The sequence below is a fragment of the Pseudorasbora parva genome, chromosome 6 (assembly GCF_024679245.1).
Source record: "Pseudorasbora parva isolate DD20220531a chromosome 6, ASM2467924v1, whole genome shotgun sequence".
Classification (NCBI taxonomy): Eukaryota; Metazoa; Chordata; class Actinopteri; order Cypriniformes; family Gobionidae; genus Pseudorasbora; species Pseudorasbora parva.
Genome location: NC_090177.1, coordinates 5,930,231 through 6,002,319, shown reverse-complemented (window position 1 = coordinate 6,002,319; position 72,089 = coordinate 5,930,231). Strand labels below are relative to the sequence as shown.

Here is a 72,089-nt window from a genome sequence, read left to right as displayed (position 1 = left end):
GCTGGGTCCGAAATATAGTTTTCGAAAAAAAAAGAGAAAAAAGATTATATATATATACAGTTTTCGAGTACGGAAAGTACATTATTGAAGCAGTACTTTTTTTTCTAATTACAAGTTGTGTTTCTCGTTTCATTTGTCACAGTAATGATCACTCTACAGATTATTTATTGCTGTTACACATCCTGAAGGTTTGTCTTTTCAGAGTTTTTCAGTATAAAAGTAAATCGTGTTTAAATGTCAGGACTTCCTGTCGTTTCCACTTTTATATATATATAATGCATATGCTTTATATTTAATTTTTATATATTTTTCATATTGTTGAAGAAAAAAATCAAATAGATTGACATTGCAAAAAAAATATTTTAAACCTACAAATTTGTATTGTCAGGTTATATTTAAAACATTTGATTAAACTTTAAATTTAAAATGAAAATGTAATTTAATATTTTTTTGCAAAGATAAAGTAGCTACAAAATATGTTTGCAGTTACATATTAACAAGGTCATAGTCAGGTATATTTAATAAAAACAAGAGTAACACAAAACAATCTAGCTTATATTGTTGTGTTACTTTTGACCCACCTGTGTGTTACTTTCGTCCCAACTGATGGGGTCAAAAGTAACAATCTGCATCTTATGTTCAAAGTGAAATTATACTGTTGTCGTTCTGCATTTTTACAAAATACCACCTGCTATTGATAGACCACACCTGTGAGTTATTGACCAGAGCAAATATATATCTCTGTCTAAAACATTTTCTTTTAAAATTACCTTTTTCTGAAAAATGGTACTTTTGCTCCTGCTCTCCCCTATTCATTTGTTGGAGACATAACTAAGAAACGAATTTAATACATTTATTTATTACATTTACAATTTACATTTTAAACATTTCATTATTTTACCATTACAGTTGATCACTAACTAATAACTATAAAATCAAACAAGTGCAATTACAGTAAATAAATAAAATTGTAGTTGTATTCCCCTCCAGTGCCGTAACATGCATCTAGAAGACATTACGACGCAATGCGCGGTCAGAACTGCTGTGGCCCTGCAGTTACACCCTTTGTAAGAAAGGGTGTAACTGCGTGCTCTACAAGGTGGAGTAGGCTCTCTCCGGAGAACACGCCCATTCTGTTGTCTCCAGTTCCCCAAAATAAAACCTGCTGCAGCTTTAACTTTCCACGACTCTTCATTAACGCATCATTGGGCTCATTGATGAACTCTGATCTGAAAGTGAAGTGACAGACTTTACTGCTCTTCATTTGAACTAGCAATGCAGAACTCCAATACAGGTGAGCCATTCAACTATTTATTACATTTATTAAACAAAACTTCTCATTAAAATATGATTTTTAACATAGGCTAGTTTAGAATGATGATGAACCTCAGCATGTCAGTTAATTAAAGCGTTAGAAAAACAAAACCTTTTACTGTAAGCTACTTTTAATTATTACAAATAAACACTATTGTCCAGAAGATAATTGAAACCATGAACTTGAAAACCATGTCACTGGGCAGTAGATTATTTGTCTCTCTTATCTCCACATCTCTCTTTTTTCTCTGTTTTTATCTTGCCCTGTCTCTTCCCCTCATAACGCTGAGCTTGGACTGATATAGGTTTTCCCGTTTTTGTCAGTAAATAAAGTAAACATATGGTTTACATATTAACATACTGATATTTATATGTTTCATGAATAATATTCTTAGACACGTTAATTTCCTGTTTATTAAAATAAACAGACAGAGAGCAGACACTGATGGACACACACACCAGACCGCACACCCTGGACACACACACACACACACACACACACACACACACACACACACACACACACACACACACACACACACACACACACCATGACTTACAAGTTACATTTAGATTTTATATGGAATATGAAATCACTATAAAAATGATGATGACACAGACACACACACACACACACACACACACACACACACACACACGTGATTTAGCGCAATCTAACAATCGGCCTGCTTTACACAGATCGGGTCAGATTTTGATTTTTTTTTTTTAAACGGTAATCTGGCCCTTGGTTATCATCCCATATGCTTTCAGATTTCACCCTAATTTGAGTTTATAACATTAATTTAATGTAGCAAGTTTATGAAATGACAAAGAACAATAGGCTATATATTACAGCATTTACGAATCCTTGTTAATGTTTGGTAGTAAAAATATACATTTTAATTTCTGAATCAATAGGCTATATGGTTACACTTACATTAACTGAGATTGATAAACACTGTAGCCTAGAAATCATCGTTATTAGTCCATTATTTGCTTTAACTAATGATATCAAATGAAAACTTTATTGTAAAGTGTTACCAAAAACTTGAATTCGATGAAATTATGGACAATAATTTAAAAATGAAAGTGAATGCTTTTGGTTGAGTTAGTAACTTTGGTTCAATGAAAAAGTTACAAAATCAGAATTCAATCAAACAAGAGCAAATTTGTGCATCTACATTTACTCTAATTCATATCTTTGTGTAAAGTTTTAATAGAGTGATATAGGTTATGAAATGCCTGAAGTAGGCTATAGGGAGTTTGGCATTGTTCAATTTGATAGAAATGTGTTCAAGTCAACAGTCACGGCTGTGAATGTGATGGACTTTCTGTGACCAGAAAGTCAGTCAGTCGAGTTACACCGACACACAGAGGAAATCCTCAGTTCTCCGCTTAAGTTAAAAGTTGCCGCCTAGTGTGTGTGTGGATGTGGTACACACACACACATATAGGCGGAGTTTCACGCTCCTTAGGAAGTCCCCGCACTTCATTAGCTAGACTTCACTGAAAAAACGAGATGAGGGCTAAGTTATAAAGCTCCTCCTCAAAACCCTTCTCTAATCTGAGGTTCAGACTTCACTGCACTTCATCTGAATCAAATCGAGCAATGCAGAACGTCAATACAGGTGAGCCATAGGCTATAACTTTTTAATATATTTATTTACTAAAACTTCTAACTAGAATCTGAATGTGAATAAATATAGTTTGTTAGAATGACGATGATCCTTAACATGTTAATTAAACAACGCTTACTCATAAAACAAAAAAACATTTTACTGTACTTTTAATTATTAAAAATAAACAGAATTTCAACTTACACAAACCTTAGATTTTTGGTGACACTTTACAACATTACAAAACAACAGACCTAACGATGATGACTTTTGCAGTAGCCTATTTATTAATCTTAGTTCATGTTAATGTGAGAAATTAAAATGTGTATTCATAAAACGGTCAGTTCTAGTTCTTGATTGTGATTGGTCAATAGTTGTTTTATTCACTCGTATCTGTTATAAATCCACTGTAAACCACGACTTCTTGAGACTTATTGCTTTAGTTTATGAATTAATTATTGATTAACATGGTTTAATAAATGCAATAACAAATAAATATTACTCATTGTTAGTTCATGTGAGCGAATGATGTTAAAATAATGATGGCTTTATTGTAAAATGATTATAACAGCGTTATGTCTTTGACAAGAAGCATAAGAAAGATAAACTACTTTCTGCAGCCAGTTGTTTCTTATTCAAGCTCAAGGCTAGCTCATGTTCATCAGTTAGGCTGCGCGGCTGCGCGTCAAATTTCTTTGCGCGCGGCTCCGCGCCCGAAGATGCGGTAGTTCTCGGCGAATCTGGCCGAGCATGACGTCTCATCACACCGCCACCCAGTTTGCCTAAATCATTCGCTTATAGGCTATTTACAAAATGAGCCAACAACTGCAGAAATAAGCAATTTTAATGAAAATAAAGATCCAAGTTTAATAACAATGCTCACGAAACTAATTGAAAATGTTTAGAGATCGTTCCTGATCGTTAAATAGCCTACCACAAAACTCATATATTCCTCGATATATTTCTTATAACACGTGTTAGTGACCCAACCCGATCACACATAAATGCGTAAACAGTACGAGTGTGCAATGTCGTGGAATATATACGCCAAAACTCATTTTTTTGCCGCTCATTAATAAACACAGATCTCATGCTCCCGGTTATACATCATGTTATGTTTGAAAATCTATTTCCAGTAGACCTATAATAATACTTGTGGGTGAAAAGCAGAAAGTTTTACAGGGAGTTCAAAAAGCTCAAAGTCTCAGTGAAACAAAAACACTCAAAATTAAAATGTTACCATCCGATGAGACCATTCATAATATCAGACAATCGCTTTAAGATCACCTTCATCATCATTTTTATAGTGATTTCAAATTCCATATATCTAAATGTAACTTGTAAGTCATGGTGTGTGTGTGTGTGTGTATCTGTCCAGGGTGTGTGGTCTGGTGTGTGTGTCCATCAGTGTCCTGCTGTCTGTCTGCTCTCTGGAGGATGATGACTTCTGTTTGTTCCTCTGACGGTATGATTATTCTTTAATATTATTCATTTATTAACACACTCGACATTTAACCCTCAAAACATGAGTTTCTGACTGAAGATCTGTCCTGTAATAATACAGTGTGTTTAAGTTGATCTTCATCTTTTGTTAAATCTGCAGGCAGTGTGTGTATAGAAATGGATGGTCAGTGTGTGGATGTTGGTCTCTCTGTAGAGGAGACCCGAGCAGAACCGGCCCAGAGTTCAGTGCGGCCGTGTTCATTCACACAGGAGGAAGAGTGGGAGTGATGGAGATGAAGAAGAAGAAGAGCAGCGGCTTTAAGGCTTGAGACAGATCAATTAGAAATTGCCTTTGTATTAAATCGTTTCTGGGGGCATTTATTAAAAGGATGATTACAAAAATACTTAATTATTTTTTAAATATAAAAATATTTAAGCCATTGAAGTTTCACTGTTTAGATCTGGATTTCCCAAATTGGAAGTATTTGATTTAATTGTTCCAGGGTCAACAAACTGATACAAGTGACTGACAAAAAGTAACAACCAGAGAAAACTATAAACCGTATTTTCCATCAGCCTGCCCCTGAACCTACCCATCACAGGAAACATTCTGCATTTTAACTTTTTCCCCCCCAAAAAAAAAAAACTCATCCTGATTTATAAGCCACTTGAAAAGTGGGGACATGATTAATGTCCTAAGTCACCCTCTTATTCATACCTATATGTATTTTTCGTTTTATGTAATAAAATGTAAAACAAAATCCAGAGTTCTTAATTATCTGCTTTCAATATGATATATATCTATGCCTAACTATAATAATTCCCTAATATATTAAAAGACACACGGATTGGATTTGCACCGCCGAGTGAAACTTTATGGTTCCAAGGACCCTTAAATATAATGAATCTTTTATGACGGACCGCCTTCCTAAAATCCATATATTTTTATGAAGAAACATTTAAACTGTTAGATAAATTGTGTGACATTATAAAAAATGTTTTGCATAAGAATCTTTCACAATAATTGTATGTAAGCAGCTTACGTATTGCGTTAAGAATACTGCCTTACAACAGAAAGATACAAAGCAAACATATACAATTCTGTATATACCATTTTGAATTACAAATCACAAAAGGTATTATATTCGGTAGACTTTATCCATTTTTGCCTTGTCTTTTATTTCTCTAACATTGTCTGGGGCCCCCTTAGAACCTTCTGGAGGACCCCAGTTTGAAAACCCCTGACATAGGCTATTTGTAACCAGCGTTTAAACCAATAATACTTATAATCTTATAATCTTATAATCTTATAATAAGGCTTATAATCGCAAAATGTTAACTGAAAAAAGACGTATTGGGAAGTGATCTAGCGAGTAGTATGAAGCTGCAGAAGCGCCTCCTGCTGTTCTGAAGATCGTATAACATCCTTATCCAAATAAATTTACTGTCTATGGTATTATTACGGTGTCGTTTCATTTTAAGTTTTCCAAATATATCTACTCAAATTAACGATTTTGCAAACATCTTTGCATTCCCTAAAATGTCATTGTTTTCTCTGACTAAAAAAGTACCTAGCTTTTTTGAAAAATATACATTGCTAGCATTAAAAAACCTGTTGATATCTGGAATGCAAAGCAAAACTCAAACAAGAATAGACAAAACACCAATAATAAACAAATCTGTACAATTCAAAAATTGTATTACTAACTGCAAACTGTATTATTTAGTTATTATTTCACCTTATGCAGTTGAAGATGCAAAGCAAAGTCAATAACACAATTCTTTCTTCCTTTTTTCTTTGCTTTGTCCTGTTTACCGCAAGATGATGTTTAGGTGATAGTTAAAGTACAGACTCGTTTATTATTGGTGTCTATTGTCTATTCTTGTGTGAGTTTTGCTTTGCATTCCAGATATAAAAAACTGGTTTTGTAATGTTAGCATTGCTTATAATATGTTAATTAGACCATTAGCACGTGAACCTGAAAGAAACATTGAAAAAAAAAACCAGCAATATAATTGATTAAACTGTAGCAATATAATATCACATAATATTTTTCAGAGGATAGTTCAATCTGTAATTGATGGACAAAATACAGTAATTTTCTTTCAATTGACCACACTCAAAAAAACAAAAACAAAAAAAATCTACTGCGTACTTAGTCAGAGAAAACAATGCATTTTTTGGGGAATGCAAATATGTTTGCAAAAGCGTTATTTTGTGTAAATGTATTTTTAAATGAAAACTTTAAATGAAACGACACCGTAATATTGCCTCCTATTTGGATATGGGTGTTATACGATCTTCAGAACAGCAGGAGGCGCTGTTTCGGGGAAAAAACGAGGGGTCTGAGAATGCGGGACTGTAGATGCAGGCTCCGAGTCTGCCGCTTCATACTGTTGGATCTAGCCTATGTAGCCTAATGCTCTGTGAACATCTTCACTTTAAGTCTGTCTGTGACCAAATGAGCAAGAGTGCGGAAGTGGGCTATATGATGTAAGGCCCAAACTCCACCATTGAGCTCAAGATACTCAGGTGCTCATACCCTCATGCTTTTCTTCATTCATAAGAATATGCCTCCGCATATACTACGCGTCAATAGGCTACACTTTCTCAGGGTAAATGTTTGAGCCGGTCAGTCCGTGTTGAGTTTATTTGAACAGACTATAAAACTGCCGACATCCCGCAGCGCTGCGTATTTTGGATCAAATCTAGGACATTCTCCACAGCTTTGTTAAGCATTACATTAATTTTCACTGTCTATATTTGAATTCCTAGGTGGAGAATTGGGGGTTAATGGACGGGTGCTTGTTTTATGAAACTGTTTTGTGTCAGTTCATCTCTCATTATCCTAAAGTGGTTGTAGTCTGTAGTGTACCGGGTCTGACGTGATCAATATGAATGTCCAATACGGGAGATCAGTGGATCAGAAGATGCGACGACTGAGAAAGGAAAGCAGCACAGCAATCAAAAGGCTTGTTCGTGATTTAGTTGAGGATTTGTATTAGAAAATTGTATCTGTGTTTTTGTTCTTTGCCTGAAGCCAATAGCAGGTATTTCAACAAGTCACAATAAATGACAACATTTGTAAAATCACCCTTATTAGAATTGTCATGGATTCAGCAGTAAGAACAGTTTCACTCATTGAGTTGGTAGTTGGTCAACTTAATTACATTTCGCAGACTAAATATTTAAATAAAACATTTGGAAAAAATTCAACCCTGTGTCAGTTTGTTTGTGACCTAACAAAATTGCAGAAAACTAAATCTTCTCAAACTAAATATTGTACTCAGTAACATTAAATTGTATGACGAATTTGGCAACTCGTCAAAAACATACGATTTAGCAAAAAACGTAAGAATGAGGTCGTACAAATTCGCACAATTAGCCACAATTCGCACAATTAAATTGCGGTAGCAACAAAGCAACAAAGAGGAATTCTCTGACCAGTTCTGATGATCTCTAACGCACAATAGGCAGATCAGATCCGTGGATGGCTCGTCATGTAGAGTCATTTGTGGCTGGATTTTTTTTTTTAATTTTGTAATGCCATACAGCATGACTCTTTAACAAATATGCATCTTGCTCTGGCAACACATTCTCACACCCAACTCGTCACATATGGACGCTTGACCAGGACCTCTTGTCGTCACTTTTCAACGAACTGGGCGTACCTTTATCGTCAATTTTCGACGCGCTGGGTGCTCCATTCATTTCAATGAGAAACCTTTTGAGATTGACTGAGTGTTGCAGCCATCCCCCCCCCCCTCCTCCTCCTTTAAGCTCGATATACATCTATGACCTTTGATACATATCTAGTCTCCATGCTGTTTTATCGCGAGTTAAATGTGCACTATGTAGTATTTTTGCAGTAAAATATCCAAAAACCACTAGGCCGGTGTTATATATTTTGTTCAGTTGAGTAGGCCTATCTACAATATCCCAGATGTTTCCAACTATTTGTAAATTGTGAGAAAATTGCTATTTTAACTAAGGACCGGGACGTTTCAGCATTGCATTTGAGGGAGTCGCCTGTCAATTGCGTCATATCTGCGCTACCCTCGGTTTCGGCTTTTATTTGGCAGGAGCGCTTTACTCTTAGCAGTGTGAACAAGTAAACGCACGGAGTAACGTCATAACATCGTTTTAAACACACTTAAATGTATCTAATATGATAAACAGAGCTACATTACCTCAAAATCATAACCGGAAGAGCGGATCTGTGCAGGCGCCCGGCGGATGTGTCCCGTCCCGTCATAATAAAAGTCCCGGTATTCACGAGGCGGGTATTTGTTTAACAATCGCTCCAGTGGCCGTGCTCAGGTCCATAACACTCGGTCCTGCTCTGCTTCACTACAGTAATGTTAATAACCGCATGCATGAACGTGATTTCTGCCCGAGTCCTATTTTCCACCGGCTGTGATGAGAAGACCACATCTCCCAAAATGCTGCGCTCACACTTTGCGTCATCAAACTACGCATTTGTTTTGAATAGGCGCCCTCCAGTGGACGGAAAGCTGCATAGTGCACCTTTAACTCATGACAATCATGCGATTAAAAAAATGTAATCGTTTGACAGCCCTAATATAAAACCAGTAGCCAAGCCTACATTTTCCGTTACGGACATTTCCTTCAACTCTAAAACGGAAAATTACAGTAGGCTACATTTTTACTTTATTTTCACGGACAATCCGTAGGCTATGCAGAAATTTCTATAAAATTATTTGTAACACATAAATCAAGAACAACATATAGGCTACTTATTGGTTGATTTTTATGTGTAAACATTTTTAAATGTAGGCTATTCAATGGGTGAAGTATGCACACACACACACACACACACACGCTTTATATATAATTTATTTAATTTTCAAATGCAATAAAATACAAAAACAAAGCTGCAGATAAAAAGAATACAAAGACAGGATTGCTGCTTGTATCATTAACAATTGCTAAAGATATATAGTCAATAGAGTGAAATGTTCCAGTGAGCAAAGAAGTCAAGACAGGTTCTTTTAAATTTACTTCACTTTAACTTCATAGAAAGGGTAAAGCCTGTCTTTGGATGGTGAGTCATTTGTGGTTGGGGTTTTTTTAGTTGATTGTGATCCTCTCTTGTTCCCGTTCCTGTTCCCATCATTTCCCTCAACTCCACCACACTCAACCTGACCTCCTCCTGACAGTGCTTTGATTCATCTTGTGTATGTGTGTGTGTGTGTGTGTGTGTGTGTGTGTGTGTGTGTGTGTGAATGAATTCTGGAAATGCAGGAGGGCAAGTATAAATTACATGTATTATTTTATCGATGTAGAAGAGCAGTGTTGTTTCTAATAATCTGAAAATCTTTCGGCTATAGAATATGCTTTAACATGGACTGTTTTGGAGCAGCTCTTAAAAATGAGGGTCGTGTCACTACTTATGCATTTTTCATAATTCAAATATTTTAACACTAAAAGTAGAAGCTGAACCAAGAACAGTTTCATTTCTCCCTCAGGATAATAGTGGCTTCAACAAAGAATACAAACGAAACACACTAACAGGTTGTGGCCAATCCTGAAAAAAAAAAAAAAAATGCTTTTTACTGCTTGTTCAAATTGGACATCACTCAACATTAGCAAATACCGAACTGTCCTGAAACCGTAAACCTAAAATAGTGATACAAAGCGAACCGTGAGCAATCTGTTCTGTTACACCTCTAGTGCCATGACTGAAAAAAGGTTGGGAAACACTGGAATAGACAAAAGCTTCCCTATACAGGTATTTGCAGCAATTCTTTTGGTACTAAATACTATTTGTGCAATAATTATGGTCAGTTCTTTAAAAAAATTCTTCTAATATTTATATTATTTATATTACAATTAGTGTAGTAATTAAGGTTAAAATAGAGAAATCCAATGCAAAGAGGCCAATTAGAGTAATTTTGTGGCTGGAAAAATAATTTTAATTTGTAATGGCACTACCCACAAAGTGCCTGTATGGCTCTTTAATAAATAATAGTCAAGTTGATTAAAGTATTCCCGATCATAACTGCGTACTTATTTGTTGGTTTTACATTTGAATACATGTTAGACATGGTGAAATACTAGATTTCTTTAAATGTGAAATTTTAAAACGTTAATGACGAAGCAAGCGATTGTGTCGTTTACTGATGTTTACTCACGCGACGATAGCCAACAGCACAGACATCTGAAGCAGTTTAACTCACCGGCTGCTTCCAAAGCAGGACCAAACCTTTATCGCTGGGACCGCTCTGTCAAAAACACACTTCTTTGGTATGATTTGCTGAAGTCCTGTAATAGCAGTGACCGCGGAGATCCGCTTTGTTGTGACGCTTCCCGTCATTTCTGCGTTCAAATCAGTTCAAATGCAGCGCTGCCTTCCCAGAATGCTGTGCTGAAGCGTTGAAGTCGCCCATAGGAATAAAGTGGAGCGCAGCGTGACAGAAGTGTTCACGGACGAGTGGATCTGCAGCTGAGCGAGTGTTTATGGGCGTGCATTTCCTCTCTCACACCCTACCGGGAGAAGAGCCCGTACGGCCCATACAAGGACCTTCCGCTCTGTCGACGTCAAGCCGACCCATACTCGAAAAAAACTCCGAAACCGGGAGGAGAATTTTTGACACAGAAATACTCCATCAAACGTCCAACATTAGTTTTTGAAACTTTGTCTATGTTTAGGATGGGAATCCAACTCTTTAACAGTGTAAAAAGATCAGTATGCATGAAACAGCATTTCACCCCCCCCCCCCCTCCTTTAAAAGGGGAACTTGGGCTACTTTTTGAGAACAAGTTTTCTGTAAATCTAGCATATAGCACTAATTGAGGAAGCTCTTATCCAAAATGTGCAACGCATAGCTATATTTGGATTGGAAATAACAAATAAATGTTAACCATTGTTGCCCAAGTCATCAGAGCACCAAAGAGGATGAAAATGGTGGCATGGTTCGATGGCATGGAAACCATTAAAACTCTTCCTCTTCTCAACATGACCTTTATAATGGTTCCCGGGGACAGGGTCCATGTACATTTCAGAGTTACCCTTACGAAAATTAATTATGGTTTTATTACTAGTAAAATATAGTAACCATGTTTTTTGGGCAAATTGATTACATTTATATAACCAGTTTAACCACAAATACAACAGTGAAGCTATGTTAGAGTAAAACCATGGTTCATTTTGGTAAGATGTGTAGTTGTTGCAGTCCTTTAAAAGTGATTTCTTTAAAAGAAAATATATCCCTTTGCTTTGAACTTTGAGCGTTGTAACTTTGAAGATGCTGTTTATGCTCAAAAGCAACATTACACACAAAGTATAAGTTAAAAAAAGTGAAATCATAATCAAGCACCCCTTTAAAATAATGTCAAAGACTGGTTTAATGTATATAAATTAATATAAATATAAACATTATAGCCATGACTTGATCACCTTTTATGTGGTTAACATGACTAGTAATGGTGTTTATGTGTTTCAGCCGATGCTGAAGAAGCCAGAGAAAGCCCTGCTGTCTCCAAGCTCGTCTCTTCTCTGCCGATCTTTTATGACTTTCACTTTGCCATGTTGTGCCTCGCTAAGGGCATTTTCTGTTGTTTTCTTTACAGATCCAGTTACTCTAAAAGAAAGAATTGGAAAAACAACTGCAGTGAATGTGTAGCCGTCGCCATGAACGAGAAAATCCTGAAGCTCCTCGCGTCTTAAAACACTTTCGAATTTAGCCGTGTTAAAACTTACAGTCCAGATTAAATTGTGCATATCTGGAATAACAAACTGTTATCTTTTGTAATATTAGAGATATCACTTGTGATCAATTTAATGCATGTCTGAACAATAAAAGTATTCATTTCTCTTGTTTAATTTTACCACAAATGTTAAGATAGTTTCCACAAAAATTAAGCATCACCATGAGCAGCACAACTGATAATAATCATAAATGTGTGTTGATCATCAAATCCTCATCTGAGAATGATTAGTGAAGGATCATGTGACTCTGAAGACTGGAGTAATGATGATAAACTCAGCTTTGATCACAGGAATAAATCACACTTTACTATATATTCACACAGAGAAAATATTATAGATATTAGAGGTTATTGTTCAGCAGTGTTTTTGATATCTTACCAAATAAAAAGCAAGATATATATTATATCGGTCCAAAAAAAAAAAAAAAAATGATATTACGACATTTCTGTCCCCCTCACTTCTGAAAAGATGGCGCCCCAGCATATCTGCAATAACAAGTAACAAGTTGTATGAAAGATTGAATGAAAGAAATGAAATGACTCACTTGTAGTTGAGTCCTGCATGTTGTGGAAACTGCTTACTCAACTTTGAGTCTCATGATAACTGGCACACAAATACTTATAAATCTCTCATTATTCTATCACCAAATATGGATTCAATATTTTTGTGGACTGGTTTTGTGTTTCCTTTTACATCTTATTAATCGGCACCCCTTTGTTGTGTGAACAAAATGCGTTATTTATGAATCTTTCACAATATTTTGCACTGAAAAAAATCGCACTGTTTATCACACTAGTGTGCTTTAATGTTTAAACGGGCTCACATGAGCTAAAGTTCAGCTTGCTCAGTCAGCTCGGTTCTGGTTCTCAAAAACCCAATAGCTGATCCTCCATTGTTGCATCTTCATGGATGAGACATGCAGATGACTGTAGCCTAAATTATTCAATCTTCAATTTAATGTTTATAATCAATGAACTCTTCGATAGCTCTGATTTAGCAACCGCGAAGTAAACACTGAATGTTCAACGTTCTATATTTGTGGTCGAAATAAATAACTGCAACAGTTCTGTTATAAATTAAACTCAGTAGGAAAAAGTTTGAATCCCCATGTGCAAGAATATGAATAGGCCTAGAGACGGAAGTCAACATTTTATTTCATGCATTTAAATATAATGTTTGTATACTAAACAAATTAGAGGAAAATGAATGCCTGTCGTACAAATGCACAGTTCTCACATGTTAAAAAAGTAGCCTACATATTGAATAAACCAAGTTTATAACATTTTGTGCACGACGAACAATTACATGCTAAGCTCATCTTCGTTCGATGCTGAAAGCTAATTTCCTTGTTAAACTGTTTCTGTGATCCGGAGAACACCCACTAATAATAATGCGCTTTAACATAAAGCTCATGAATATTCATGTTAGCTCCTCACAGATTAGGCAACATCTTATCGGTCTCTGCTCCGCCCAGAAATCGTATTACAGTCATTCATGTCAGTGTTCATCCCTCAAAACTTAGTGAAACCATCTCTGATCAGGAGGTTCAGACTTCACTGCACTTCATCTGAATCACATCGAGCAATGCAGAACTCCAACACAGGTGAGCCATTCAACTTTTTAATATATTTATTTACTAAAACTAATACAAGAATGTGAATTTTAATACATTTATAGCCAATCAATGCTCAGAATAAGAGATGAATATAGTTTGGTAGAACCTCAACCAACCTTTTACTGTAATTATTACAAATAAACACTATTGTCAGAAGTTCAACTGACAGAAATACCTGTTTGGCACTTTACAATAAGCTTTCATTTGATACCATTACAAAACAATAGACTAACTAATGAATTTCTGCGGTATTTATTAATCTTAGTTCATAATGTCACCATATAGCCAATTCAGAAATTAAACGTGTATTTATAGAACGGTTCCAGTTCTTGACTGTGATTGGTCAGCTGTGTTTTATTCACTCGTGTAGCTGTGGCTTCTTGCGTCTTAATGCTTTAGTTTAGTGATTAACATGTTTTATAAATGCAATAACAAACACATTTTACTCAGTGTTAGTTGATGAGAGCTAATGATGTTAAAATTATGATGGCTTTCGTGTAAAATGATTATAACAGTGTTATGTCTATGACAAGAAAGTGTATTCCTCTTAAATCACACTTCTTTAAAAATCATCATCGAGAGAACGCATGACCTCTCTCACTTTACATTTCACAGCTCTGCCTCCTAGTGGTTAATAATAATAATAATTTACAGGAGTTCAGAAAGCTCAAAGATTGTTACCATCTGATGAGCCCATTCTTAATATCAAGGAATCGCGTTAAGATCACCTTCATCATCATCATCATCTTTAAACATATAATGACTTTATTTTACATATAAAATCTAAATGTAACTTTTTTTTCATGGTGTTTGTGTGTGAGGCTGTTTATGTGGTTTATGAGGACACAAATTTGAATAACTACCATGGGTATTAGAGTGGTATTATACTATAAATGTGTTTTTTTTTTCAAATAGCTTTAAAAACATACTAAATTATGTCTTTTTTTTTTGAAAAAGTAAAAATGCAAAATGTTTCCTGGGTTTAGGGGTAGGGGCAGTGTGTGTGTGTGATGGGTAGGTTTAGGGATAGGGGCAGTGTGTGTGTGGTGGGTAGGTTTAGGGATAGGGGCAGTGTGTGTGTGATGGGTAGGTTTAGGGAAAGGGGCAGTGTGTGTGTGATGGGTAGGTTTAGGGGTAGGGGCAGTGTGTGTGTGATGGGTAGGTTTAGGGATAGGGGCAGTGTGTGTGTGATGGGTAGGTTTAGGGATAGGGGCAGTGTGTGTGTGTGTGTGATGGGTAGGTTTAGGGGTAGGGGCAGTGTGTGTGTGTGTGATGGGTAGGTTTAGGGGTAGGGGCAGTGTGTGTGTGATGGGTAGGTTTAGGGATAGGGGCAGTGTGTGTGTGATGGGTAGGTTTAGGGAGAGGGGCAGTGTGTGTGTGATGGGTAGGTTTAGGGATAGGGGCAGTGTGTGTGTGATGGGTAGGTTTAGGGATAGGGGCAGTGTGTGTGTGTGTGTGTGTGTGATGGGTAGGTTTAGGGGTAGGGGCAGTGTGTGTGTGATGGGTAGGTTTAGGGGTAGGGGCAGTGTGTGTGTGATGGGTAGGTTTAGGGGTAGGGGCAGTGTGTGTGTGGTGGGTAGGTTTAGGGGCAGTGTGTGTGTGGTGGGTAGGTTTAGGGATAGGGGCAGTGTGTGTGTGTGTGATGGGTAGGTTTAGGGGTAGGGGCAGTGTGTATGATGGGTAGGTTTAGGGATAGGGGCAGTGTGTGTGTGATGGGTAGGTTTAGGGATAGAGGCAGTGTGTGTGTGATGGGTAGGTTTTGGGAGAGGGGCAGTGTGTGATGGGTAGGTTTAGGGATAGGGGCAGTGTGTGATGGGTAGGTTTAGGGATAGGGGCAGTGTGTGTGTGATGGGTAGGTTTAGGGGTAGGGGCAGTGTGTGTGTGATGGGTAGGTTTAGGGATAGGGGCAGTGTGTGTGTGATGGGTAGGTTTAGGGATAGGGGCAGTGTGTGTGTGATGGGTAGGTTTAGGGATAGGGGCAGTGTGTGTGTGTGTGTGTGTGATGGGTAGGTTTAGGGGTAGGGGCAGTGTGTGTGTGATGGGTAGGTTTAGGGATAGGGGCAGTGTGTGTGTGTGTGTGATGGGTAGGTTTAGGGATAGGGGCAGTGTGTGTGTGTGTGATGGGTAGGTTTAGGGATAGGGGCAGTGTGTGTGTGTGATGGGTAGGTTTAGGGATAGGGGCAGTGTGTGTGTGATGGGTAGGTTTAGGGAGAGGGGCAGTGTGTGTGTGATGGGTAGGTTTAGGGATAGGGGCAGTGTGTGTGTGTGATGGGTAGGTTTAGGGATAGGGGTAGTGTGTGTGTGATGGGTAGGTTTAGGGGCAGGGGCAGTGTGTGTGTGTGATGGGTAGGTTTATGGATAGGGGCAGTGTGTGTGTGATGGGTAGGTTTAGGGATAGGGGCAGTGTGTGTGTGTGATGGGTAGGTTTAGGGAGAGGGGCAGTGTGTGTGTGATGGGTAGGTTTAGGGATAGGGGCAGTGTGTGTGTGTGTGTGATGGGTAGGTTTAGGGATAGGGGCAGTGTAAGGGAATAGAAAATACGGTTTGTAGAGTATAAAAACCATTACGAGTCCCTGTAAACCACATAGACCAATGTGTGTGTGTGTGTGTGTGTGTGTGTGTGTGTGTGTGTGTTCAATGTTAAGTGGTCTCAATTTTTCCCAGAGCTTTATTTCAAATGTTTATTTATTTTATATTTTGATAACTGACAACTAAGGAAATTCCCAAATTCATTATCTCTTGAATACTTAAGAATTAATCCTTAATTAAGAATTAATTAATATTACTTAATCCTACAAAGAAAGGATTTTTAGAAATATTGGCCAACTGAAAAGGATGAGCATGTATTGCACTCAATAATAATTGCGGCTCCTTTTGCCTGAATTACAGCAGCAATGCGGCGTGGCATGGAGTCGGTCAGTCTGTGGATCTGCTCAGGTGTTATGAGAGCCCAGGTTGCTCTGATAGAGGCCTTCAGCTCTTTTGCATTGTTGGGTCTGGCATATCTCATCTTCCTCTTCACAATACCCCATAGATTTTCTATGAGCTTAAGGTCAGACGAGTTTTGCTGGCCAATTAAGAACAGGGATACCATGGTCCTTAAACCAGGTACTGGTTGCTTTGGCACTGTGTGCAGATGCCTAGTCCTGTTGGAAAATAAAATCTGCATCTCCATAAAGTTGGTTAGAAGCAGGAAGCATGAAGTGCTCTGAAACTTCCTGTTATATGGCTGCGTTGACCTTGGACCTCAGAAAGCACAGGAGACCAACACCAGCAGATGACATGGCACCCCAAACCATCACTGACTTTGGAAACTTTACACTGGACCTCAAGCAATGCGGATTGTGTGCCTCTCCTCTCTTCCTCCAGACTCTGGGACCCTGATTTCCAAAGGAAATGCAACAATTACTTTCACCAGAGAACACAACTTTGGACCACTCAGCAGCAGTCCAGTCTTTTTTAGCCCAGGCGAGACGCTTCTGACGCTGTCTGTTGTTCAAGACTGGCTTGACACAAGGAACACGGCAGCTGAAACCCATATACGTCTGTGCGTAGTGGTTATTGAAGCACTGACTCCAGCTGCAGTCCACTCTTTGTGAATCTCCCCCACATTTTTGAATAGGTTTTGTTTCACAATCCTCTCCAGGGTGCGGTTATCCCCATCGCTTGTACACTTTTTTCTAACACATCTCTTCCTTCCCTTCGCCTCTCCATTAAAGGGTTAGTTCAACCAAAAATAAACATTTTGTCAATAATTACTTACCCTAATGTCGTTGAACACCCGTCAGACCTCCGTTCATCTTCAGACACAGATGAAGATATTAGTGTTGAAATCCGATGGCTCAGAAAGGCCTTCATTGACACCAATGTCATTTCCTCTCTCAAGACCCATAAAGGCACTAAAGACGTTGTTACAAAGCCCATCTCACTACAGCGGCTCTACAATCATTGTATGAAGCAACAAGAATAGTTTGTGCGCATTAAATTAAAAGATAAATATAAAGATTTTTAAAGTGTATGTAAGATTGTGGCCAAAATTGGTACTGCAATCCCTTTCAAATTACTGTAGAGCGCTATGATTTCTTAATGTCTAGTAACAGAGCCATTTTATGATTCATTGAAATACATTTCTTACATACAGTTCCTTTAAGTGCTTTATAGTGTTCTCGCATCCCTGTAGGCCTATATTTGAGGGCGATATTCATAAATGTGACGCATATAACAATTTTAAGGATGCTTTATTCTCCACATTGAATCATGTTAGGTTTATCAAACGGTCCAGCTGGTTCGTATATAGCCAACACCAACACCTATAGCGCTTGACGGCACTGAATCACCCAACATCTTTTTTTCTTCTTCCTTCCTCTTATTTTTGCTGAGGGAAGCAAGGTTTGCATCTGTAAGCTATCTGCACAGTCTTTGGCGGTTTTCTTTCGAGTGGGTGTTTGTCAATTGTGGTGCAGCTTTTGCTCCGCTCTTGACTTTCACAATCTCAATCTCATTCACAATTTTACTTCTGACTTGAGCTCTCATTCATGCTGAGCCGAGCGGAAACACTGCTAATACATTTGAATCACATCGAACAATGCAAAACTCCAATACAAGTAAGTCATTCAAACTTGTTTATCTATTAAAACTTTACACAAAAATATTAATTAGAATACACACCTACTGATATAATGCTGAGTGATAGGAATAAGAGATTTGCTTGATTAAATTCTGAGATGATTTGAGGTTTTGGTAACACTTTACACTAAAGTCATCATTTGACAACATTTATTACAGCATTTATTAGACTAATCTTAGTTAATGTCAGCATCCAGCCTCAGAACCTAATATTTTTAATTTATTTTTAGGATTAATAAATGAACTAAAAATGAGCATGTTTGCTAATACATTAAATAGCCTTAAATACTATAACTTTTATATACTATATACATATATATCTCAAATACTATATACTTTGTGTCAAGTGAGAGGAAACAAATGGCACTGAACTGTCAACCTTGTCTAACCCCACCCTAATGTGTGTGTTACTGTCCAGGGTGTGTGTGTCCATCAGTGTCCTGCTGCCTATCTGCTCTCTGGAGGATGATGACTTCTGTTTGTTCCTCTGACGGTATGATTATTCTTTAATATTATTCATTTATTAACACACTTGACATTTAACCCTCAAAACATGAGTTTCTGACTGAAGATCTGTCCTGTAATAATACAGTGAGTTTAAATTGATCTTCATCTTGTGTTAAATCTGCAGGCAGTGTGTGTATAGAAATGGATGGTCAGTGTGTGGATGTTGGTCTCTCTGTAGAGGAGACCCGAGCAGAACCGGCCCAGAGTTCAGTGCGGCCGTGTTCATTCACACAGGAGGAAGAGTGGGAGCGATGGAGATGAAGATGAAGAGCAGCGGCTTTAAGACTCGAGAGACACAGATCAACTAGACATTCATATTTTAATTGACTTTGTATTAAATAGTTTGGGTGGGCACTTAAAAATCGGAAAAAAAAGTAGGATACTGAAAGCGATGTCAGATCCTTTTTTTCCCTTCAGGACAAATATTCATAATATGAACGGCACCTTTTTAAACAGTTTTGTTTCTTGTCGGATTGTAGAGTCAGGTTATGATTTTCACAAGTGCTTTCCAGGTATGTGTGCAATAATAAATCAGTGTTCATGCTGTGTGTGGATGAGATGTGATGAACGGACATTCATTCTGAAGATTTTGCAAGTGCACTGTAAAGCTTCTCTGTTTTGTGCAAGTATACACACATTTGTAAGTAAAATGTGTGCATAAATGTGTAATTTGTTTCTTGTTAGTGTATCTCTATATATTTTTTTAAATATATTTTTGTATTTGGTGTTCTCTCATCTGACTGGATAATGTTATTTAATGAAGACTGATGGAGTAGATCCAGTGCTGTCTCTCATCGGCTGTAGTGAATTTGTTCTTCTAAAACAGCTAATCCACCATAAAATCATCACAAACCTGAATTACATTCATGTAAAACTCACAAGGTGTCGTGTTCACTTAGTCCTGTACTCTGCTGTTTAAGAAATACCCACTAAAGGAAGTTGTTGTAGGTAAGAGAGAAGAAAACCTCCATGCAGTGAATCAGGTGTGATCTCTCTTGATTAGTTAACTACACATCAGGTGTAAGTCTGTTTTTAACATCTATGATATGTTGATTGAAGTGAAGTTGACTTATTTAACGTTTCTCACTTGCCCACAAGGCAATAGCTCAATCAATCAACTTTATTTCTATAGCGCTTTTACAATGACGATTGTTTCAAAGCAGCTTCACAGTGTTAAACAGGACAATATTGCAACAAAATTTGTTTTGGCTAGTTTGATAGTTTATCAAATTAAATGTCCTAATTAATACATTTAATTTGTATATTTAGTTGAATAAGTTGGATCATAATTTTAGTGTCCCCAACTGAGCAAGCCAAGCCGAAGGCGACCAAAGGAACCCAAACTACATCAGGGCATGATGGAGAAAAATAAACCGTAGGAGAAACCAGACTCAGTCGGGGTGCCAGTTCTCCTCTGGCCTATTAACACACAGTGTAAGATTATTATTCTGCCAACCCTGCAAGTCATATATCATATTAGATAGAAATATTCTAAATTTAAGACTCAATGGCAATTGACTTTGGTGGAAAGCTAAAGGTGATTGCTGATAGGCTGTCCCAATCAGTGGCGCCTGCACAATCCAATCACATTAGAGATGGAAACTAGCCTGACAAGCCAGACCCACATCAAGATGTTTGGTCTGGAAACTCCCCATTGACAGCTCAATCCGAGGGTCGGATAAACGGCTGTCTTTCAAACTCCCTCTGCACGCGATAGGATAGCGCTACAACCAACCAGAGCAACGAAGGTGAAACAGAGCTCGCTGATAGATTAACGGTGCCCTAGAATGAAAAATGTAATTATCCTTGCCATGGTGAAATAATAAGAGTTCAGTACATGGACATCACATACTGTGAGTCTTAAACATCATTGCCTTCTACTTCTTATGTAAATCTCGTGAATCCATAACACAACGCAAAAAAGTGCTTCTCAACCTAACGCCAGCCATGTTGGGGATCATTTATATGGACGCCGCCAACATTTGCATCCGTCCAAACGTGCATTGTCAGGCTAAAATGAGGGTAACTAGGAATGCAGATAAACAAACTTCTCTCATGGTTACACATGTTCATGGCTGTTCAGGAGACTTGTCGACCCTTCCCACACATAAAAATGTCAACAGTCATGGTTGATGTTTTTTAATCCGATACCACAACAATTTAATTCAAGATCGTTCGTTTATTCGGCCCATTTCAAGCAAGCTTCGCTCAGCGTCTTAAACTGAAGAAAGTGGCAACTATATTCCTGCTAGCAATTCCTAGCAATCCCCCCCCCCCCCCTTTGTATGTTTTAGCTTTGCTGTCTGGCATAACATTCACTTAAAATGTAAGACAGTCAAAGAAAATCGTAAACTATTGTCTCTTTTTAAAATAAAATTAAAAAAATCAATTACAACTCTCAACCGCTAGGTGGCAACTGTAGCCTGTACTACTGGCAACGGCAGATATCGCGAAAAACATTTCTGTCGGTTGGAGTGGATTTTTTTTACACAACAGGAGGAGAACGGAGAACAACAACGGGCAACAGCAAACGTTAAAGGACTTTATTTGGCCTTGTAAGTATCTGTGTTTTCGTTTTAACATGTGTTCATTATATACATTATTTGTTATCGTGTATGAACGGTGAGATTTTAGCTAAGTAATATTGTCAAAGCCATGTGGTTAGCTTATATGCTACATGTAGTACCTATAGGCACCTTAAAAAGGGATAAACATGAAACGTGCAAACTATTATAATTTGTTATGAAAGCCACATATATCCTTTTACTCTTTGGATCATTATATGAAAATATGAGTCTTTGACTTGGCAAGGCAAATGTGTATTGCACATTTCACCAAGCCAAAAGTGCTTTACATAAAACATAAAAGCAACATTGGGGAATCTAAAAAGGCAATATAAGAAGACATTGTTCTATAAAAAACAAACAAAAATAAAAAACATGATAACAGCAGAGTCAAATTTACAGTGCAGTGTAAGAAATGTATCATTATTTATTTCCAGTTAATAAAAGGCAGTGGCAAACAGTAAACCTTGATTTAAAAGAATTAAGAGTTGCCGGAGGACTGCAGGTTTTCTTTGAGATTGTTCCAGATATATTATGTATAAAAACTGATTTCTGCTTCTCCATGTTTAGTTTTGACTCGGGGGACAGAAAGCAGACCTGTCCCAGACACCCTGAGAGGATGGATTATAATGCAGCAGAAGATCAGACATTTACTTTGGCCTTAAACCATTCAGTGCTTCCCCAATCATCTACCTCAGTGTTCTAATGCAACATAACGGCTAAAACATCTTTTAAACCCAAAAATCAAGATGTCGTTGCTTCTTGTTGTTTCTTTTCATCTGTTGAACACAAAAGAAGAACCTGGGTAATCAAAAGCTTTATGGGCCGCATTGACTTCCATTGTATTCATTTTCCTACAATGAAAGTCAGTGGCTTCCATCAAATGTTTGGTTACCAACATTCTTCAAATATATATTTTTGTGTGTTCAACAGAAGAAAGAATCCCATACAGGTTTGGAACAACTTGAGGGTGAGTAAATGATGACTCTTTAAACATGTCACATACATGTATCTTAACCTTTTATAGCCCAGCTTCAGTGTGCATCCAAGCAAAAGAGAATGACTTCATCACAAGTACTGTAAATAAAGTAAAACATTATGATGTCAAAAAGGCTTTTCTTTTGCAATGTTTTGTTTCTTATTTGGCAGATGCCGTGATGATGCGTTTTATAAACCAACAAAAGGGTTAACTTTATATATATATATATATATATATATATATATATATATATATATATATATATATATATATATATATATATATAATTTTAATTATATCACGTTGTTAATATTCCATATTTCTTATCCTAATTTTATGTTTAATTGTATTTGTACAATTTTATTTGGTCATTTTTATGTTTTTATCTTTTTGTATTATCTTAAGTTGTCTATGTTAATGTTCTTTTTCTAAATAAAACCTTTATATTTAATGTGTTTGGATGGATTTTTATTTTTAGATCCTGTTATATTTGAGTGAAAAGAATCCTTTAGCCATAGTGTTGTCTATTAAATGTATATATTAGTCATTCGTTAGCCGTCTATTTGATGACTAGTCTATCCTTGGGCTATGGTTAGACGTCTATTAGATTTTCACTGACAGCCCAAGTTTAGCCTTGTTTTAGCCTAGACGTCTGGGGTGTGTTTAGACGGCTAGTAGACGTCTTTTAGACGGAAAATTGCTTGCTGGGGATGTAATGTGTCCGACATTAAACATTAACGTTGGCAATTTGTTGTCTCGTCGCCTCTAATGTAGAGAGGATTGCTTTCGTTTTCAGTGTGCTGGTTCGCTCGCGCCAGACAGTGAAAGTTGCCTGATTATTTATGAAGGATGGACGAATTCACCGTGCAAAAAAGACAGAAGCCCTCTGATGCAGGGAAGGGATAAAGACAGAGGTAAAGTGATGAAATGAATGAACAGTATATCTAATCGCATTATCTAAATATGAATGTTCACTAATTATTCCAGTTATTTCTACCTTAAACTTTATGTAAGCAGCTGTTCTGTGTGATCAGTGTGAATCTGTAAAAAAAAAAAAAAAAAAGTACCTTTTTAAAAGTTTTTACTCAGTTGTGCAATTTTAAGGGAATATATGACATTTTTATTTCTCAGTTTAATTCATGGTGAAAACATGAACATGCTTAGTGGAGGATATATACATCCACACACACACACACACACACACACACACATGTATATTTATATATGTGTGTATGGATGTATATATCCTCCACTAAGCATGTTCATGTTTATATATATAAATAAATATCTCGAGAATTTGTGTATATATATAAACATGAACATGTTTAGTGGAGGATATATACATCCATACACACACACACACACACACACACACATATATATATATTTATATGTGTGTGTATGGATGTATATATCCTCCACTAAGCATGTTCATATATATATATACACACAAATTCTCGAGATATATATATATATACACACACACATATACACATATATATATATATATATATATATATATATATCTGTGTGTGTGTTTATTAAAAAAAAAACAACAACAACATATAAGAACCTCCTTGATACAAGGGGCACCAAGTAAAATCTTGCCTATAGGACAGGAAATTGGTCTGCCAGCTCTGTTTAGAAACACTCTACAATAAAGCTTTTATTTGGGCTATTAGTTACTAATAGACTAACTAATGATGACCTCTGCAGCTTTTATTAATCTTAATTAATGTTAATTTCATAAGAAAAGAGCAACTATTTGACGTCACAGAAGAATCTGAATTAGGACTATAGCTTATCTTACATCGCGGAAGATCAGTCACTTCCCATATGAAGGAAACGAGAAGCCGCTAGATGGCGCTAAGTCACCGAGTGTGTGTGTGTGTGTGTGTGTGTGTGTGTGTGTGTGTGTGTTCCTGTGTTCCTGTGTTCCTGTCCAGGTTGTTTGGTCTGGTGTGTGTGTCCATCAATGTCCTGCTGTCTGTCTGCTCTCTGGAGGATGATGACTTCTGTTTGTTCCTCTGACGGTATGATTATTCTTTAATATTATTCATTTATTAACACACTCGACATTTAACCCTCAAAACATGAGTTTCTGACTGAAGATCTGTCCTGTAATAATACAGTGTGTTTAAGTTGATCTTCATCTTGTGTTAAATCTGCAGGCAGTGTGTGTATAGAAATGGATGGTCAGTGTGTGGATGTTGGTCTCTCTGTAGAGGAGACCCGAGCAGAACCGGCCCAGAGTTCAGTGCGGCCGTGTTCATTCACACAGGAGGAAGAGTGGGAGCGATGGAGATGAAGAAGAAGAGCAGCGGCTTTAAGACTCGAGACACAGAACAATGATCTAGACATTCATTTTTGTATTGGCTTTATATTAAATAGTTTCTGTGATCATGTATTAAAATGACTACAAAAAAAGAGAAAAGATTTAATTATTTTGTAAACATTTCCAAGATTGAAGTTTCACTGTTCAGATATGGTTTCCCAAACTGAAAGTATGTGATTTAATTGTTCCAGGATCAGCAAACTGTGATACAAGTGTCCATCACTGACAAACATAAAGCACAACCAGAGAACAGTTTAGGGCCGCGTGGATTTGCGCATACAGCCAAAATTACGCGTCAAATCAATGCAGGACGCGATTTGTCCCGTGTCTTCCATAGGTCCACACATAGCGGATAAGGATTTTGCAGTGTAGAGAATACTAATAAAAAATATAAAAGAAATCAATTTCACAATATAAGTAGGCTACAGAAACTTATTTGCACGAATGCGTTTGAGTCTCGAGAATATGCGATGTAAACTTGCGGTTTTTTAAAAACATGTCGAGCTCGTGTCCGCCGTTTGACCGCGAGAGGATCTCCAGATGAGATCTGTGCAGTGAGCTCCATCGCTTTAGCTAAAATATAAAATATAGCCACCTCGTAAATATGTACGAATTGATTTATAGCAGCACGCGGTGACACACACAGCTGTGCTTCTGCCTATTGTTTTTAATTTGGAGATAATTCTTACCCCGTCCCAAAGAAACTCATAGGTTTGTTCATACAATTTTCCTCTTCATCCATTGGCTGTACAGTGAGCCACTCAAAATACACCATTGCGTCAACCCAAGCCAACCCAAATTCAGTCGTTATGAACTTCCTCACAGACACACTTTGACTGTCGCCATGATTCAGTCTGCTCGACAATCGCTGCTCTTTTCTCTTTGGAAACCTTCTTCACTGTCGCAAGTAAGTAAATGATTTATACATCCGACAGCACTGAATCTGTGTTGTCGTGCGGAATTGAGCTACTTTTAAACCACCATCCCCTTATTCCCTTTTAAAGGTGTGACAGTCTCATATTTGGCTGAAATGGCCCAATTTATATTCTATCAATGATAAAACTGCTTAAGAAGGCAGTAAGAAGATTTATGTGTGGGATAAGAGCTGAAAGGAAGCGTTTGAGCTCCTTTATGAAAACACTGATTATTATTGGATTAAAATGCTATATGCGGTTATTTCTGGACAGGCTATTCGTAACCAACGTTTCAAACCAAAAGGCTCATGATCGCAAAAGGTTAAATGAAAAAGAGAGACGGATTGGGAAGCGATCTAATGCTCTGTGAACATCTTCACTTTGAGTCCGCCTGTGAACAAATGAGCAACAGTGCGGAAGAACATGATGTTCGGCCCAAACTCCACCCTATAGAGCTCCAGATGTTTTTCTTGTCCTCAAGTAGACCCCTTCACGGTGACGTCACATGACAATTCGCAGTGCGCATGTCGGGGTCAGGAAGTTCATCCCGTTGACTTGTGTTAACCAGAGAATTTCTTGTCAAGAAAAAAATAAAACATACCTAGGCTGTTGTTGCGTCGTGAACTGTGAAAATTGTACCCGTTGTGGAGTCACGCATTTTTAGGATTCCTGCAGGATCTCATCCGGTTAAAATAGACGACCCACCCCACTACCCTAATCCTACCCAAGAGCGTGCCATGAGTGCTTGCAAGCCAAAATTAGTTTTGTGTATACATTCCACGACATTGCACACTCATAATCAGGGCCGTGCAGAGACCGCTGGAGGGGCAGGTGCTCAAAGTATAAAAGGGGCACATGGAACAAGGCTTTAATCGGGCTGTGCTCAAAATATCAATACAACAATATATTGTCACACATTCCTTTCTGATACGCGTTTCAATACGGATGTTTCTGTATTGATATGGCAGCAAATGCTGTGATGCAGTTTTAAAAAGAAACCTTTAAAAGGTCAAAAGTTAAAAAATAAAATAAATAAATAAATAAAAAATTCTTTCCACCTATTAATAACTCTGGGATTAGAAACTGTTATACTTATGATTCTGTTATACAGAAAGAACAGCTGTTATAGTAAACTGTAGGTAGGACATGGTCATTATTCAAAATCAGCGTGGCCCGTTACGTACAGTACTGAATAGTTTTATTTAACGTCAGGTCAGTATCTGAGGCTATTTTCATGGCAAAAACTGAATTACCAATATACAAAAGTTATTAAATTTATGCAATAAAAATACCACCACCAAGACAAAAAACAAAACAAAAAAACACACAAAAAACAGCAATATTATACAAGATTTTTAACATTAACTTCGATAACATCTTTTCTGGTAAAATATTAATCTTCAATTCCTAAATAAATCCTTTAGTGTGTTTGCTGCCTTTGCTGTTGTTGTTTCTGCTGATTCTGCTGGAGTATATCTGAGACTATAGACATTAAAACAAGCGCTAACACTTCACTTGAAGGGGTGTGCATCAGACTGACATGACATTCATAATCATGACACGTGTGAGATGTCTTTGTTAGTGATAGTGACAAACTTTAAAATGTAAAGTTGTCATACGACATCTCACATAATGTCACCTTTGCATTAAAAATGACATAATTGAGCGAACGACACTTAATGACAGTTGTCATAAACATGCATAAAAACTCCTTCATATTCATAATCTGGGTATTTTCATACCTTTTCCTGAAATCTACTAGGGCCATATCTCATGTACTCTGCACTTTGATGTTAGGTCAGGTTCATTTTATATTGACATCGATATTTTTAATATTACATTTTAAAGTATTATTTCCAGAGATATATTATTGAGTTTACAGGCTATAGTGATTTTGCTGTTGTAAACACTAGGCTACTGTTACAGAATTTTCATATTAAAATTAGTGAATCGAGTTAAACAAATTAACTAATCAATCAAATACATTTTTTTCTGTAATTAATCAAGATAAATCACAGGCATTTTTAATATTTTGATATTGTAATCATTTCAGTTACTCTCCAAATTAATGTAGAAACAATTTAAAGACAGCATATTGTAAATGCGTGTTGTATTGGCATCTTTATGAATAAAGGCCATATCACTAATACTAATGTCTCTATGAAACATTATGCATTACAGTATAAATGAAAGATACCAATTTCAATATTTATTAGGCTAAAACACTTAATTTAAGTGAACTTAAAACAATCTTTATATAAACCCATTATGATAAATGTTATATTTACCGGTGGCCTTTTAGACAGAAAACGTAATGGTAAAACCTTTCTGAACTGCACAAATAAATCAAATACAGATGAATTATCATTAAAGCTATACTTTTCTCTGTGATGAACATTATTGACATGAACATGATTGACACCTGTTCTGGATTTATAACGTTATATTTTTAATGATAATAAAAAACAGATATGGGCTAATTCAGAGGATGAAAAATCAGCATAAGCCTTTACCAGTGTTTTTTTTTTAAATAAATACTGGAATAAAAATAATAGGTTAAAGTATAAATAGCTTTTAGTAAAATAACAAAGATAAGACTGTGTAACTCTACGCCCGTGAAACTTTTCTCCCTCAAACAGCAAACTAATGTTAATGTTACTTCTACAATACACACACAGGAAACAGCAATATAAACAACAGCTTCATGCTCTCTCCACGTCGTTCTTGTAAAATGATAAATAATAACTAACTAAACAAACACTTCTCTGAGAACAACACTTAACGCTACCGCTGTACTGAAGAATCCGCTTCTCAGTCCACTCTCCACTGGCGCGCGCGAGCGGCGTGAGAGATCAGGTCATCGGGTGAAAGGTCATCATCACGGGAATCATTTTATTGTTTAATTTATTTAATTTTACTAATAGTTAGTTTGGGCAAGCCTTCACAAAAGGGCCTTTAATTATATGTATAGGCCTAAATATAAATATAATGTTTTTTTTTTTCCCTTGACAAAAGGGCACTTTGGGCATCAAGGAGCAAAGAGGCAGGTGCTCAAGCATATATTATGCGCCGGTCAGTCCATGTTGAATTTATGACATCCCGCAGCGCTGCGTATTTTGGATCAAACCTTCTCCACAGTTTGGTTAAAAATAAATAAATTAAATTTATCATCATCTTCGTATTATTTAACTTTGTGTTGGGTTTAGGTAGGTAGAGAGTTGAGGGTTAATGGACAGATGGTTGTTTTTATGAAACTAAGATTGTACTGTCAGTTCATCTGTCATTATTCTAAATTCAGCGGTTCATTGTCATCCTAAACCCTTTCTTTCTGTTTAAATCAGCCGATGCTTTACTCTCTGATGGGTCGAAGTTCGAGGCAAACCATGGAGAAACTGTTACACTGCCCTTCACAATGGAGAAAGCGGAGAGAGCCGACAGACTGAGGATTACTTTTACATCAGAAACAGAAAATCAGAAGTTATTGATCGCCCAGAGCTGTGACCCTTCTGATGGATGTACTGTGGTGAACACGACTGGAGTCTCGGTGAGAGTTAGAAAATGACGTGTGTGTGTGTGTGTGTGTGTGTGTGTGTGTGTGTGTGTGTGTGTGTGTGTGTGTGTGTAGCGCATGCAACCACAGGATCAACCCAAATAAAGACAAACACCAGTAATGCCTTTTCTTGGGTGTTTATACAAGCATGAAATTGTGACACCAGAACAGATATTTTTTTGGTTTCACAACATGCCCTGTTCAGTCTGTTTGCCTGTGATGTAAAATAAAACGGGGGAATTTTAAAATCGTATAGGCAGATTTTGTGTGAAAATAAATCAATTGGTTTGTCGTTTAAAATTTTTAATGTATAAGTTGGGAAGGAATGGTGTGAGCGCGCTATAATGCACGAGCGCGAATCTCTCCAGTCGCACGCGTCTCTCAGCGCGAGCGCGCTCACAGTTTAAGCGCGCTCACAACAGCCTGAGGGGTTGAACGAATCTCAAATCTCTCCGCCCGCGCTCATAGATATACAGTAAGTGCTCGCTTATGAACTGCCTCTGCTCTCGCTGATATTGTGCGCGCGCTCAAACTGTGTCCTGTGCACTCGCGAATCTCTCCGTGCACACACCGGCCCAGTCCTGCCCAATTTGCTGCCCTAGGCCAGCCTTTCTCAAACTTTTTTCAGTCAGGGCACCTTTCAAAAGCTTATAAAATTTCAAGGCACCCCAGTTTAAAATATAATTTAAAAACACTGCATAACCCAAATTTAAATGCAAATGTCCTTTTTATTTAGACAGGACAGTAATGAACAGAGCATAATACGAACTGTAAATAACAATAATAATAACAACTTTATAGCACCTAAGTAATTAGGTTTGCAAAGTAATTCACAAAATAATTAATCAGAGACACAAATGCCATAAAATTGTAAGAGGTGAACCGCACAATACAAGAACCCAACTACAAATCCTGACCAGGAGAACTAAACTGAAGTGCAGGATGCAGTTAAAATAAAATAAAAAGGGGCAGACATAACAAAAATAAAACATTCTGGCTGACCCCCAACATGAGTTTTTCAAAGCGACCGTTATTAATGTGTCACTTTATGGTTTCCATGGTGACGCGTCATTGCTTGTCACGTGACACACCGCAGCAACAACAGAGCTGAATGAATGATGATCTGCTTTTAGGTCATTTTTCCTTTTTTATTCAAAATATTCACAAATTTGTTAGATATGGCCTGAATTATCTGATATTCCGATTGTCAAATATATACAAGTGGAAGTGTTTTGTCGTTTAAACACCTTTATAACGATCGCGTTAGTTGAGCTGTATGCACGATGGGCACCGCCATCGCCGCCGCAGGCGCAGTTCAGAAAATCGGATCTGTTGGATTTACAAGACGTGAATTCATCCACTTCTCCCAAAATACATAAAAGTAAGTGGCAGGTGAACTGGGAGAAGAATAGAGTAAACTTTAAAGTTACTGTATCTGATATGAATAAAACTAATTATAATGGAAAGGATTAATATTGCCTCTTCATTTTTCATCATTGTGTATTTTACAAACTCTAAATGTATTGTTTAGTACGTATATGTATGAAACCTAAAATAAACATTATGTGGCTGAAAACACTGAAAAGTTGTGATATATGACAGCTCTGAGCGCGCCTGTCTCTGGCTCAGTGCAAGCCAACGCGAAAGCACATTTGAATGAACGTGATGCACTGACCGTTCTAATCACGTGTGAATGTGTGATCGTACGTGCGAAAGGGTTAAAAAGAAGAAGTATGTATTTATGTAAATTCAAATATATTTTATATATGAAATTTCAGTTTGTTTTTTTAGCCTATGTAATTTTTTGGCGGCACCCCTGACACAGTCAGGAGGCACCCCAGTGTGCCGCGGCACCCACTTTGAGAAAGGCTGCCCTAGGCAATATTTTACCTCGTGCCCCTTGAACCAAGGTTTAATACGCATTTCTAACGCATTGATTTATATTTATTATTTTGTTGGCTTATTTGGTGGTTGCGTTTAAAAATTGGACCCCGAGTCTGTAAAGATTTGATTGATTGGCCCATTCTATCCCGTCACTGACACATATATATAGGCTATATACATATACATACAAATAATGCAAGTTATTTGTAAATGTAACAAAGCAGTTGCTGTCCATTGTTCATTTTTTTGTAATGTAGGCCTATAGTTAAAAAGGAGAAAAGAAAAAAAGTTCGATACCGTAAAATACCGTAACTTACATTACATAAATGAATAATGTAGGCTACATTATTAATTTATGTAATGTAAGTTACGGTATTTGTAAATTAATCAAAGTAATACTATAGCCTACAATGTTTCGTTATGGAATTTAAAATATGAAGGCTAAATAAATGAATAAATAAAACATATCGACTACATGAAAAGGGGTTTAACTGTTATAAAAATAAATGATGTGAGCATTAGTAGCTGAAGGTGTGTGAATCCGGCCAATCATGGAACAGCTGTTCAGTGCTAACCAGTCAGTCAGGCCCATATGCAAAAAATGTAAAATAATAAGGTCCCCCAGCCCATCAAAGAGACATTTATAGTCGTTCACTGTAGCATGAAGCAAAAAAAACACAGCATACCAAACAATAATAATAAAAAACTCTAACCAACAACTTTTCACAGCCAGACCAGAAATAAATAAAGTGCAGTAAGCTATAACAACCAACTCAGCCAAGGCCAACACTAAACTACTGCAAGACCAAAGTTAACGATCTCGGCACGGCGGCCCAAAATGTAAAAACCCAAAAGTACTCACTCATTTAGTTGCGTTCTCCGGACCTTTCTTTAGTCAAATGAATCCAAAAGGTCTGTTTAAATCACGGCTTCGTGCATTCTCGATGGTAATAATTCCCCCATCCCTCTGTTCTGCTGCATGTTAAAACAGGGTTGTAGGATGAAACAGTGCACCGAATCTAGATGTGCAGAGCTGTTCTCAAAAATCAAAACACTGGCCAGATCTGGAACTGTTGTCATCTCAGAGATTTGTCGTTTAAAGGCTGCGCGGAATGCGATCAATGCTGTGGAAGCAAGGGCTGGAGATAAGTCTGCTGTTGTATCGATCCTCGAAGCGCTCACACGATATTTTCTTTTTTCTAATTAGGCGCAGCGACGCATCAGCGTTTGCACGTGCGTCAATAAACGCCGGCGTCCTTCTACGGTAGCCGCGGGGTGCAAAAAAAATAACAAATGCAGACAAGAAATTACAGCTGAACCAGAAATGACTGCACATGACATGTCATGCACAGGCATACATACAATACATTTATCGTAGCCTGCACAAATTAAAAATGAATTCCCTGTTTTAATTAAAAGGTCCACCTGGGCCCATTTGTGTCGTCATCAGAGCTGAGCTCGTGCAGTTCGTGAGGGCAAAATGAGGCTTCCTGAACCACTGAGACTTCACAGCTTCACCAAAGGGTCATTACCCGAAGATTCATTCATCATTGCGCATAATTGTCCACCTATACTGTGTTTGTTTTTGTTTTTTTACAGTCTTGTTAGACAAATCCATTAATCCTGAGCCAAAGCAGACATTTGTCCATTGCCTGGGTATAAAATAAAATATGTATCTTTCTCTGTCTGACTTTACTTGCACAATGACAACTGTTGCACAAAAACAACTTTTTCACCTGAGTGCAGGGGCGTAGTTTATGGGGGGTATTATGGGGTTACTAGCCTGGATGACAGCCGAACTTAGCCCCGCCCACAAAATCTTTAGGTCGGGCAGTTCGTATTCTGACTAGAAGTGAGTATGACCACGTCAGGCTGAGGGGTTACCTCCCCCCATATTCAAATCCATTATTACAACCCCCCTAATATTTCAACATGAAAATCACAGTAGATCAAATGAAAAATTTGTATAGAATTCATTTATTTTGTAACAATAATTTTGTTGCTAATCAAATATGATTTTGTCATAAATCAGACAAAAAAATACTCAGTGGACTTAACTGCTGGTCAGAGAGGGATGCAAAAAAAATAAAAGCGTGTACTGAGAATGAGGTATGAGAATTTGAGAAATTGTGTAATAGCTAAGAACACACCACATATATTTTATCTAGCTAATCCATTGCAATGTATTTAGTTAGGCTACAAGTTACCAAAGCAGCCGTCTGTTTTGCTAGTTCATTTTCAATGACAAAAGTATTCACATCGGTGTTTGTTTTCATCCTAAATTAATCTGATTTTTGAACGATGGATGAATGAACGATTTATGTGGCTCACTCATTTAAACAGTGAATCGCTGCCGCCTACTGGCGGTTTCAATACTTAATTTCTTTCTTTTTATAATCTCTCATTATTGTATTATTAATAACCTCATTATTTTCATGTATTTTTAAATAGGAATGACTAACACTAGAGAATAGCTTTGAAATCACCACAGAGGTATCCTTGCTAATATTATACACTAATAGTATAAAAATACAATGGAAGGATTCACTTCATTTCAGTATTTAATTTATTTGATATATTTATTAAATTTTTTTGAGAAAATAACCCCAAATCAAAACTAATCTAGAAGTTACCCAATTTAATGTGGTTTCTTTTACCAGGCAGTATAAATAAATCATTAAAACGCAAAGTTATTTCATGAAGCTTCAAATGTCCTAAAATATGATGTATAGATATGCGCAAGAAATCACTTGAGCGCTTGTATCCCATTGAGATGTGCCATATCGTGTAATTTGATCTCACTTGCAGGCAGTAATGGCGCATTAAAAAAAATAAAAAATACTGTTGTGTTTCTCGCAGAAAGTGATCGTTTCGTGTCTTCAGACATCAATGTGTCTCCACGAGCCACAGGGTTTCATATGGATCCCTATGTCTGTGTGTTTTTTACTCTCATAGAAATACACCCCATTGACATGCATTATACGAGCAATGAGTTAAAAATCTTCATTTGTGTTCTACACACCTACATCTCGGATACCCTGGCGGTCAGCAGATAAACATCACTCATTTTTGGGGAATTCAAAATTTCCTAAAAGATATTGACTGAAATTTCTTCTTTTTTACCAGAATTGTCAAAATATATTTGTTAATCAATTAATTTGTGAATATGAATTTAATGTAAGATGTTATGCCCAATTTTGTACTACAGCTAATACTATTGTTTCTTTTCTTGTTTCAACAAGATCCTTTTGGATGGGCAGACCTGGCAGTCAAAAGGCCAGCCAAGTCGTGGGTTATTCTGAATCCCGATGACACCAGGAAGCTAATTCTCCCTCATGGCATTCCAGAGTCAATGATGGATGAAGTCCGGAAAGTGTGTGGGTTGAATGGCAATTTAGGACTGCAATACCAAGACAGAGACTTTGGAGATGCGCTAGTGAACTTGACATCTACTGTGGAACTTGAGGATTTGGCAACTATCAAGGTCATCCCAATAACTCATGATTGTAGCCAAGTAATCACTCTCACTGTCTGTGATGATATAGTGTCTGCTCAATCAGATGTAGTTCAGATGCATCTCTTAGCTCTGTATCATGCTTGGAGAAAAAATTGATCTCTATTTGCACTTTGAATATTGAGTACTTTGATTACGGTTGTACTTATTGTTTGCACTATGATTGACACTATGACAATTTGTGGAAAGGAGTTCAGTTAGGAGGTCAAAAGTTGTAGGAGCTCATAAAACGTGCACCAAGTCTTAAAGGGTTAGTTCACCCAAAATAATGACTCCGTCTAATGTCGTTCCACACCCATAAGACCTCTGTTTATCTTCAGACAAAGTTTGATATTTTATATTTAGTCCAAGAACTTTCTGTTCCTCCATTGAACATGTACAGGGAGTGCAGAATTATTAGGCAAGTTGTATTTTTGAGGATTAATTTTATTATTGAACAACAACCATGTTCTCAATGAACACAAAAAACTCATTAATATCAAAGCTGAATATTTTTGGAAGTTTTAGTTTTTAATTTTAGCTATTTTAGGGGGATATCTGTGTGTGCAGGTGACTATTACTGTGCATAATTATTAGGCAACTTAACAAAAAACAAATTTATACCCATTTCAATTATTTATTTTTACCAGTGAAACCAATATAACATCTCAACATTCACAAATATACATTTCTGACATTCAAAAACCAAACAAAAACAAATCAGTGACCAATATAGCCACCTTTCTTTGCAAGGACACTCAAAAGCCTGCCATCCATGGATTCTGTCAGTGTTTTGATCTGTTCACCATCAACATTGCGTGCAGCAGCAACCACAGCCTCCCAGACACTGTTCAGAGAGGTGTACTGTTTTCCCTCCTTGTAAATCGCACATTTGATGACGGACCACAGGTTCTCAATGGGGTTCAGATCAGGTGAACAAGGAGGCCATATCATTAGATTTTCTTCTTTTATACACTTTCTTGCCAGCCACGCTGTGGAGTACTTGGACGCGTGTGATGGAGCATTGTCCTGCATGAAAATCGTGTTTTTCTTGAAGGATGCAGACTTCTTCCTGTACCACTGCTTGAAGAAGGTGTCTTCCAGAAACTGGCAGTAGGACTGGGAGTTGAGCTTGACTCCATCCTCAACCCGAAAAGGCCCCACAAGCTCATCTTTGATGATACTAGCCCAAACCAGTACTCCACCTCCACCTTGCTGGCGTCTGAGTCCGACTGGAGCTCTCTGCCCTTTACCAATCCAGCCACGGGCCCATCCATCTGGCCCATCAAGACTCACTCTCACTTCATCAGTCCATAAAACCTTAGAAAAATCAGTCTTGAGATATTTCTTGGCCCAGTCTTGACGTTTCAGCTTGTGTGTCTTGTTCAGTGGTGGTCGACTTTCTGCCTTTCTTACCTTGGCCATGTCTCTGAGTATTGCACACCTTGTGCTTTTGGGCACTCCAGTGATGTTGCAGCTCTGAAATATGGCCAAACTGGTGGCAAGTGGCATCTTGGCAGCTGCACGCTTGACTTTTCTCAGTTCACGGGCAGTTATTTTGCGCCTTGGTTTTTCCACACGCTTCTTGCGACCCTGTTGACTATTTTGAATGAAACGCTTGATTGTTCGATGATCACGCTTCAGAAGCTTGGCTATTTTAAGACTGCTGCATCCCTCTGCAATATATCTCACTATTTTTGACTTTTCTGAGCCTGTCAAGTCCTTCTTTTGACCCATTTTGCCAAAGGAAAGGAAGTTGCCTAATAATTATGCACACCTGATATAGGGTGTTGATGTCATTAGACCACACCCCTTCTCATTACAGAGATGCACATCACCTAATATGCTTAATTGGTAGTAGGCTTTCCAGCCTATACAGCTTGTAGTAAGACAACATGCATAACGAGAATGATGTGGTCAAAATACTCATTTGCCTAATAATTCTGCACTCCCTGTATATGCGGTATACGGTCCCTTTCCAGAAGGACCAGAAAGGTAACAACATAATCTAAAGTAGTCCATATGTGAAATCTGTGGGTTAGTTAGAATCTCTTGAAGCATTGAAAGTGCATTTTGGTCCCAAAATAACAAAAACTACGACTTTATTCAGCAATGTCTAGGCGCCATTGATAATGCTGAATAAAATCGTAGTTTTTGTTATTTTGGGACCAAAATGTATTTTTGATGCTTCAAGAGATTCTTACTAACTACTTTGATGATGTTTTTATTCCCTTTCTGGTCCTTCTGGAAAGGGCCAGTATACTGTGCATACGTTTTCAATGAAGAGACAGAAAGCTCTCGGACTAAATATAAAATATCTTAAACTGTGTGTGAAGATGAACAGAGGTCTTACGGGTGTGGAGCAACATTAGGGTGAGGAGTTATTGACATAACTAACGGAGAGTTTTAAAGGAGAGGTGTACGAAACAGTTTTGCATTAACGTGGTTGCATTTAGTGGAAGTTTACATAAGGTGTAAAAAAAGGTCTGGACAAGACCATTTACTTTATTCCCCAAGTGTTGTGTAAAATGCATACCGGCTTGCCTTACTAGCAGCACAATTTGACAACAGTGATGTATCTTATAAAAAAACTATCACAATAAACATTTGGGTCTTTTGAGAGAATATTCCTGTCTTTATTTACAGTAAGTCAACTATTTACTGACAATGTTTTTGTTTTATTTTAAATGTAAATTTTTCTTTTATATTAAAGCAAGTTTAGCTTTTTTCATGGCAAAAGTTGTAACAAAGCAAAAATAAATATTATAGTAAAATGTTTTCTTTTGGCTAAAGAAAATATGATATTATTCAAAAATATAGTTTGTACAGAATCAGAAATTTAATTTGAGCTAATTTAAAAAAAATCTTGTAACAAAATTACAGCATTTTATTTAGTTTAGACCAAACTAAAAATTATACTTTGTCATTATAATAAAAAGCAAGTTTTTCCAAAATACAAATTTAAGTTGTACCAAAGTAAGAAAAATGATTCATGGCCTCTATAATAAACAATATTTTTTACTTTGTGTGAATGTATTTTTTTTTTATCTTGGGCAGAAGAACTATTTTGATTAATATTAAATTAAATTGTTAAGTTTCAACCAAATTAAAAATATAGCTTGAGGAAAAACTAATACTTTAGCTGTAACAAATTACAGTAATTTTTTTAGGTTGGCCCAATGAATCATTTTTTTCAGTAAAAGTGTTTCCATCTTTCCACCACTCCATTTTTTTCTGTAAAAGTGTTTCTCTTTCCAGGGGTTCATCGGCGTTTCGCTTTCAGCTGCATCACTGAGGTCTGTCTTGTCCGTTTCCTTTCGGTGATTTTTGCCCCTGTCGTGTTATTTATTTATGTTACTCAGTAAACTCAGTAACAGTAACGCAAGTAAATGTAATTATTGACGCTTTTTTTTATTGTCGTTTTATATGTTGGTTGTTATTTAAAAACTGTACCCAGAGTCCAGTCAGTTCTATCCCGTCATTGTGTTTGTTTATTTATTTAGTTATTTATAGGCTAATTATAGTTAAACTATACAAAAGCTCCTTAAAAAAACTAAACTAATCCAGCGAGAGGCGACTCGACACAATTAATCACCTGATCGCTATCTATGGTGTGTGTGTGTGTGTGTGTGTGTGTGTGTGTGTCTTCTGTTTGTTCCTCTGACGGTATGATTATTCTTTAATATTATTCATTTATTAACACACTCGACATTTAACCCTCAAAACATGAGTTTCTGACTGAAGATCTGTCCTGTAATAATACAGTGTGTTTAAGTTGATCTTCATCTTGTGTTAAATCTGCAGGCAGTGTTTTTTTTTTTTTTTTAAGATTTCAAATAACAAATTGGCATTAATACATCAATGATAGACATTAACAATACAACCAAGCAGCATATTGTAAACAAAATAATAATAACATACATCCCCCCTCCCCCCCCCCCCCCCCCAAAAAAAAAAATCATAATAATCATAATAATAAAAAATAAATACAATTTTGAAAGGAAAAAAAATTCGAACATGAAAGTAAAATTATAAGAGTAAATTAAATTTCAAGAGGGGCTAATCCATATATTGCACTTCTCATTTTTAGTTGTTTTAAGGATTTAAATAACATTTTAAAGACATTTTTAAAAGCCTCAAAACATGGAGAAACTTTAACAAATCTACATTTGTACAGCTTTTTTATGTTTGGTATCTTCTGCTCACCAAGACCGCATTTATCTAATCAAAAATACAGTTATGACAGTAATATTGTGAAATATCATTACAAAATAAAACAGCCTTTTTATATGTGATTATGTGAATGTAATGAAGGATTAAGTTGTTAGTTTGACGTTATGATCACTGCGGGGCATCTCATCTGTGAGAATGCACGAGTCTTTGTTCTCCATTTATATTCATTTATTCAGCTTGCTTCACTCAAGTTACAGGTGGATAAAGATGTGGTTAGTTTTCTACACGCACAAATACACCAAAACAAGATTTAACAGTATGAACAACAATTAACAAGCTGGTTTCTTTCTGCCTGCCGCTCCACCATAAACTAAAACCACTTCCGTCTGAGAGCGCGAGTAACTCGAGAAAGGTCTAACCGCAGAACCCATATACGTCACTCACAACAGTCTGGGGGGGATTTCTAGGCTAGATGGAAACAACAAATTGAGGGTTTCTGAGATGTTTCTTTTTTCCTTTTTTCTTTTTTTTAAATAAGAAATACTTACGGTTATGGATAGAAATGTACTGGAGTAAAGAGTACAATATTTGCCGCTCAAAAATACTTGAGTAAAGTCATGAGTACGCCCTAAAAGTGATACTCGAGTAAAGTACAGACAGATCCCTCAAAATTGTACTTAAGTACTGTACTCAAATACTGTCAAGCTCTGGAAATAACCAACTTAATGTTGACATATTAAAAAACAACTGTTTTCACCTGCCACCTTCAGATTAAGCCCCGAATGTTTTGTCAAAAGCCCCGAATCTTTTAGTAAAATAATAATAATAATAATAATTTTGTTTCATTTCCTCTGTCTTTCAGACTGGAGCGGCAAAAAATGAAACAAAAGCTCGTTATTCTAACGCGAGCTCTTGTGCCGTCTCCATTCACAGAAACATGTCATGCCTGGTGTCATTATAAAGCTCTCAGTCTCACACACAGCGCTGTCTAATCCAAATATGGGCATTTCCTTTGAAGAACTAACCAACCGCGAAAGTTTGCAGCCGAAAACAACATCTATCTGATTGGTCATGGATTCTGATGGAGCAAATTTAACAAAGTAAACCAAACTGAACTCTAAAGATTAATAATGATGTTTACACCAAATTCCAATTTCACCTATGCAGGCTAACTTAAACATAGTCAGATAATGGTTGCCTTTTTATTTGCCAATGAGTCATCCTTAACATGTTTGGTGTTTTGGATTCACTACAGCTGGAGAACAGTTGAATTTTATTTTTTTATTTTTTACTGAGTAACTTATTTTCCCAGATAGTATATAGATTTTTAGGCATTCTATTATCTCCAACAGCCTGAAAAGTAGTGCATTTAGCTGATGTAAATGGAAAATAATCTCCCCGGGGAGTATGCCCCCGGACCCCCCTAGGTTTGGGCTAAGCCCCGAATGTTTACATCGCCTGGCTCCGCCCCTGGATGAGATCTGCTGTGATATTGCTCAAATCAATATTACCTGTGTGCACTTGAGAACACAGTTGGCACATCTACATGTGCAGAAATTTAGGCAGATCATTTATTAAGCAGTTTGAGAATATAGCACACATTATAAGTAATAGGGCTAGTAGCTTTACACTGTGCTGCCACTCTTTCCACCACTCCAATAGCACTAGGCAATAGCACACACATTGAATCAAAAGGCTTACTTACAGCTCACAATTAGGAAGCAAGGGGGAGCTTGCCCTTTGAGCAATGATCTCACCTTGTCTTTCCTCATTTCTGCTCTCAGCCTCATCTCCAGAACAGCAGCCAGGACTGGCCAGTGCTGCTACTGCTGATGTGTCACTGGTTGTTTCTGAAACTGGTTAATGTTGGCAACCTGATGTTAGCTGGCCTGGCCCATAATTTACTTACAGCAACAAGTAGCCTGGTTGACAAACTAAGCTAAAGATTTAACATTAGCATGCATACATACATTAGCAGCAGTTGGAGTCTGGAGTTGACTTCGTTAACTTTAATTGGATATAGGTGCAAGCAAACTCTCAGTTCACCTTTTGGAAAGAAAGCAGTTATCAGCTGCTTCCCCTCATTCTGCCTCCTTTCTTTTTCTTTCTTTTTTTGAAAGCCTGATTTGGGCTTTTTGCGCAGCATGCTCGGGCTCCAAGGCTCTCACTGCGTTACTTGTTTGCCGCCGGCTGCCGTCTATGGGCGGACTAAACCATTTTTGGGGGGGTTGTTCATTCTCTCAGTTGGTGTTATCAACATATTTTTAAATGAATAATTACATCAATTGGAGGGGCCAATTAATTCGAATTAGGCTACAAAAAAAAAAAAAAAAAACTTTTTATGGGAGTTCAAAGGGCCCTCTCCCTAGACGGGGCTCTGCATGATCACGTGTTTCACATGTGCAAATGTTCCAAAAGCACACATTTCCCATGTAAAACACATGTGATCCACATATTTCACATGTGCTTTTAACATGTTAAATTCCACATGTGCATGTGTTCACATGTGATCCACATGTGCTTCTAACATGTTTTTACATGTTAAATTTCACATGTGAAAATTCACATGTACATTTGGTCACATGTGGCCACATGTGTTTTTGCACATGTGAAGTTCATGTGTTTTTTTGTAAGGGTGGGTAGTCAGGTCCACTTTTTCCCCTTACCACACCCATGCCTCTCTGTATAGTGGGCGAATGAGGAAGTAGACTGTAAGTCAAATGCTATTTCTATTGGCTATTGAACGCCTCCCTCAGATGTCCCAGAGGTAAAAGTCAGACCAGAGCTCTGAAAGCGGTTCAGGACAGGACAGGACGAGCGGACTCCTGCTTTATGTCATCATGCAGAACTCATGTAATTACTCATGTAATTTCATACATTTCATTTAATCAAACTTTTTTAAAAAGTAATTTTTAAATTAAGTGGAGAGAAGTTTAAAGCTTTTTTATGCAAATATAGGCTATATTTTGATCATCGTAAATATAACTGTAAAACGTGAAATGTTAAATTAATTTTATTTATTTTTAAAGGCAAGCTTTCTGAAGGGCTTTTCGTGCTCGAGTGTCACGTTGTGTGCAGGTTTGCTGTTCATTAATAATAATCAATGCTGAGTGACAGAGATTTGCTCTTGTATAGTGTAAATGCAACTGATACAAACAGCTCAGTTTACTAACAGGATCGGACGTTTAACGTTGGCAATTTGTTGTCTCGTCGCCTCTAATGTAGAGAGAATTGCTTTCGTTTTCAGTGTGCTGGTTCGCTCGCGCCAGACAGTGAAAGTTGCCTGATTATTTAAGACGGATGGACGAATTCACCGTGCAAAAAAGACAGAAGTTGAGGGTTTGACGTCCCAGAAGATTCTGAATTAGGACTATAGCCAGTGGTGCCACCATAAAAAAAAGGTATCATGAGTGGGTCTGTCCAGTAACTTAAGATGAACCTAAGACAAACTGCACCCTTTGCAGAGAAGCATTTCAGTGTCTCAGCCTGTCTGACTTAAAGCATGCGATGACAGACATCCGTGAACTAAAGGTAGGCCTATTGTTTTTTTTAATGGATAATATATTCATATAATATTCTATACATTATCAGAGCTTGGCAGACTTATTTTTCTAGACATTAGAACGGTTAATTAAGAGATCATAGCCTAAATAATGTTACCAATTTATCATTTAGCAGTTTGATATTTAAAAAAATATTTAGATTAAAATGGGACAAATAATTACATAATAATATAGTCATAATAGTAAATAAATAAAGAGGATTAAACATTTTTGAATTTCAGATTTGTCAGTAAAGTGGTTATGACTGCTTAAAGAGTGCACCCAAAAATGAAAAATCTGTCATAATTTCCTCACCCTCAAGTTGTTCCAAACCTGTATGCATTTCTTTATGTAGAACACATATGAAGACACATTCCTACCATGAAAGTTAATGTGTCCCCCAAAGCAAACATTTGGTTACAAACGTTCTTCAAAATATCTTCTTTTATGTTCAACAGAAACTCGTACAGGTTTGGAACATCATGAGGGAGAGTAAATGATGACAGAATTTTTTTGGGGGGTGAACTATCCCTTTAAATTACACCAATACAGGCTTCTAAAGAGCTCTTCAGAAATAAATAAAATAATCAAAAGAAAAATCATTTAAAATGTGTTCTGTTGCAAGTTTACATTTGATTCCATGTTTATTCTTGAGCTGCTGTCATTGTTTCATTGTCACTCTTATCACTCTTTAATTGCCAAGTTCATTAATTATTTTCAAAAACGGATTCAAAACTGATTTTGAAAAAAAAAAAAAACATACACACAAAATAACTTATTTTCAATATAAAAAGTGATTGTGGACTGGATATTTTTTGACCTTTTATCACAGTCTAGGGCATGTCAAAGATCAGTAACAACACTGGCTTTGATGCGTTGTTGGTTTGTGCGCAGCATCAGATTCACATTTTTTTAATCCCTCATTTATATGCAGTTATTATACTCTATACAAATGCCAGAAACTAAGCTTTTTTTTCCAGCACAGGCCTATCTAAAGGGTTAATGGTGCCACCTGGTTATCAACTGTAAAAAATACACATTTACCTCTTCCCAACAGGGAAAACCACCAACAATCAAAAATGCATAAGTATATGGTGTCATGGCTTTCCAGTCAAAAAAAATGTGGCTATAATGGAAGTCAATGGGGCAGAAACAGGCACGAACAGTAAATGAGGGAGGAAAAATCTGATGCATTTACATTTACATTTATGCATTTAGCAGACGCTTTTATCCAAAGCGACTTACAACTCAGGAGAACAGGAAGCGATCCGTCAAGAAGAGGCAACGAAACACAAAAAGTGCCCTAAATACTAAGATTTGTACACTGCTCAGAGTAGCAAAGACCAGAAAAGGAAAGAAGAAAGGAGAAATAGAGGGGGAATATTTTTTTTTTTTTTAATGTAAGATTGTGATGCTGCACAAAAACTAACAATGCATCAAAGCTAAAGTTGTTACAAATCTTTGACATGCCCAAGACTTTTATATATATATATATTTTATATTTAAAATAAGTCATTTTGTGTGCATGTTTTTTTTTCCCAAATCCGTTTTGAAAATCATTTATGAACTTGGAAAATAAAGATGATTTTTATTTTGGTAGCCTACTGGATAATTTGAACTGAAGAGCCTCATAAATTAATAGACTTATTAATAAACTTTGCGCGCGCTTTCAGCAACAGGTCAGCTCATGCCCGTCAGTTAACAATTTCAAAAGACTTATTAATAAACTTTGCGTGCTCAGACAGCAACAGGTCAGCTCATGCCCTTCAGTCAGCAATTTCAAAAGAAGTTAACGTTAGAAGACGAAGACTACTGGTAAGTAAAAAAGTAAAAAAATATTTTTTAGTAAAAGACGACGGGGAATTATGTGTCGTGACGTGCTACAGGCCGGTTTACTACACCAGTAGAATAAAATTCTGAAATTTTGGTTTTAGTTTTGGTGTGTCACCCCAAGATTTTAAGTGGCCCCATCTGGCCACCCCTATGAAAAAATTCTGGAGGCGCCACTGACTAGCTTATCCAGAAGGGGGGTGCTGCGGGGGTTGCAGCCCCACTCGCTATAGTGGACTAAAATATTGTTTTTAAAACATGAAATGAAATAAAATAAATTAAAATAGACTGACATAACATACTGTGTTTTAATGGGATTAAAATAATGGGCCGTGGATAAGATATAAACTAATTAATAATTATTTTAATAATTCCTCAGGAAGTGCTTTCGTCACCATCATGTCACCTCGCTCGGTCATGGTTAGCAATAAGCAGCAGAAACGTATTTGTAGACTTTTTTTGAGTAACGTTACTACTAACACGGTTAAGAAAAGTAAAATTGGGAAATCTTCTCAAATAAAGTATGTAAACAACAACGACGCGGACCGTGACACCGACACAAACTCTGTTCAGACATCCGCGAGGTTTGTGAGCTGGACGTTAACATGTAGCCTACACTCTTAGAAGATAAGGTTCTATATAGAACCATAAAAGGTTCTATCGGCGCTACGTATTTGGAACCCCTAAAAGGTTCACTGCAAAAAATGCTTTTCATAACTTTGTATTTTTGTCTTGTTTCTAGTCAAAACATCTACAAATTCTTAAAACAAGAATTATTTACTAGACAAGCAAAAGTAATTGTCTTGTTCTGAGGAAAAAATAACTCAAAATAATCTACCAGTGGGGTAATTAAAATAATCTTAAAACAACATTATTTTACCCCATTGGCAAATTATTTAGCTTATTTTAAGCAAAAACTCTCTTCATTTTGAGTTTTTTTTCCCCCAAAACAAGAAAATAAGGTTTACTTGTCTAGTAATGTTTCTTAATGTAAGAGCATTTAGATATTTAGACTAGAAACAAGACAAAAATACTAAATAAGTTTTTTTTTTTTTTGCAGTGTTCTATAGAACCCTTTTCAAGTGCTCAATTCCAAATAACCTTTTATGCTAAAACGGTTCTATAATGACAAGAAAGAACCCTTTTGGCTCTTAAAAAGGGTTCTATATAGAACCTTTTATGGGTTTCAAATACGTAGCACAGTACTCTCACCAGTCTGCTGAGGTCGGACACATGATATTTTACAAACGTGATTATGAGTCATTATTTCTCCAAATATGCGCACATGATGGACTAAAAGCCCTGGCAGATGCTGGATATTGTATGTAGCCTATGAACACAAATAAAAAGAATGCTTTATGAGTGATGATTAACGTGTGTGTGTGTGTGTGTGTATGATCCATGGGCGCCGGAACCATTGTGTGTCGTGAGGACAAGACTCACCCACTAAAGACCAATGATATATTGGACCCACTCTCTTTTATCGTCACTAATTCAACACGTCTGTTTACCTACCCCTAACCGAGAAAAACGTATTAGGTGTTTGACTCTTTTTTTCCACTTTTATTAAAACTAATATTTTCTCAATTTTTATTGAAAATAAATGCCTTTCTGATCTGTGATGTGAAAAGGGAGTAGAGCGAGTTCGGCAAAAGGCAGGGCAAATAACTCAGTGATTTCCGTAATTTTGTCTGGCGCAATCAATCGTTTAGTAAACTGCAGTATATTTGTATCTAACGTTACTCCAGCAAAAACAAATTCTAAAACCACCCACAGTTTTGCTTCCGACACCCATGGTATGATCGCGTTTTAACAAGTAATTAATTTTAAACAACAATAATCTGGGGCTGTGGGTCCGTCTGTGCTCTTTGACGGTAAAGGGGGGGGGTTCTACTACAACACATGTCGGGTCGCCACCGACAGCTTCCAGCGCGCCTGAGCTTATCTTACATCGCGGAAGATCAGTCACTTCCCATATGAAGGAAACGAGAAGCCGCTAGATGGCGCTAAGTCACCGAGTGTGTGTGTGTGTGTCCAGGCTGTGGGGTCTGGTGTGTGTGTCCATCAGTGTCCTGCTGTCTGTCTGCTCTCTGGAGGATGATGACTTCTGTTTGTTCCTCTGACGGTATGATTATTCTTTAATATTATTCATTTATTAACACACTCGACATTTAACCCTCAAAACATGAGTTTCTGACTGAAGATCTGTCCTGTAATAATACAGTGTGTTTAAGTTGATCTTCATCTTGTGTTAAATCTGCAGGCAGTGTGTGTATAGAAATGGATGGTCAGTGTGTGGATGTTGGTCTCTCTGTAGAGGAGACCCGAGCAGAACCGGCCCAGAGTTCAGTGCGGCCGTGTTCATTCACACAGGAGGAAGAGTGGGAGCGATGGAGATGAAGAGCAGCGGCTTTAAGACTCGAGACACAGAACAATGATCTACACATTCACATTTGTATTGGCTTTGTATTAAATAGTTTCTGTCAAGTATTAAAATGATGACACAAAAAAAAAAAAAAAAAAAAAACATTTAATTCTTTTGTAAACATTTCCAAGACTGAAGTTTCACTGTTCAGATCTAGGTTTCCCAAACCGAAAGTATGTGATTTAATTGTTCCAGGATCAACAAACTGTGATACAAGTGTCCATCACTGACAAACATAAAGCACAACCAGAGAACAGTTTAGGGCCGCGTGGATTTGCGCATACAGCCAAAATTACGCGTCAAATCAATACAGGACGCGATTTGTCCCGTATCTTCCATAGGTCCACACATAGTCCAATAAACACATAAGGATTTTGCAGTGTAGAGAATACTAATAACACATATAAAGAAATCAATTGCACAATATAAGTAGGCTACAGAAACTCATTTGCACGTGACTGCGTTTGGGTCTCGAGAATATGTGCTCTAAACTTGCTGTAAACTTTTTTTTCATTATTTCCAACCTAACCTTTAAGTGGCTTTGGAGATAATTGGCCCCAGGGCCTTTGCAAGTCATAACCCACCCCAAAGAAACTCATAGGTTTGGAACATCGCGAGTGACACAATTTTCCTCTTCGTCCATTGGCTGTACAGTGAGCCACTCAAAGCCAAATTCAGTCGTTACGAACTTCCTCACAGACACACTTTGACTGTCGCCATGATTCAGTCTGCTCGACAATCGCTGCTCTTTTCTCTTTGGAAACCTTCTTCACTGTCGCAAGTAAGTAAATGATTTTAACATCCGACAGCACTGAATCTGTGTTGTCGTGCGGAATTGGGCTACTTTTAAACCACCATCCCCTTATTCCCTTTTAAAGGTTTGACACTCATATTTGGTTGAAATGGTTTGTAATGGAAGACTTTACTCAATTTATAATCTATCAATGATAAAACTGCTTAACGAGACAGTAAGAAGATTTCTGTGAGGGATAAGCGCTGGAAGCGTTTGAGCTCCTTTATGAAAACACTGATTATTATTGGATTAAAATGCTATATGCGGTTATTTCTGGACAGGCTATTCGTAACCAACGTTTCAAACCAAAAGGCTCATGATCGCAAAAGGTTAAATGAAAAAGAGAGACGGATTGGGAAGCGATCTAATGCTCTGTGAACATCTTCACTTTGAGTCCGCCTGTGACCAAATGAGCAAGAGTGCGGAAGAACATGATGTTCGGCTCAAACTCCACCCTATAGAGCTCCAGATGTTTTTCTTGTCCTCAAGTAGACCCCTTCACGGTGACGTCACATGACAATTCGCAGTGCGCATGTCGGAGTCAGGAAGTTCATCCCGTTGAATTGTGTTAACCAGAGAATTTCTTGTCAAGAAAAAAATAAAATATACGGCTATTTTGCGTCGTGAACTGTGAAAAATGTTTAAAATAGACGACCCACCCCACCACCCTAATCCTACCCAAGAGCGTGTAATACACAAGCCATAAGTGCGTATCATATGCAAGCCAAAATTAGTTTTGTCGTATACATTCCACGACATTGCACACTCATACTCTTTATACACATTTACATGTGATGGTTGATGCGTTTCTTCACTCATGCGCGCACTGGGGCTCTGACTATATGCGCGTCTATAATCCACCTTTCCAGGCTATTTGTTTGTTTGTTGATACTTTATTGACCAATTACAGGAAATTACATTATCACGGCAGCTTCAACACACAACCACCATTGAGCCCCTTTACGATCTGCAGGATATGGCTATAAAATTAAAAAGAAATAGTAAGCGATGCGCATCCTAACGCGGGGTCAGTTGTAACATACATGGTTTTGCACTTTCCGCACATGCCAGGATGACGAAACTTAGTGTATTTAATAATAATAATAATAATAATAATAATATATTTTATTTGTAAAGCCCTTTTCATAGTTAAAAACAATCCCAAAGTGCTACCAAAAAAAATAAAATAAAATAAAATAAAATGAATTAGCAAAAAGTAAAAAATGCTTGTTTAAAAAGAAAGGTTTTTAGTTCTTTCTTAAAAGAGTCTATGGCTTGAGGAGCCCTTATGTTTTCTGGAAGGGAATTCCAAAGACGCGGTACGGCTGAGCAGAAGGCTCGATCCCCCATAGTGCGGAGCTTAGTTGTGGATGGTTGAAGAAGGGCTTTATTTCCAGAACGGAGGTTGCGTGAAGAGTTTTGTGTTGCGACGAGTAGTTCCTTTAAGTAGGGGGGTGCGTTTCCGTGGATGCATTGATGGGTAAGTAAGATGATTTTATAATTAATCCTGTATGAAACAGGGAGCCAGTGGAGCGAGTGAAATAGTGTGTATAATAATAGCGAGTGTATTTACTAGTTGCCATATCAAAATTAGAGAAAAAACCCCGCCTAAATTAAAAAAATCTTTGGAAGATAGCTTTCACTGAACATTTATTTAACCATGGCAAAAGTAAATTTCTTACGTTTATTTTTCATCTCTGTTTTTTGTGTTTATTTAAAATTAGACAAATCTGATATTCTTGTAATCTTATAGGCCTATCTGTTATTTAACTGCGGAGCCGGGGTTAAACCACGAGAAAAGGGTGAATAATGACAGTCACATTTTAGAAATTATTAATTTTTAACTATGCTGTATGTAGCCTATTTAGCAATGTGATTGTTGTCAAACTCAAAAAGTAGATTATTATTAATGCTTAAAAGCGCCATTATTTTATTTTCAAGAGATAATAATTGTAGCCCATTTCATTGACAAATATTTTAGTTTGTCCTGTATTTATTTTTTCTATTATTATCAGGCCACATTTGGCCATGTTATAATGTTCCCCAGCTATTATTCTGTCACTTCCATTCTTTCGGTGTAAATCAAGAAAAAAAGCATGAATCATCAGAATGTTTCATCAATGAAACAAAACCATAGGCTATAATTTTATTAGATGTGGGAAATTAATGTGGGAAAAAAATTCTCTGAACCTCAAGTGGATTTACACAAACTGAGACAGTCAAAAAGCGTTAGGATGCTCCCCGCTCTCTCATGGCTAAAAGAAATGAGAACTAACATATCAGCAGGATAACACGAGCAAATGATGGCATAAGTACACACACACACACACACACACACACACACACACACAGTTTCTCTGCATATATTATGCGCCGGTCAGTCCATGTGGAATTTATGACATCCCGCAGCGCTGCGTATTTTGGATCAAACCTTCTCCACAGTTTGGTAAAAAATAAATAAATAAAATGTATCATCTTCGTATTATTTAACTTTGTGTTGGTTTCAGGTAGGTAGAGTTGAGGGTTAATGGACAGATGCTTGTTTTTATGAAACTATGATTGTACTGTCAGTTCATCTGTCATTATTCTAAATTCAGTGGTTCATTGTCATCCTAAACCCTTTCTTTCTGTTTAAATCAGCCGATGCTTTACTCTCTGATGGGTCGAAGTTCGAGGCAAACCATGGAGAAACTGTTACACTGCCCTTCACAATGGAGAAAGCGGAGAGAGCCGACAGACTGAGGATTACTTTTACATCAGAAACAGAAAATCAGAAGTTTTTGATCGCCCAGAGCTGTGACCCTTCTGATGGATGTACTGTGGTGAACACGACTGGAGTCTCGGTGAGAGTTAGAAAATGACATGGGTGTGTTTGTGTGGTAGCGGATGCAACCACAGGATCAACCCAAATAAAGACAAACACCAGTTATGCCTTTGCTTGGGTGTTTACTGCAAGCATGAAATTGTGACACCACCAGAACAGATTTTTTTTGGTTTCACAACATTTCCTTTTTTTATTGAACATTGATGGAGCAACAGATTTTGTGTGAAAATAAATCATAAAAGTGGTTTGTCGTTTAAACATTTTTATGTATAAGTTGGGATGGAATGGTGTGAGCGCGCTATAATGCACGAGCGCGAATCTCTCCAGTCGCACGCGTCTCTCAGCTGATATTGTGCGCGCGCTCAAACTGTGTCCTGTGCACTCGCGAATCTCTCCGTGCACACACCGGTCCAGTCCTGCCCAATTTGCTGCCCTAGGCAATATTTTACCTCGTGCCCCTTGTACCAAGGTTTAACACGCATTTCTAACGCATTGATTTATATTTATTATTTTGTTGGCTTATTTGGTAGTTGTGGTTAAAAATTGGACCCAGAGTCTGTAAAGATTTGATTGATTGGCCCATTACCCCGTCATTGTGTTCATGATATAATTTAAAAAAAGGCTGATGATGATTAAACTATATTGCGCCAATGCCACATTATAGCCTAAATCCAAATAGTTAGTAATTGCATTCATGCACAAACTATTAATTGAGAACTAACTTTCCAGTAGATAGCAGAAATCTTTTAAAGTATGCATTCATGTTTTCACCATGAATGAAACAGCCTAAATGTTCTTTAATATGACATTTACATAAAATGTTGCTAAAACAAACATGTATATAAATATACATTAAGAATTTTGGGAAATAAATGTAAATAATCCCATATCCCCCACAACTAGCTACATATTCAAAAAAATATCAACAACTTAAAAAATACACTGAGAATAATAGGCTAAATCAAATACGACATCGGTCATTCAAAATTAAAGCCAAAATAAAAAAGACAGAAAACTGTTGGCTATACTGCAAAATTAATTAATTAATGAAGCAAGAAAGCAGACGACGGTCCATTGCCGAAACTTATCCAAACCCTTCAAATGTTCTCTAAAGGAGTCCGGCATGTAGGCTACAGAACATGTTTTCTAGTATAGTATAGAGGCTATATATTCTTTTTTTAAAACGTATAGGCCATACATATATACACGTATATGTGTGTGTGTGTGTGTGTGTGTGTGTGTGTGTGTGTGTGTGTGTGTGTGTGTGTGTGTGTGTATGTATGTATGTATGTATGTATGTATGTATGTATGTATGTATGTATGTATGTATGTATGTATGTATGTATGTATGTATGTATGTATGTATGTATGTATATATATATATATATATATATATATATATATATATATATATATATATATATATATATATATATATATATTATATATATATATATACACACACACACACACAAGTTGCAAGATGCAAGTTATTTGTAAATGTAACAAAGCAGTTGCTGTCCTTTGTTCATGTTTTGTAATGTAGGCCTATAGTTAAAAAGGAAAAAAAAAAAAAAAAAAAAAAAAAAACCTTTCTATAGCCTACATTATTTATTTTTGTAATGTAGGTTATGATATTTGTAAATTAACCAAAGTAATACTATAGCCTACAATGTTTCGTTATGTAACTTAAAATATGAAGGCTAAATAAATAAAACATATCGACTACATGAAAAGGGGTTTAACTGTTATAAAAATAAATGATGTGAGCATTAGTAACTGAAGGTGTGTGAATCCGGCCAATCATGGAACAGCTGTTCAGTGCTAACCAGTCAGACAGGCCCATATGCAAAAAATGTAAAATAATAAGGTCCCCCAGCCCATCAAAGAGACATTTATAGTCGTTCACTGTAGCATGCAGGAAAAAAAATCAGCATACCAAACAATAATAATAATAAACTCTAACCAACAACTTTTCACAGCCAGACCAGAAATAAATAAAGTGCAGTAAGCTATAACAACCAACTCAGCCAATGCCAACACTAAACTATTGCAAGACCAAAGTTAACGATCTCGGCACGGCGGCCCAAAATGTAAAAACCCAAAAGTACTCACTCATTTAGTTGCATTCTCCGGACCTTTCTTTAGTCAAATGAATCCAAAAGGTCTGTTTAAATCACGGCTTCGTGCATTCACGATGGTAATAATTCCCCCATCCCTCTGTTCTGCAGCATGTTAAAACAGGGATGTAGGATGAAACAGTGCACCGAATCTAGATGTGCAGAGCTGTTCTCAAAAATCAAAACACTGGCCAGATCTGGAACTGTTGTCATCCCAGAGATTTGTCGTTTAAAGGCTGCGCGGAATGCGATCAATTGCTGTGGAAGCAAGGGCTGGAGATAAGTCTGTTGTGTCGATCCACGAAGCACTCACACGATATTTTCTTTCTTCTAATTTGGCGCAGCGACGCATCAGCGTTTGCACGTGCGTCAATAAACGCCGGCGTCCTTCTACGGCAGCCGCGGGGTGCAAAAAAATAACAAATGCAAAAGAAATTACAGATGAACCAGAAATGACTGCACATGACATGCATACATACAAAACATTTATCGTAGCCTGCACAAATTAATAATTAATTCCCTGTTTTAATGGAAAGGTCCACCCCAATCAATCCACCTGGGCCCATTTGTGTCGTCATCAGAGCTGAGCTCGTGCAGTTCGTGAGGGCAAAATGAGGCTTCCTGAACCACTGAGACTTCACAGCTTCACCAAAAGGTCATTACCCGAAGATTCATTCATCATTGCGAATAATTGTACACCTACTGTGTAGCTACTTATTTTCTTTTTTACAGTCTTGTTACTAGACAAATCCATTAGCCTAATCCTGAGCCAAAGCAGAAATTTGTCCATTGCCTGGGTATAAAATAAAATAAAATATGTATCTTTCTCTGTCTGACTTTACTTGCACAAAAACAACTTTTTCACCTGAGTGCAGGGGCGTAGTTTATGGGGGGTATTGGGGGTTACTAGCCTGGATGCCAGCCGAATTTAGCCCCGCCCACAAAATCTGTAGGTCAGGCAGTTCGTATTCTGACTAGAAGTGAGTATGACCAGGGCCGTTTCTAGCCTTTCTGGCACCCTAGGCAAGATTGAGAATCGGGATTAGAAACCAGACCAGACTGGGAATCCGATTTTTGAATGAAAATCAGAATCAGGATTGAAATCGGTATAAAATTCAGAATTGTAATTAATCAGTATAAGGCTAAGTTCACACTGCCAATTTTTGGGATTGACAACCAGACAACCTGTTCAGTTACCAGTAACCATAGCGACACCAAGTCAGGCTGAGGGGTTACCTCCCCCCATATTCAAATCCATCATTACCCCCCCCCCCATTATTTCAACATGAAAATCACAGTAGATCAAATAAAAAAAGTGTAGAATTCATTTATTTTGTAACAATAACTTTGTTGCTAATCAAATATGATTTTGTCATAAATCAGACAAAAAAATACTCAGTGGACTATATTTAACTGCTGGTCAGAGAGGGATGCAAAAAAAATAAAAGCATGTACTGAGAATGAGGTATGAGAATTTGAGAAATTGTGTAATAGCTAAGTACACACCACATATATTTTATCTAGCTAATCCATTGCAATGTATTTAGTAAGGCTACAAGTTACCAAAGCAGCCGTCTGTTTTGCTAGTTCATTTTTCAGTAGTGTCTGTAATTATCAATGACAAAAGTATTCACATCGGTGTTTGTTTTCTTCCTAAATTAATCTGACTTTTGAACGAATTGGATGAATGAACGATTTATGTGGCTCACTCATTTAAACAGTGAATCGCTGCCGCCTACTGGCGGTATCAATACTTAATTTCTTTCTTTTTATAATCTCTACATAGAATTTTATGAATGCTTATAAGCACTTTATTTAAGCAATTAATCTCGATTTAACACCATTATATCAGGTTTCTGGTTCAAATGTAATTGATTCATGTTAAACTGACTTAAAACCGTTACTCTTTGACATAACTTGATGTGTTTATTTTGAAATAACATGATTCAATCAAGTAAGCCGAACAAACAGGACTTTCACTTCCCATCATGCTTTGCAAATGGGCTGAATTCGGAGAGTAAATGTTTAAATAAAGTGCGTTTTTATGCATTTCTAACGCGATGAGAAAATGGAGAGACTTTTTAATGTTTAATGTTTTGTTGGTATTTAAAAGTGTGTGTTATGTTAGTGTTTTTGGACGTTACCATTGTGGTAGAGCTTGGGCTGAGGATCTGCTAATAACAGCTAAAGTTGTTACAATAATAAGCAACAACTTCTTTGGGCATGCCATGGATGTAACAAAACCATCTAGCCAATACAATCTAAATGTTGTAAAAAATAGCATTTCATTAAATAAAAATAATCATCTAAACTGGATTACTTGTTTTGTCTTTTCATATTCATTTCAAAGTAATCAAATGTAATAGTTTTGAACAAAATTAAGAATGTTAACCTGATTTAACTTAATTTATCTGTTCATGTTAAATGAACACAAAGAGTTCAAGCTGGTTGAACATCATCCATTGTTGTTAAGATAATGTGGTGTAATCACGTGGAACCACTGTCCACGATTAAATCATGTTCAACCAATGCTATTTTTTTGAGTGTAATTTCATAACATGATGAGGTGTAATCATAACCTGTTCTGTGCCTTTGAGTAAGTGGTGTATGTCTAAATTTCATGTTTACAGTTGTTCAACAGCCGATGTGTTTCTCTTTCAATTTTTTTTTAAATGCATTAAGGTGGAATGTAAATTTTGGGGCCTTGAACATATGTAGATCAAGAAAATCAAAATGTTAATGGGGGACCTCACTGATTTTAAAACCCTGCCTACAGCACTGAGCCTTCTTATTCAGAAATTAACACAGTTTTTCTCAATTGCTAAAACACTAAAACCCATCGGCTGAACACATTTCTCAGTTGCCTGAACTCATTTAGCTGATTGTACAGTCTGTTTTCAGTACTTTAAACCATTTACACAATTTGCAGATCTCACTCAGACTTGTCAGCAAAACTCAAAACACATTCTCATTGTCAAGACACATTCTGCTCTCTAATGCACGTCATCCATACGGGTTTACACAAGTGGCAACAATCAAATACTTGAACACAACCACTCAAAACAGATTTAATCTGTTTCAAATGAGGAGACACAACCAATATAAGTACAGTGCATTGTAGGATGTATACTGTACAATTAACAAGTTGTATTGCCCTGAACATTTTGCTTTCTAGTTGTTTACAGTAGGTACTGACTGCTCAATAGATTTTGACTGGTTTCAGGTTCATATCAACAAATAACAAGTATTGCAGTATCAGAAACAAATGACAGGTTTGTGAGATGCAGAGTACAGTAAAAATCAGCCTGATATAATGAAATGCATATCTATAGCACAAATTGTATATATCGTGCAATTTATATGCCAAAATGAATTTTTATGTGCATATGTTACACAGTTTCCGTGTGCATATGATATGTACTTTATATTGTGTTATGTGCACGTACTCCAAACAACTAAACCTACCCAATGGGTAAAATTCAATGCAAATCATATGCACATAAAAACTAATTGGTAAATGGACTGCATTTATATAGCGCTTTTATCCAAAGCGCTTTACATTTTTGCCTCACATTCACCCATTCATACACCGACGGCGATGTCAGCCATGTAAGGCGCCATCAGCTCGTCGGGAGCAGCTGGGGTTAGGTGTCTTGCTCATGGACACTTCAACACTTGGTCAAGTGGAACCGGGGATTGAACCACCAAACTTCTGGTTTGTAGACAACCTACATGAACCACTGAGCCACTGCCGCCCTGCTGAATTGTGCCGTATAAATCGCACAATAAATACAATATAATACTAATGGTATTGTACATTTCATGAGAATGAGTTGGTAAAAATAGGGCTACAAGCAAGAGGAAGAACATAAAATTGCAAAGCAAAGCAAAGTAATAATAATTTCTGACCAGTTTTGAGCTATGGAACATGTTTTCATTCATCACAATGACAGAAAAATATGAAATTTGTTTTGAGATTAAAAATTTACTTCTGCCTGAGAACTATGTTTTGAACAATGTGTTTTCTATTTTTTGGTGTATTGCTGTATAGATTGCTTGATAGTGTTTATCATTTTGATCACTTTGTTTAGGATTTGAGAGCAGTGTTTGATTTTGAACACATGTAAAACTGTGGTCTTGAGGCGAAAGTTTCACTTTGCAAGAGGAGTCAGAGGTTTTGTGAATAGTGCTTGAAGAGGAAGTTTTGTGGTTTCAGAAAATGGAACAAGGTTTGTTTTGAGTGTTTTAGAAATTGAGAAAAACTGTAACTAACAAAACAGCCAAACACACTTATAAGTCCCCAGTGAAACTAACACACATTAAAAGGAACCTGAGGAATAGCAATGCAATAGCTCTTCACCCTCTACTGTCATATGATGTTGGTAGAACACTTTTCACAATCCTACATCCTGTCCTACATCCATGTTTCTACAAAACCACAAAAGCATTACATGAGATGATATCAGAAAGTACAGTTGCAAGATATCATCACAGGAATATTTAAAAATATCTTAAATACATTTAAGCAAATAAAATAAAAATCTGTACAAGAATGTGCGTTACCTAATATAGCCATTAAATAATGTAATAATGTAATAATATAATAATAAAAGATGTAACTTTCTGCAAAACTATCTCATAGTCTCTTCAGGAAACCACTGCACCGTTAAACCACAGTTTATCGTACAAAACATTTTTGCATATGCAAATCATTTTTATGTGCATATTTGCATTGTCACCCCATTGGGTAGGTTGAGTTGTTTGGAGTAAACTGTGACTATGCTTGACTATGAGACTATCTCATAGTCTCTTCAGGAAACCACTGGACCGTTAAACCACAGTGACACAAATATTCAAATAGATCAGAATGTTTATTGTCAGAGAGTCAGGTTATGATTTTCACAAGTGCTTTCCAGTTGTGCGTGTCTTATCGTCATTGGTGTGAACAGGCCTTAAGATGTGAAATGAATGTGTATGTATTGTAATATTTGTGAGCTAAAAAAACAACTAACTTTGCAACTGCAAACCTAATGACTGTAAAATGTGTAAATATCGGACGATTCCAAACGTCTCCTTCCTTCTGCAGTTCATCCTAAAGCCAGTTTCCCTTCAGGCATCAGAGACGGTCATTATTCCACCTCAGCTCTTGATGCCCAGAGCCGACACTCTAAAAAATAATTCAGTGGCTTAGTAAATATCACTGTAATAATTAACTTTATTAATTTAATAAAATCTCTCAATATCATTTACTTGATGGTTTTAGTTAAACATACCAAAATAATTGACTAAAAATCCAACAGTTAATTTTGTCTAAAATGTATAGTTATATTTAAGTTTTTTTCACTAAAATAATTTAGTATTCAAATAACCAATTATTTATTTTAAATATACTTAATACATTTGTGAAATTTATTTCAAAATATTTGAGAATGGAGAATTAAACCGATCTGTTTCAAGAACCACAAATATTACTTAATTAAAATCAAGATTATTAATATTTAACACACACTGAAGAAATTGAGTAAGTTTACTCGATTAAAACAACGCACCCCTCCCCCACCCTCTGACGTGACGACAGCTCGACGGTTGAGTGAGTGCGGATATTTGAATTCTCCTCAGTCACCAGAGCAGTTTCTTCTTCTCAGCGTCTGGGGCATTTCCTCTGTGAAATTCAGGTTTGTATGTTTTGTTTTATCTATATATAATCATTACTGTGCTAAAAGGCATTTTATTTAATTCAAAACAACATACAGGGACAGTGTGAGTCACCTTAAGTTAACGTGTGGCATTGGTCTTTGAAACGGCTGCTGTGTTGCTCAAAACACACAACTTTATTCGTAAAGATAATGAATATAATGAATTTGGATGATAAAATCTTATTAAAACTGGGCACTGTTTGTTTATTGTCAGGTTATGGAGTCTGGCGCCTCGCAGCATCTTTCAGCTACGAATGAAACGCAGGACAGCGGTCTCAAGTTCAAAGTCCACCCGCAGACCGCTAACGTTAGTCCATCTCAGGCCCGAGGAACAGCGCTGATACGGTGGAAATGGGATAACAGACACTTGATTACACTTGAATTACTTTTAAATGTTTAATTTTTACTTCTAAAATGTTTGTTACATGCGTTTAAGTGTTGTAAAATAACTGTTATTCTTTACATGTCAAAACAGTAGCCTAATAACTGTTATATGCTGTAACGTTATTGCTGTACTCATCGACAATAAAGGCCATGTCATGTATAAGTGTGTTTGTGTGGACTGTGGAGTATTTTACAAAGGTTTAGAGGAAATTAAAGCTATACTATACAAGTTAGTAATACTCATAAATAAAAACAGTTCATATTAGTCATAAATATTGGTATTTAAAATGCTTTTTACCCAATTTTTTCTACTCAATTGAATTTGTTAATGTAACAAATGCCGTTACTCAGATCTACTTAATTTTTTTACTTACATTTACTCAGTTCTTATGGTGTCTATAATTGATTTCACTGCTCTAAAATGTACTCAATTTTTTTAGTGTAAAAATGTTTCACCAAAAAAATTGAGTAAATCATAGTATAAGTTTTTAGAGTGGAAGCTTTATTGCAGATGTGTGTGTAAAAAAAGAATAATATTTCAAATGTATTATTTCAAACGATGTGAAAATCTGAGATTATTAATGTAGGCCTACTATTCATTATATTTTTTTATTATTATAGATCAGACCTAATTTTAGCCAGTTTCACTTTGACTTCAGGATAATATCTCTGACTCGAGTCACGTGTCTGAGTCAACCTTTGTGTGCTCGCCTTGTGGTCATTATGGTTGCGCATTAAAATCAGAACACAGATCATCTCATCTCAGCACTTTTGAGTAATGTCTGCGCTGTTTGTAATTGTATCATTTTTTTAATCATATCATTTAGTTAGTCAAAACAGATCTAATTTTGCCTTTGGAAAATTATATTGAATATTGAAGTTGTTGTGGTGTTAAGAGGGATCTGTCCATGCAATGTGAATAGTAGGCCTACGAGTGTGTGCAATGTCGTGGAATGTGCCAAAACTCATTTTGGCGTGCATATGATACGCACTTTATGGCGTATTATACATACGACCCCCCCCCCCCCCCCCCCCCCCCCAAAAAAAAGTACATTGTAAGTAAATAGTTGTTAGCTCTCCCCTTTTACAAGGGTTTTAACACCAACTTATGACAAAGTATGTCCAAACATGTTAAAACGCAACTTTGAAACTGAATGGCACTGGACTTATAGCCGAATGACAAATAAATTCAAGAATTTTTTTTTTCGGTGTCACCACTTTCTTGTCATTAGCACTGTCCATGTGGTTTCCTGCAGTCAAACAGTTACGCCTTTCCAGCACACACGTGTGTGTGTGGCTTCAGCAGTAGAGAGTCAGTGAGACAAGCTTGTCTCAATCAGTGAGAGAATCTAAAGAGACAATCTTCAAGCATGTCGAACTCTAATAGAAGTAAGTAATTACAACATTTTTATATTGTATTTATTAAGACTTTCATTACATTTATACTTTGTAAAAAATAAACACATAAATACAGAGCGAAGTTTTTGTGCAAAACAGGCCTATTTTGAACAACAATTGTAAATATTGCAAAACGTGAACTGTTAAACAACCCTATTGTTTTTTCATTATTATTATTTACACACACTAGCCTATTATTAATGGGGTTTAAAAATAGCAACAAGAAAGTTAAAAACTATAACGTGTTCTTATTGTCATGCTGTTGTGTTTATAATAAGCAGCGCTGAGTGAAGGAGATGTGGAGCCAAATACTCGCATAGCCTACTTTATCATTATTTTTATTAAACACTATTTTCCAGAAATTCAACTGATACACAAACCCTTAAGAAAGTCGCTGAGGGGAAAACCAGAACCTGTTAGTATTGTCATGTTGAGTTATAAGTGCTGAGTGCAGGCTCGGTCTGGCCATCGGGAGCACTGGAATAAATCCCGGTGGCCTGCATGGCAACTAATTTGGCCTGCTGCCATGCCATGTTTTATTTTTTATAATTCTTATTTAATATTATTGCCTTTACTAAAGTGATAATTTTCGAATTCGCCATTCAATAAAATTATTAATAATAAAAACAAATAAATCCCGAATCTGTTAGTCTGGTCTTGACCGACTTGCCTCAGCCAAACGCGCGGGCAGCACCCGCTGATGGAGAAAGCGGCAGAGAGGGAGAGGGAGAGGGCAAAGAAAAGAAAGCACTCAAAGAAGACGCAGCAAAACGTTGCAAAATTACTGACCTGTTCGGGGCTTCAAGTGAAGGTCAGTTTTATCTGAGTGAAAAGAGATTCGCCATTGTTTAGAAGAATTTTGATTTAGCCTACCCAAACTTTCAATTGTCCAAACGACTTTAATTACAAAATAAACAAAATTTTTTCATAAATTGAACTAAAAAACACCTTGGGTTTTCTAAATCAGAAATTAACCTTTTTATTTATTTATTTATTTAGCCTACTTATTTTGTATTTATTTTATATAGGCTATTCCTAGTTACGTAATCCGATGCATCACCTAACACCTGATTGTGAACAACTCGTCATTTTTCGGTGCGTGACAGTGATATAGATCAGCGGAATAATAGCCTCGACTATAATAACTGTATTAATGGTGTGTGTGACTGTGTGTGTGTGTGTGTGTGTGTGTGTGTGTGTGTGTGTGTGTGTGTGTGTGTGTGTGTGTGTGTGTGTGTGTCCAGGGTGTGTGTGTGCATCAGTTTCCGGCTGTCTGTCTGCTCTCTGGAGGATGATGGCTTCTGTTTGTTCCTCTGACGGTATGATTATTCTTTAATATTATTCATTTATTAACACACTCGACATTTAACCCTCAAAACATGAGTTTCTGACTGAAGATCTGTCCTGTAATAATACAGTGTGTTTAAGTTGATCTCCATCTTGTGTTAAATCTGCAGGCAGTGTGTGTATAGAAATGGATGGTCAGTGTGTGGATGTTGGTCTCTCTGTAGAGGAGACCCGAGCAGAACCGGCCCAGAGTTCAGTGCGGCCGTGTTCATTCACACAGGAGGAAGAGTGGGAGCGATGAAGATGAAGAAGAAGAGCAGCGGTGCAAGGAGCCGGGAATTCACATTTTTATTATCTTTCTATTAAATGGATTCTGACTAATTAAAACGATTATTATCAAACAAATGTTTCATTCTTTTTTCTTTTTTTTCCCAAGCCTTTGGCACTTCACTGTTCAGATCTGGGTTTTCTCAAACTTAAAGTAAGCTATTTGATTCAATTAAATAAATAATTATATTAGTAATTAAAATGCCAAATTAAAATGTATAATTGTATAATAAAAAATATTAAAAATAAAGCACTCACTAAAAAATATTGAATATTGCACGGAATATTCTGTTTATCTGCATTACTACCAATAGCGGCAGCGGACTTCCTTCCTCATTTGCAAATTTGATATCCTTCCGGACAACACCACTCTTTCTGTAAAAGTGTAAAAGTGTTTCCATCTTTCCAGGGGTTCATCGGCGTTTCGCTTTCAGCTGCATCACTGCGGTCTGTCTTGTCCGTTTCCTTTTGGTGATTTTTGCCCCTGTCGTGTTATTTATTTATGTTACTCAGTAAACTCAGTAACAGTAACGCAAGTAAATGTAATTATTGATGATTTTTTTTATTGTTGTTTTATATGTTGGTTGTTTTTTTTGTTGAGTCCAGTCCCGTCATTGTGTTTATTTATTTATTTATTTATTTATTTATTTATTAAAGGCTAATTATAGTTAAACTATAAAAGCTCCCTAAAAAACTAAAGCAATCCAGCGAGAGGCGACGCGACACAATTAATCACCTGATCGCTATCTAGTATGTGTGTGTGTGTGTGTGTGTGTGTGTGTGTGTGTGTGTGTGTGTGTGTGTGTGTGACTTCTGTTTGTTCCTCTGACGGTATGATTATTCTTTAATATTATTCATTTATTAACACACTCGACATTTAACCCTCAAAACATGAGTTTCTGACTGAAGATCTGTCCTGTAATAATACAGTGTGTTTAAGTTGATCTCCATCTTGTGTTAAATCTGCAGGCAGTGTTTTTTAATTTTTTTAAGATTTCAAATAACAAATTGGCATTAATACATCAATGATAGACATTAACAATACAACTAAGCAGCATATTGTAAACAAAATAATAATAACATACCCCCCCCCCAAAAAAAAAAAAAAATACATAATCATATAATCATAATAATCATAATCATAATAATAAAAAATAAAAAATATTTTGAAAGGAAACAAATTTCGAACATGAAAGGAAAATTATAAGAGTAAATTTTCAGAAATTTCAAGAGGGGCTAATCCATATATTGCCAGTAATTTAGAGAGCTTTAAGGCACTTCCCATTTTTAGTTGTTTTAAGGATTTAAATAACATTTTAAAGTCATTTTTAAAAGCCTCAAACATGGAGAAACTTTAACAAATCTACATTTGTACGGGTTTTTTATGTTTGGTATCTTCTGCTCACCAAGACCGCATTTATTTAATCAAAAATACAGTTAAAACAGTAATATTGTGAAATATCATTACAAAATAAAACAGCCTTTTTATATGTGATTATGGGAATGTAATGAAGGATTAAGTTGTTAGTTTGACGTTATAATCACTGCGGGGCATCTCATCTGTTAGAATGCACGAGTCTTTGTTCTTCATTTATATTCATTTATTCAGCTTGCTTCACTCAAGTTACAGGTGGATAAAGATGTGGTTAGTTTTCTACACGCACAAATCCACCAAAACAAGATTTAACAGTATGAACAACAATTAACAAGATGGTTTCTTTCTGCCTCGCGAGTAACTCAGGCAGTTGTGTGATAATACAGTCTGTTAGCGCCCTCTGCTGGGCAGTTTAGCACTTCGCTTTCCAACAGTGAATATAATGGTAAAGTGTAATTTATTGTTGTGATCAAAGCTGAATCCAGTCTTCAGTGTCACATGATCCTTCCTACACACACACACACACACACACACACACACACACACACACACACACACACACACGCACAGCCTATAACTTTTTTATTTTTACTTCACCCTAGGCGGAGGAGTGTGGGCTATATATACTTTTTAAAGTATTTTCTTTCTCTGTAAAGTCTGTGTTTATGGAAAGATAGCCTAATTTGCCCTTTTTTTGTTTCCGTTCATGCAGTTTTTACAGTAAAACACATCGATGCACCCCCCATTATTTTTGAATATCATTTTTTTGTTGTTGCCTATAATTATAAAATTTAGGCAAGTGTTATGCAATGCCGAAGCGTGACAATAAAGTTAATCAAAGAAGAAAAGAAAAGAAATGACCACCAACTGATCTTTACGGAATAACATTTGCATCTAGTTTTAACATAAAATAATATATATATATATATATATATATATATATATATATATATATATATATATATATATATATATATATATATATATATATATATATATATATATATATACCACTGTTTTGTCCCTGACTAGCCAAACTACTCTAAAGCCTATTGAGAGGCTTTATAACCGTGCCCTAAACATTTTAGATAACAAGCCTATTCGATTTCACCATTGTTACATTTTAAGTAAACATAAACTCTTAAATTTTGTTAATTTTGTCAATCTTAGACGCATAACGTTGTTTTTTAAATGTTTGACTGGACTAGCACCTGAGCCATTGTGTAAATTTGTCAACAGATTAGAATTTTCTCGATCAACAAGAGCTGCTACATGTGGCGACTGTAAAGTTCCCTTTTGTAAAACATCTTTTGCCCAAAATGTTTTTTCTGTGAAAGGAGCTAATCTGTGGAATCGGCTTCCAACACATATACAAATTTTAACTAAACTGTCCGCCTTTAAAAAAGTTACAAAAACTTGTTTTTTACAGCAGAAGTGTAATCATGCCATATGAGGGGAGTATATGAAATGTGACCTGTGTAAGTTTAAAGACATGTGCTTATCTGATACATTTATCTTTCTTGGAGCTAACTGGTTTCTGGACATTTTTTATTTATTTATTTATTTTTATTTTTATTTTTTGGTTATTTCTTCATTGTCTTAATCTGTTAAAAGCCTTTCTAGGGACAGGTGTTGCGAATTAGCCCTGGCTAAAAACACTGATACACGCAACGGATTATTCTTTATGTAATAATCTTTGTCGACTTTGTATCTGTCCCTATTCAAATAAACAACAAATAAATAAAATTTAATGTATACGGTGAAGAGTGTGCAATGTTATTTTTATGTTTGATTATTCAATTTCTAGACTGTTTAAGCTCTTCATTCTTAGCACTCACTTTATGGCTTAGGCCTACCGTTCACTTGTATTCAATAAAGTTTTAAATGTAGGCTACTTGTAGTTTTTGCTTTGGAATATCCGTTGGAATCAAGAATTGGGAAGTAGCCTATACATTTTTGCTTGCTATAATGTTACATTGGTCAAAAAAACAAAACAAAAAGAACAAACAAAAAATAAGTATTACACATTGACTCACGGTCTATGGAACCCCTGAAGTAGCCTCGGCCACCTCCTGCACCCCATGTTTGAGAGTATTCTTCCGCCAATGCTTCAGCAATTCGAGAAATAGCCTAGATTGTAGTTTCTATTGCGTCGGCTATGGCTGACCGTTGAAAATGAAACTGAATCACTTCTGTTTTGTCTTCAGGCTTCAGCAGAAACTGGAGGAGGTTGCCGGTGGTTATGTGTCATTTCTGGTAAACTGTGACTTTTCGTGTCTCACTGATTTTACCGAATAAATGAGAGAATATCAGGGTATTCTCACAAAAATGCTTATAAATAGTACGAGTGTGCAATGTCGTAGGATGTATACGCCAAAACTAATTTTGGCGTGTCTATGGCACGCTGTTTTTCGCGTGGATATGAGACGCATTTTATGGCGTATTACGAACCATGTCCCCACTTTTCAAAAGGCTTTTTAATAATACAGGATGAGTTATTTTTAGAAAGTAAAAATGCAGAATGTTTCCTGTGATGGGTAGGTTTAGTGTGTGTGTGTGTGTGTGTGTGTGTGTGTGTGTGTGTGTGTGTGTGTGTGTGTGTGTGTATGTGATGGGTAGGTTTAGGCAGGGGCAGTGTAGAGGATAGAAAATACACTCTAAAAATGCTGGGTTAAAAACAACCCAAGTTGGGTTGAAAATGCACCAACCCAACAATTGGGTTGTTTTTACCCAATGATTGAGTTGTTCTTACCCAGCAATTGGGTTGTCTTAAGCAACATTTAACCCAACCACTGGGTTAAAACAACTCAATTGTTGGGTTGGTGCATTTTCAACCCAACTTGGGTTGTTTTTAACCCAGCATTTTTTAGAGTGTATAAAAAACCATTACGCCTAATGTCCCCATATGTCACAAAAACTAACGTGTGTGTGTGTGTGTGTGAGCCTGTTTATGTGGTTTATGAGGACACAAATTTGTATAACTACATGGGTATTACACTGGTATTACACTATAAATGTGGTTTATGAGGACATATCAAATGTCCTCATAATTCAAATGGCCTTAAAAACATACTAAATTATGTTTTGTTGAGAAAGTAAAAATGCAGAATGTTTCCTGTGATGGGTAGGTCACTGTGTTTCGTGTGTGTGTGTGTGTGTGTGTGTGTGTGTGTGTGTGTGTGTGTGTGTGTGTGTGTGTGTGTGTGTGTAGGTATGTGATGGGTAGGTTTAGGGGCAGGGGCAGTGTAGAGGATAGAAAATACGGTTTGTACAGTATGAAATCCATTACGCCTATGGAGAGTCCCTGTAAACTAGGCAACTGTTGCTAGGCAACGTGGGGGAGAGGACGCTGGCGTTGTCTGTTCGCCGCTTCTCCACCCACAACAAATCATGTTAATGTACTATTAGATTTACATTTTATTTTATGTCCTTATGTTTGTGACTAGTCTAACAGTCAGAGCTACAATTGGGACTGTTGCTGATTGCTGGCAGCCACTGAGAGGTCGTTGTTCGTCGTTTCGCCGTTTTCAACCGCTTCTCTAATGTTTATGTTTGAATTGCTGCGGTTGGTTCTGGTTTGGAGGACATTTGATGTTTCTCGCCGCGGGTGCTCACTGGTGGTCTCCCTTGGGCTTAAGCTGCATGGTGGCTGAAGTTTGCACCGGGCTAGCGTCATCCGGGCTCTCGTCGTCGGCGTCCGGCATGATGTTGGGATGTTCTGCTTCTCGGCTGCGCCGCTGTTCCGTCCTGCATTGCGACCGTGGAGCGGCTTGGACATCTGCGCCGGCCCCGGTGTGTCCACAGAAGTGCCCGGAGGAATGTTCTGCCTCCTGCATGGTGCTGCAGCGATCCCCATCGTTTGAATCATCATGAAGAAGCCCCGTCATCTGGTCTTCAGCTGTCATGCCTCGGCGATGTCATCGGGACACTGCCGCTGGGAGAAATCTGAAACATGGAGTGGACCACAGTGTGCTGCGGAGCTAACAGAGACTTCCACCATCAGCTGTTTTCTGTCCACCATCAGCTCTGTTTCTGTTCACCATCAGCTCTGTTTCTGTTCTGTTTTCTGTGTTGGTTGATTGTTTGTAGTATTCTATATTTTTACTTGTTATTCATTTTTTGTTGTTATTCCCCCCCCCCCCCCCCCGTTGCACTTTGAGATTCTTCGGAATGAAAAGTGCATTATAAATAAAATCTATTATTATTATTATTATTATTATTAAACCACATAGACCAACATGTGCGTGTGTGTGTGTGTGTGTGTGTGTGTGATTCCTCACTCAGGCATATTAATAAACGGGCAGCTTGCTAGTCAGCTCGGTTATGGTTCTCAGAAACCCAATAGCTGATCCTCCATTGTTGCATCTTCATGGATGAGACATGCAGATGACTGTAGCCTAAATTATTTAATCTTCAATTAAATGTTTATAATCAATGAACTCTTCGATAGGGTCCTGCACACTGTGCGATTTTTCAAAATCCTTTGCGAATGTCCCTTGTACGAACATGATCCCCGATGTAAGCCATGTCACACTGTAAGATCTCAGTTGGCATTAATGTCAGACTGCACGATAGTGAAGGCGCGCTAAAAACGGACGCGCGCTAGAAAACTCACCCGGAGCTTTATATCATCAATGAATGACGCGTTCGGTGACAGTGAGCTGCATTACACGCGGGACTGAAATGGTGGCTACAAAGAAATCTCTAGCTCTCATTTTGGTCATAGTTTGTCTTGAAAAACCGAGATATTTGACTGTTGTCTTAGGAGAAGTCATACTGCAGGATTGTGTGCCAAATCTTCTGACCTCATCTTCGTCTGAGGTAAAGTTTGATCTCAGCGGCCATTAATTGGCTGCCGGTGAACATGTCAAACTAACGACCAAAGAATTACAACAGTTCTAAACACGTTGTTCTCTCGTAAAGTCCGGGGAATGGTTATTGCATAAGGTCGTAGGCTACATGGATCAGTTCCGCTTTTGCCGTCCCTCCAGCATCTTAGGCCCAGCATATTAACTGAGCATGCTGCACTCTTTCATTCTGTCTTGCCTCTCGACTTGCACACTTCTGGATCTGAGAAGGACATATAGTCTACTTTAGTGCACTTCATTTGAATCTCGAGCAATGCAGAACTCCAACACCGGTGAGTCGTTCAACTATTTCATATATTTATTCAGTAAAAAAAACTTTGCTCAAGAATGTACATTTGAATAGGGAATAGACTGAAGGTCGCTAATATCACAAAAGTTCGGTTTATAACATGCATTAAATGAATAAATAAATAGGCTAATCAATAGGAGATAGTATTATGGTTTATTGGAACAAAAGTGTGCAAACATTTTTTTTTCAAACAACATGCTAAGCTTATAGGCTTTATCAACATTAAGTTAAATACCATTGCTGCTTTTGCAATGCAAATTTAGTTTGGAAAGATAAATATGATACATTATCTATCTTTACGCAATTTTATCTATTTGACTGACAGAGAGAGAGAGAGAGAGAGAGAGAGAGAGAGAGAGAGAGAGAGAGAGAGAGAGAGAGAGAGAGAATAAGTGCTACCAGTTTAAAATGTGGGTCACATATTTATTCACAATAACACATGATGTACTAGGCTAATATTTCACCATTAACTCATAATTAGTGAAGATATGAACTAATAATAAATCACTGAAGAGCTATGCTTAATTAATCACGACATCTGTTCTCTACACATAGCACCACTTAACTTGGCTGAATGCTAGATGTAAATATGTATTTGATAACTTTATTAATAAATCATGAGCATAATTTGGTGGTGAACAGTGAATTAGCTATAATGTAGCCTACCCGTCAAGTAAAGTCATGACACAATAATGCACTTACAGTTTATTATAGGCTACAATATGAATAAACATATACCTTATTTCTATGGAAGCCCGTTTCCGCAAATTAGCCTAATAAAAAATAATAAAAAGAGTAAATGCGACATTTAATCTGAGAATTATGACTTTATAACACAAACAAAAAAAAGAGATTAAATATTTGTTGTTCTTTTACTCTATATATATTTAAACATATAATGACTTGAAAGAAAGCCCAATACCTGTAAAGACACTTTTGCCCTAATTTTGATGGCATCGCTGCATTTGTCTGTCCACCAAGGTAGCCCACTGCTTTCTTCCCTTTTATTCCTTCCCCATTTCCCAATAACTTATTTTGCTATATAACATAATACATTAATTATAGTCGTTCATTCTGTTCCTCTATCTTATCATAGCGTTGTTGTCCATTTTCATTCCACAGCTCTCCTTGAATTCCTCCCAATTAGCTAGTTTTAAACTTTCCAAGAATATTTTCCTATTTATTCTAATTCTATTTTGCAATAAATAGAGAATTTGTCACTTCCCTAACCCTTCACATTTCCTAACCAAGTCTTCTGATATTAAAGTATCTATTATTGCGGGATAATGACCACTGACTACATCAATCATTGTTACTTTACCATCATTCAGGCACACTAAACTTCTCCACTCCAGCTTATCTTCTATAATATTACCATTATGATCATTATTTCACTTCCCCATATTGTGCTGTATGGACATTAAAGTCTCACACCATGGCCGTAGCCGCTATATAAGGTCACTGAGACCGGGGACCGCGGTATTTTCCTGAGGTATAAATGTTGTGAAATAATGACTAATAAGTTGGTCATAACCACTAGTGTTGCAAGGACGATGCAGCCACAGCAGCTTCTCATCATGGCTTAGGGTTTTTCACCGCTCATAGGGCTGCACGATTATGACAAAAATCATAATTGTCGATTATTCCCCTGAAATTGTAATTGCGATTATCATTACAATTATCACAATTTACATTGAATGAAGTGTTGAATAGCATAGTTTGAAACGACTGCATGCCATATTGTTAGCCTACATCAAAAGAAACAAGCTGAAACAGTCAATTGGTTTGGTTTCTTTAAATTAGAAAAAGTAAAATATGCATGGTATGTTATACTAAAAATATAAATTAAACAATGGGTAAAAAAAAACCTTAAGATAACATGTAGGAAGACAAAAAAAACATTAAGCAGAGAAGTGGACTTTGCAATTACATTTTATTGAACGATTACATAATTGAGACATCTGTAATTGCAATACAAATTCTTTTTGACAAGGGTCAGCAGGATATCTGCAGCTAATTTCAAAAAGAAAAGATCGGGCCGCAGGTTTTCGATGATTCAATTGTTTTAGAAGCTTATGAACATCAGCGACAAACATCAGCTACAAACATCAGCGACAAACATCAGCTACAAACATCAGCGACAAACAAACATCAGCGACAAACAAACATCAGCGACAAACAAACATCAGCGACAAACATCAGCGACAGACAAACATCAGCGACAGACAAACATCAGCGACAAACATCAGCGACAGACAAACATCAGCGACAGACAAACATCAGCGACAGACAAACATCAGCGACAGACAAACATCAGCGACAAACAAACATCAGCGACAAACAAACATCAGCGACAGACAAACATCAGCGACAAACAAACATCAGCAACAAACATACATCAGCGACAAACATCAGCGACAAACAAACATTAGCGACAAACAAACATCAGCGACAAACAAACATCAGCGACAAACATCAGCGACAAACATCAGCGACAAACATCAGCGACAAACAAACATCAGCGACAAACAAACATCAGCGACAAACAAACATCAGCGACAAACAAACATTAGCGACAAACAAACATCAGCGACAAACATCAGCGACAAACAAACATCAGTGACAAACAAACATCAGCGACAAACAAACATCAGCGACAAACAAACATCGGCGACAAACAAACATCAGTGACAAACAAACATCAGTGACAAACAAACATCAGCGACAAACATCAGCGACAAACAAACATCAGCGACAAACAAACATCAGCGACAAACAAACATCAGCGACAAAGGAGTCGTTTTTTCAGCAGGTGTCATTTACTGACTCAACACAGGGGCAACAGAATTCACCAAAAACGCTGATGATATAAAATGCTCATTAAAACAATTTAACATTTCTACTTTGTCAGATATACAGGTCCTTCTCAAAAAATTAGCATATTGTAATAAAGTTCATTATTTTCTATAATGTAATGATAAAAATTAAACTTTCATATATTTTAGATTCATTGCACACCAACTGAAATATTTCAGGTCTTTTATTGTTTTAATGCTGATGATTTTGGCATACTGCTCATGAAAACCCAAAATACCCAAATATATCTAAAAAAATTAGCATATTTCATCCGACCAATAAAAGAAAAGTGTTTTTAATACAAGAAAAGTCAACCTTCAAATAATTATGTTCAGTTATGAACTCAATACTTGGTCGGGAATCCTTTGGCAGAAATGACTGCTTCAGTGCGGCGTGGCATGGAGGCGGTCAGCCTGTGGCACTGCTGAGGTGTTATGGAGGCCCAGGATGCGTCGATAGCGGCCTTAAGCTCATCCAGTGTTGGGTCTTGCGTCTCTCAACTTTCTCTTCACAATATCCCACAGATTCTCTATGGGGTTCAGGTCAGGAGAGCTGGCAGGCCAATTGAGCACAGTAATACCATGGTCAGTAAACCATTTACCAGTGGTTTTGGCTCTGTGAGCAGGTGCCAGGTCGTGCTGAAAAACCAAATCTTCATCTCCATAAAGCTTTTCAGCAGATGGAAGCATGAAGTGCTCCAAAATCTCCTGATAGCTATCTGCATTGACCCTGCCCTTGATAAAACACAGTGGACCAACACCAGCAGCTGAAATGGTACCCCAGACCATCACTGACTGTGGGTACTTGAACTGTGGACTCAGTCCACTGCTTCCGCAGGTCCCCCAAGGTCCGGAATCGGTCTTTCTCCGCAATCTTCCTCAGGGTCCGGTCACCTCTTTTCGTTCCACAGACTTAATGAGGTGCCTTGATACAGCACTCTGGGAACAGCCTATTCGTTCAGAAATGTCTTTCTGTGTCTTACCCTCTCGCTTGAGGGTGTCAATGATGGCCTTCTGGACAGCAGTCAGGTCGGCAGTCTTACCCATGATTGCGGTTTTGAGTAATGAACCAGGCTGGGAGTTTTTAAAAGCCTCAGGAATCTTTTGCAGGTGTTTAGAGTTAATTTGTTGATTCAGATGATTAGGTTAATAGCTCGTTTAGAGAACCTTTTCATGATATGCTAATTTTTTGAGATAGGAATTTTGGGTTTTCATGAGCTGTATGCCAAAATCATCAGCATTAAAACAATAAAAGACCTGAAATATTTCAGTTGGTGTCCAATGAATCTAAAATATATGAAAGTTTAATTTTTATCATTACATTATGGAAA

The 72,089-nt window shown here is 37.0% G+C and overlaps 1 long non-coding RNA gene across 1 annotated transcript; it reads left to right on the top strand.

Annotated features, from left to right (window-relative positions):
* Positions 1-25,538: 25,538 nt before the first annotated feature.
* Positions 25,539-54,426, top strand: LOC137078315 (uncharacterized). Its single transcript, XR_010905284.1, has 4 exons — positions 25,539-25,638; positions 28,987-29,189; positions 49,976-50,178; positions 52,816-54,426. It is a non-coding gene; the product is annotated as an uncharacterized lncRNA (long non-coding RNA).
* Positions 54,427-72,089: the final 17,663 nt, after the last annotated feature.